At 38.7% G+C, this 60,948-nt stretch overlaps 1 protein-coding gene across 1 annotated transcript; it reads right to left on the minus strand.

Annotated features, from left to right (window-relative positions):
- Positions 1–11,326: 11,326 nt before the first annotated feature.
- On the minus strand, positions 11,327–59,789 carry ATP6V1H (ATPase H+ transporting V1 subunit H). The gene is made up of 14 exons (XM_054635492.2): positions 59,603–59,789; positions 58,150–58,276; positions 49,659–49,761; positions 48,162–48,251; positions 42,917–43,030; positions 40,132–40,236; positions 38,984–39,037; positions 36,719–36,816; positions 35,088–35,280; positions 31,822–32,000; positions 30,909–31,034; positions 28,658–28,759; positions 23,691–23,804; positions 11,327–12,349 (listed from the first exon to the last, which is right to left on the minus strand). Exons 2-14 carry the CDS (start codon positions 58,251–58,253, stop codon positions 12,289–12,291), a joined length of 1,443 nt encoding a protein of 480 aa, XP_054491467.1. The 5' UTR covers positions 58,254–58,276; positions 59,603–59,789; the 3' UTR covers positions 11,327–12,288.
- Between the last annotated feature and the right edge of the window lie 1,159 nt (positions 59,790–60,948).

A 60,948-nucleotide genomic window follows, 5' to 3' on the forward strand; every position in this document is an offset into this window, starting at 1 on the left:
TTCCCATTAAGTCAGAAAAGAATTTAAGCTATTTATGAGCTCAAGTCTAAATGAAAAAATCTCCAAGCCTCAAAACAATGGTTTGACTACTCATTCAGGCTGCAAATACCTCATCTGCCTAATTTGAACTATCTGTTTTAAACCAGGTAACTCTCTCCAGCTGGGTGTTTGTGACCACCAACATGGAGCTCTTTGGGAAGTGTCTCCATTTGCTTTACTGGAGCAGATCCATTCTGTGTAGCTGATTCACTGACCCGGATTTGACCTGTTTTCTGTGTCTAAAGCAAGTGCTCAGACTATTTTGTCTGCCCCTGTGGTAATCACATATCCTCTGAACAGAGAGAGATATAGCTCTCTCCCAGGATTTTCCTGGGAAGCTGTGAGAAAGCTCAGAAAACAGAATGAGAAACAATTCTTACCTCCACTTGCTGCAACTTTTATTGTGCACATGTGGAATGTGTTATGGAGATTTGTTTACCAAAGGGTGATTTCTTAATTGGACTCTGGTGATGGTGTTTGGATTGATTGACCAATTAGGTCAAAGCTGTGTCATGACTGTCTGGCAAGGGCAATGGGTTTTTCTTAATAATATAGCATGGTATAGCACAATAAAGCAATTGATCAGCCTTCTGCAATCATGGAGTCCATGCTCATTATTTCCCAACGGGAACTGCTGCTATGACATGCCCCAACATTTAATTTCCAATGTGAGACAGCATCATGCATCAAGAGACAGCCTGCTTCCAGCATCAGCTCCACCATCCACATGGAGCTGGATACAAACTACAACCATCCAAAGATCCTGATTTCAAACTGGTGACCCTCCAGCCCCCAGTTCATTCTCTTGGAGAGCCTTATGTTTGCAACATTAATTCAACAGGTGATAATTATCTCTTTTTGAGGTAAATGTGCAGGATGGATGGCAGCATGGTCAGAGCAGTTACCAACACCATTATCAAACAATTTCTTTAAGGTGAACAAATAACTAACAGCTCATCACCTAAACAAAAATTTTAGGACTACAAAAATAAGAAAAAGGTCCTGCTGCCTTAGCAATCACCCTGTTAAACTTCAGAAATATCTCCAGGCAAATCAGCCCAGGAAGAAGGCTGCAAATCTCCTTAATTAGAATTTGTTATATAGCTACATGCATGCAAAAGCAGTCCTGCATTTCAGGATAACATGTTAGAAGACTTCTAAGTCTTGCAAGCAAAATAAGGAGTTAACTTCTCCTCAGCTCCACAACTAGAGAAAGCAGGAAAGCTTCTTCCTCTCTGCTAACAAAATCAGGAAAACAGACATACACACATATTAAAATATATATATATATATATATATATATATATATATAAAAATTATCCTTAGATACAATGATTTTCCAAAGCTTTAAAAGCTTTTGTAGAATCATACTAGTTATATTCCTCAGGAATGCAGATGGGCTCATTCAAAGCAGCCAACATTTAGGTTATGGTGGTGATATTTTGGGTTGTCTGCCAGTGAAGCATGAAAAGAATGAATGACACAAATGGGGGAGGACAGGTAGACCCAAAATACTGATGTGAAATGGGTTAGCACCGAAAAGGCAGCAACTCTTTCCTCAAGAACCATCAGATTAATAAGGTAGCACAGAGTTATCTCTGATTGAACATCTACTTAATGCTACATATCTTCCGCTCAGATCTTCATCTTGCTACATATGAAATAAATTATGAGGTCACTGCGATGGCACTGATGAAACAAGAACCCCCGTGTGATGTGAACAGGACATCCTTGCACTTAGATCAAGAAGAAACTGCTCAAAGAGAGAAAACAGCTTTGGGTGAATGGAGTTTGAGACAACAGAAATTATTTCCCTATTATCTTCAAAAGAACATTGCCATGGGAATGGACTGTAGCAATAGTATATAATTCCCAAATGATTCAGGATGGTTAAGAGGGAAGTGAAGATTGACAGATTTGACCACTGAGTTCCTTAGATGCAAGAGAAAAAGCAAATTCAGGTAATGGTACTCGAATGTATTGTCACATCACAGGATGGTTCTTTTTATGTGAAATAAAGACAAGCCAGCAGCCTCAGTCACAAGATAATGATGAAGTACCACATTAACAAAAGCTGCTTTGCTCTCCTACAGAAGCAAACAAAAAATAGTTGTGTGAGTAAACAACTTATTAAGGCATTTTTAAATGTAGATCTAACACTGCAACCTTTCCCAGACAGTCATGAGTCTGACCTGGCAAAGACAAAAAAACCACAGCATAACCGTGTGTTAATTGGGACTTCACACCACCTTATGTGTTCTGCCTGTGCCCCCATGCTTAAGATTTTTCTTTTTGGGAGGAAGCATCAGCTCCATTATATATAAGACACACAGTCATGTCTCATAAACCAGTTCTTTCTAACATGGATGTGAGGTTCATGTCAGGACTTTCTGACACATCAAGTCAGTGGTGCTCTTCATTTTTGCATTCTGGCTCGAAGAGGAAAGCAGAGTTTGCAATATTATCAGGACCCATTAGAAACAGAAGTAACAGTGTTACTAAGTGATTTCTCTCTAATTTACTAGAGGAGGTGTCTGGGGTAGAGCTGCTGTCACCAAAGTTTCAGCAGCTGTAGGAAAATGCCAGCACAAGAGTGAGTAAATAAAAATACCCAGGATGAGGGCACAGACTGAAAAGCGGGAAGTTTCATTTGAATATGAGGAGAAGCTTCCTTATTTGGAGTGGGACAGAGCTGCCCAGAGAAGTTGTAGAGACTCCTCTGGTGATATTCAAAACCCACTTGGATGTGTTCCTGTGTAACCTGCTGGAGAAGAACCTGCTTTAGCAGAGGACTTGGGCTTGATGGTTTTCAGAGGTCCCTTCCAACACCTGCTATCCTCTGATTCTGTGATCCTTACCACAGCTTCAGTAGATCTGGAAGCAGGAAGGCTTAAAGCCACCAGAGGAATGGGTTTCTGGTCCAGTGTCTCAACAGGAAGAGCAGAAGAAAGGATCAACACTTAAACCAAAGGCAGCTGACATTGCATTCTCTGAGTGGGCACCCAGAACCAACAAGCCAGGCTTTTGCTGATCTTTCATGAGCCTCTCTTACAATCACAAGACAATGCTCTTCTTCCACATATTGAGGATCCACAGTCCTTCAGGAACAGTGCTTAAGCCCTAGGAAATACTGACAGGGAAGCAGGGGAGTGCCTTTGCTTCAGAGCCCTCCCATGTCCCAGTGCAAACCTCCTCCATTCCCTGTTGCACCATCACTTTCTGCACGGACACTTGCACGTGCCTGAATCCTCCAGTTCAGGAGAGAGAGGTCTCTGCAAGGATCTGTCCAGGGAAACTAGATCACTGAATTAGCCTTTAAAAGGGATGAAATCAGGAATCCCTTTCACAGTAGGGCAGTGCACCAGAGCAGCTAAGCACAGCAGATCCCTGACTGGTGCCCTGCTCAAGCTGCCACAGCGGTCTGGGGAGAGCAGGGTGACCAAGCAATGCCCTGCACTGCTCATGGTGTCTGCCAAAAGACTTTTTTTCATGAAAACCTTATTGTTTAGCACAAACCACATGCCATGCCTCAGGAGGGAGGCTACACAGCAAGGTAGCTGTGGAGCCTGCTCATTTCCCCTGGCATAAACCCAGATGTTTTCATAACAAATTGCATCAGAACACAGATTGCTTTGGTTTAACCTCTTTGGCTTGTTACACATCCTGGGCTAAAACAGTGATGATTAAACAGTATTCCCAAGCACTGCTTTAATTAAGCAGCATCACTAAGTTATTTATGCTACACAGGAGCTCCTGATAATGTTGCAACCTTTAGTTTTAATTCCTTTAATTCAAAGTTGTGCTGAGAAAAAGCACTTTCCTCTACTTTGGTCACCACTTCAGTGACTCACCAGATACTCATTTTCAAAAATGCTAGGAAAAAGGCACGCATTTCAACTAAAGTAATGTTTATTAGAAGCAAAGTCCCAAACATTTAGAGAAGCTTTATGCAGAACTCATTGTGAGAGCCTTTCATGGCAATTATTGTATTCAGGAGAAAATAGCCAAAAGGTATTTTAAATGGACAGATGAGTTACTACCTGATCTGGCAGCAGAGGTTCTTAAAGCTCAGAAAAGTCACAAAACCATTAAGGGTTTTTGCCTTTGGTCATCACTGAGGAGATTCTTTGAAAGCAAAACAGAAATTATTACACACTGCAGGTATATAAGGCATCACTTTAATTTGCCCAAGACCAATACCAGGAACAAAACCAGGATGTTGGAGCTTGGGAAAAGTGAACTTACCAAAACAAGAATCCAGGTAGAACCTAGAGGAAGCTGTCCATTTCCCCCTAGTACCCCCTCACAGAGTCCAAACCTCCCCATCACCTGGACCTGGGTGATTACCAAGGATCCTCCAGACCATCTCCCTGCCCCAACTCCCCAGCCAGGCTACAGGGGCACAGCAGAATCCTTCAGCTGCACAGACTCCTTGCTGCCAAGTATTTTCAGCTGCACAACCCACCCAGCTCCTCCCATTTGGTGAATGATGACCTCTCAGGCATGGCACACACATCAGCCTAAAGATAGAAAGCCACGAGATTATTACTGGCCCTTTGAGTAAGTCTCAGGAGCATCATTTGATGAGGTCTGACTCTATTTCCCTCACCTCACAGGCACTTCAGTAGGTAATAGTTTACCTGCCACTTCACAAAATGACAAGTTTTATCTGCAATTTCTAACAGTGTCACATAATAGAAAAAGAATATAATCAAGACCAAAAAATAGTAGCTTTAAAGGAGGCACTAACAATTCTCACCCCTGCAAAAGCTGCATGGAGCTTTTTAGCCATAATTGCACCAGGAGAAAATACCACCTCTCCTGGCTTGCTTGGTGTTTGTGCCTTGGGGGACCACGTTTTCCTGCAGACATGGTGGAAGAGAGAAAAATGAAGCTGCAGATCTGCTTAGAGAAGGGAATGGATTGGCAGCAATGAAATACATTCAGCACAAGCCATGAGACTTCTCCTGCTGCTTTGCCAGGCTCCCAGAGAGCCAGCAGGTCAAGTGGGAATGCACAACAGCTCTCCCCTGCCCTTAGAGCTGGCACTTGTCTGCAGACACAGCACTGCACCAGCCACCTTCAGGGGACAGTGAAACAGCCACGTGCGCACTGAGCTGAGCCATCAGCACACTGACCTGAAGGGGCTGGGTTTGTTGGATTGTTTTCCTAAGGCAAGCCAGGTGGTAGCTGTCTGTCTGCAGAGAGAGGGGAGAAAAGTCAACAGCATTAATTGTTGTACACCTCTTGAAAGGCCATACCAGCTTTTGACAGCTGAAGGGCAGCTTGAGATCCGCCACTTGCTGAGCTCTTTTGACATCCCTTTACCTGACAAACATCCCCTGACAAAGGTGGGGACAAGGGAAAAGCAAACAGCTAGAGATGTTGCATCACAGATATTTCAAATTAAATACAACTTGAGACACTTAGCACTGGGAGAATTAGATGGCACAGTGCAGTCTACCCTGACAAAGACTAAGATTTTACTTCCTTTTGTGTAAATCATTAGTATAATCTACACAAACTGCAATGGAGTTCCTTTCAGTGTTTCTCAAAATGCGGTTTACATTTCCCTGCTAATAATTTATGGTAATTAGGAAACTAATTAGGAAAAAAGTCACCCCTTTTTTTCACTATTAATTTATTTCAGAATTTTATTTTATATTGATAATACATTACCTAATTCTGTCAGGCTGCTGAGTTCAGGGCACACAGATTAAATTTCAAGTATCATGCTGCTGATATTGCAGAGCCTGAATCTTGTGAGGTATGACCAGAGTGAAAGCAAAATACATCTATTACAAGCACTGCATGAAAATGGCCTTTATGAACTGGCTTTTAAAATGTTTTTTAAAACTGTGATTTGCCGTATCTTCCTACAACAAAAGTTTAAACAGTAGTCTCACTGCCAGCAAGATATGTGTTTGCATCCCCATTGTTCCAGAATAAAACATCTCTGTCTCCTCAAAATACAAACTTAGAATGCAAAATTTTCATAAAACATGCCAGAGATTATGTAGCAGAAAGGAAGGCCAGAGTAGACCAGAGGTCATCCCAGTAGAAGAGATGAAAGTCTCACTTGTGTATGGTTCTTTTGCATGCAATGAACCAGCTAAGGGGAAATTCAGACTGAAAGCAGGGACACAGGATGGAGAACAGAAAATGAAAAGATATGCCAGTGGTTTGATGGAAAGATGGACACCACCATTTGTCCCCCATACTGACTTACAACATCACAAGAGTTCATGGAAGTTGGGATTAGGAAACAAAGACCATAAAAGGAAGATTCCAGAAATCAACAAAATTCCTTTTATCTCCAGAAAGGGAACAGAGGCATGACAGGACAAACAGACTAAAAGAAGTTACAGTGCCCAGTCCCTGCAGGGCAGTCAGAGTCATGAAGTTCAGCCCAGGTTAAAGGCTATTTAGATGAGAAAGTTGGAATTCCATAGACATAAAGTCTAGGAAGCTTAATGTATTCTCTTTAAGGAAAGAGTTCGTCCCATTCCAGATTTCTTAGAAGAAAAAAAATCAGCACTGTGCATGTAAAGTCAGAGGTGATAAAATTCAGGACATTCAATACCCCTAAGTGGGAAAAAAATAAAGAAAAATAAAATAGGCTTGCCAGGTTAAGAGCAATATGATAAAAATCTTGACTATTTCTTTAGAAACAGTATTTGTTAGAGTTCAAACTAGAATATATAAGAAAAACAGGTAAAATACAACAAGAGAGAAGAGGCATAAATAGTCTTTTCTTCCCCAAGGAAAGTAACTATTTTGTTCTAAAACATTACCCTTATTCTAGGTCTCATCCATCATCTGCTTGACATAGCAACAAAATATATTTAAATTGTGAAAATCTACCAATTCTAAGAGAAATTAGAATATAATACAGAAAGAACTAGATGACACCTGAGAAGTGAAATTTTGAGGTGTGACATTCAGACACACAACAGAAGGTACCATTTATGCACTTCCTGTAAAAGGACCTCACCAAAGACATCCCAGATGGATTTTAGTATTTCATCAGTGCTCTCTTTCCCAGACACTTGGATAGGAGAGGACCAGCTCCTTTTAAGTGCACCAGCTGGGGAAGCCAGATAAAGTGATTCTTTGTAAATGCATTGTAATCTTTGCAAATCTCCAAAGATGGAGATAGCCTGTGATCTTCTAGCAGGAAAAAAAAAAAAAGAAAAAAAAAGCTGTTGCCATGATCCCCACGCTGACAGACTCATAATCCAAAGCTGCATTTTAGCCACCTACACCTGACAGAACAGACTTGTTTTGCACCCTTCCTTACCACATGAAAATTGCCTAGAGAATGATGACCTTTAAGTCCACAATTTATCATGCTTTCTTCCTATAAAATAGTCTGATATTGTAGCAGTTCTGTGATTTCCAAATCAATAGGATTTAACTGTCATTGCTGCCATCAGCTGTCCAGTTTCTTTGCCCATTCTTGGCAGAGCTGGATAAATGCAGCCTTTTGAAAATACTTAATGAATGACACTGAAAAAGTTATTTTCACCTTGACAGTTTGTCTCTGCACAGAGTCCAGACACAGCAAGCTGAAGAGCCTTGGAAAAATTATATTAGGAATATGCTCAGAATGGCACCTAAGATGGCTCTTGAAAATTTTAATTTTTCCCTTTTGCACATTTAGTTTTCGCACAGAGGGAAAAAATTGTGCGCTTCTGGGAAAATCTGTGAGATTATGAAGTTTATATATATATATAATATATATATATAGTTTATGTCCACTTTTATATGAAGAGGGATTGTTTTTTTCTTTTTCCCTGTTTTGCCTCAAATTAAAATTACTTTTCTATAGTACAGAGATTATCTTGGACATAACCAAGAAAGAGAAAAAAACACTGCAAAACATCAGTGATTATTCCTTTTTTTTTTTTTTTTTTAATTGACTAGGCCCCTTACTATACAGTAATTTAGGTTAAAAGCATCCATAAGGCCAAGAGACAGGCCATGAAAAATATTCTTAAGCAAAGGATACTGGCAGTTTTTAGCACAGCTTATGTTTAGCAATGCCTTGTGCATCTCAGAACCAGCTGTGCCAATGAAATATGCACATTACAAGGCAAAAAGAGTTCTGAGGTTACTCCCTAACTGCAGCACCTAACATTTGCAAGACAGTTTGTTGCTTTCTGTGGTATTCAAATGATGATCCCCTCAGCCATTTGTAAATCTTAACAGCAGTTCAGACATTTTTAATAATAATTTTGGAGTCTAAGAGGAAGCAAATAAAATTAATAACATACCTGGTCATCACAAGAGCACAAGCTCTCTTCTCAGTTCTGACAACATGTGGCTCTAAGAAGACAACTCCCAACTATTCTGCAGAAGCTGCCAAAGGAAAAAGCAAAAGCTTTTGTATAGAGATGAGTCAACCAATTTCCCCCTGAGTCCTTGTCACTTACTGCATGCACTTACTGCATAAAACCTGCATGTTCTATTCCTGAAAAGGTAAAGACCCAGCAGCTCAGAGTGTTAGAAATAAGTGACCATCTCCATTTGTTCACACAAGTGCACAAAGGTACTTTTGAAGCTCAGATGAGATACTGAAAAGAGGTGTGAGGTAGCATGGTACACCCAGGGCCTGGGCAACCCATCTCCTACTCAGCCCTGGTTTGTTTCCAGCAGAGTATTTCACTGGCCAAGAGCAAAATCTTGCCTTATGATCTCAACCAGCTTGTGGGAAAAATAAACATTCAGTAAGCACATGATTAAAGGCATTTTCCTGCCTTAGTTCTAGGTGTCAGTACATCATCATGCATCTCTCCTACATAGAATTGTTACAGGTTTAAATTCTTTTCACAGTTGCTGTGTCTTGAAAACTTAAAACTTACTCAAATTTATTTCCCCTTCAGATTTCAGACCAAGACCAAAGTTCAAAGAAAGTCATTTAACCAGAAAAGTAAAAGAAATCTCAAATGCAAGACTTGAAAGTCAGTTTATCTAAAGATTTCAAAGGCTCTGTTACTTTAATTAAACTCCAGGAAAATTAAAGGGAAATTAAAGGGAAATGAAACATAAGAATGAAATCAAAAGTTAGGAAAACAGTGAATTTCTCCCAGAGAAGACTGATTACCCTAATTTGGAGGATGGTGACTGTGTCTCCTCGCTTTAGGAGCAAGTTAGTCATCTGGTCCATGGCAGCTCATCTCCAGCCGTGTCTCTAAATCTTCACATCACCAGAGGGAACAAAGGAAGCTGCTGGCACACATTTCTCTTCCAGACACTGTGCTCTCCCCACACTGTCATCACACAGCCTTGAAGCACCCAACATGCACCACGGCATCTGCCTGCACCAGGCCAGATTTTGGGATAAAGAGGCTGAGCAAGGAGAGTGAGTAATGCAGACAGGTGAATAGTAAAAAAACCACTCAGTAGCAAAAGCTAGCACTAGGCTTGTGAGACAAAAAACCAGATTCAGTAGAAAGTTTTATTAATAATTAAAATCCAACAAAAACTTTTTGGTTGATTTTCCTGATTCCAAAGGTTTAAATCTCAACAGCTCTGTCCTCCTTTCTCTCTTGGGACCGCGGATGAAGGTCTTTCACTGCCAACAAGTGGGATGGGAGATGAAGAATCCACATTTGGAAATTGCTCTGCAGCCCTCTGCTATGGCAAGATTCCCCAGGACCTGTAGGACACCATGAGCAGCCTGACTCCTGCAGAAATCTCAGCTCTGGCAACTTCAGTCCAAATTACTGGCTGCACAACAAAGTCCTCCATAGCACCCTCCCCTGCAGGTTTCCAGGCATCTTAAAGTACAATTGTTGGCAGGAACTCACTCAGATCCAAGCTTTGAGCCACCTGAATGTTACCATTGGCAGCTGGAAATCTCAGAGCTTGCAGGCTTTCAGGTTTCACAGGCACCAGGACATCAATAACATACAGGGATATAAGTGAAACTTCAGAACCATTGCTTTAATTAGAGAGCTGTTGGACACAAGGTGGTAACTAAATGTCAGAGAATGCCAGGTATCACACAGCTTATAAACACGCCACATGATGAAGAATTAAATTATGCACAGGATAATACTAGCAAAGCAGGAGAGGAGAACTTATTTGTATAATAGATGAAAATAATACTCAGATGTTTTAGGTCAACTCTTGTAAGCAATTTTGTTTCACATTATGAGTAACTTGGTTATTTCTAGCTCCTCCAGAATTGAAGAGGTTTCCAGTGGTAGTATTCATCATGTTTACTTCTACAATTCAATCCCAGATCTCCTTACCCAGCAGTGCTTTAGTGCTCCCTTTGGAAAAGGAAACACACTTGGTTTTGAAGGTGGGGAGACATTGCTTTCTCATTAATGCCACGTCACAGTTCTTGGACCCAACATTACAGCTGTAACCATAGAACCAATCTCTTAGAGCAGTCTTAGGCCCTGCTTTCATTGTCAAATGTGACATGAGAAGCTGATTGTAGAGCAAGACAGCTGGCGGTAATTCAGCATTCTGAATGCATTTCTAAAGGCCATACTTCAAACAAAATCTTACATGGTGCAGTGGACTGAACACTTACCACGTAGCCAAGACACACAGGATGTAGAGCATGACATACATCATGCAAGATGTGCATCCTGAGACAGCTTGATTGGAGAAGCCCTTTCATGGGCTGACACCACCACACAATGTAAATTGAAGTGTGAAATGCAGGGAGGACTCAGAGATTCATTCCAAGAGTGTTCAACTTACCCAAGGTAAGAATGGCAGTGTAGGTGCACCCCTGTTCTCCCAGCTGCTTCCCACACCACCTGTATCCCCCAGCACTGTGGGAATGTGCAGTGCTGAGTTAAGATCTACTCACATTAACTGACTTTAGTTGGAGTGAGGGTTAGTTCTTTCTACTCTTGTGATACTGACTACAATATCAAGGCCTTTGCCTTCTATATGCAAAAGTAAGCAACAGTCATTTAGCTACACAATCCAATTTTAATTAAAGCAGACAAAGAAATCATCAACCTGTAGTCCTCTAACTCTCTTCTCTCTCCATTGCAACAGTGGTCAAATTTTAATTACATATGATGAAAATCCAGGCTGGATAAGGAAAAGTTTTCCCAATTAGTCTTTTCACTTGATGACAAAGTACTCTAAGCTTCCTCAGAGACTTGCACTTCAAATGACTACTGACAAGGTTAAGAATTATGTTCACCATTTTTTTTTTTTTTAATTCTAATAATGAATCACAAGAATATTAACTGTTTGGTATTGCAAGTGCCTGGAGCCAGGCTTCTATCTATGCAACAAAACTGTTCTCATATGCCAAGCCAAGATCAGCTTAAATTTATTGATTACATATTTTATACTGAACACAGAAAATATTGATAGCCAAATTATCTGGCTTAATATAAAAGAAATACAATGGATTTTGGAATGAAACCAGAACCCTAACATTTACAAGTATTTTCAATAACCAAAAACTCCATGAAATTACAATTTCAGCAGCTAGTAGTGCACATTAAAAAAAAAAAAACCAAACAAACAAAAAAAAAAACACACCCTCAACTTGATCTATGATCTACAGCCTTAACCACTGGTGTTATACAGCTGGACTAACAATCTTGAGGATGTGTTTTCACTGATGGAGGAGTGCTCATTTCTTTTCCTCTTCTCATTTCCAGATTTTTTAATGTAGTTTCTAACAAGAGAACTACGCCACCCCCCCAAAAAAGCCCCACCCATACCTTTGCTTTTATATACAATTTCAACACTATTTTGAGACTTGGAATATATTTTAGTATTCAATTCAATTCAAATAATCAATATTTCTTAGGCTATTGCACTTTCTATGAAACACTAAGTCAAAGCCTTACTAATTTGTCTGAGACATAAGGAGACAACTTACTTTTCTTGGAAAGTGACAACACTGATAAGCCACTAAAAGAAGAGAACAATTTTTCTAGGCTAATTATAATATCCATTATGGAACGGATATCCTTTAATAATAGTCTTTATTATGAGAATAAATACATAAAACAAATGCAATATATTAGCCACATTTCTTCATATACATTCAGAATAGAACAAGAAGCTAATAGGCATAATCAGCAGAACTAGTTGAACAAACAAATTTTTAGTAAGCCAACAACACTAGAGGAAAGTTGGAATGTTTATGCACCCGTAGCAGACAAAGAGCATGTGATTTCAGGATTTCCTTTGTATTCATTTAAAGAGAAACACACTGAAATTGTAAGCACAAACTGCATGAACTGATGGAAGTGTTTAGCTCCGTGCGGTGGCCGTCTGAGGTTGTTCTGACTGCAACTGCTTCCCAAGGTATTCCCTGAAATACAACAAAAAATTAGATTGAGAAATGTTCTGGAGAGTGGGGAGTGCAACAGTCGTGGGAATTACTAAGTGTATAAAGAAGAAAGAGCTTTAATTTCAGAATTAATCCCTTAAATGATGTCAACTGGAGCAACAATGAGCACACCCAAGTATCCATCATCTGCCCTATGAAAATAAAGTACAAATCAAACATAACAAAGCTGTCTAGAAAAAGAAAGAGCCCAAAGGGAACATTGAGAAGCCCTGACAACTGACACAGAACACTCATGAAGCAGATAAATTCTGCTTGTTAAATACATATTTTAGAAGCTATGGGAAAACATTTTAAAGTATCCCTTTCCACAACCCAGCTGCAGGAGCACGTGTAACACAAAGGACATACTGGCAATACAACAGGCAAGCAAATAGACACTGACTCAATAACTACATATTCAAGTTGAGAAAAATAAAAGATAATCAATCCAGGCCCACTGTACAGCAACATCTTCTTTAAAGTGCTTTCCTCACCGGCACTTTGAAGTGCACTAAGCCACTTACTTTCTATCTCTCCTCTCAACACTGGAACATCTCTCAGATTACTGGCACTTGCCCTGAGCAACAGTGTCTAAATCCCATGGAAAAATACTGCACAGTTCTTCTGAATGTTACAGTCCTTCACTTTCTCTCTTGTGAAAGCAGATCAACACTTCGCAAAAAGAACCACAAAAAAGCTGTAAGCGGTCTTTAATAATAGTACCCGGGCTGCTGCTTGTCACAGAAAATACAATAATTGTACCACTGTATCAAGTGAAAGAGAGGCTTCAGGACTCATGAAATGTAGGCGTTCTTTTTCTACTGCTGATCATACACTTAGTACTGTGCTTTCTCACTACACAGATATTTCAACCTACACAGGTTAAGCACTAGAAACATCTCAGAAGGATGGTGTTCAGAAAGAAGTCTCAAAAAATCCCTACATAACTCAAGAGTATGTGCTTTTGCTTAATTAAAAAAATAAATTTCAAAGATCAGGTTTTTTGCACATTTCAAAAACTAGTTTTCAGCTTAGTGTCCTGTTGAACAGTTATCCCTTATGCATTGCAATTCCTATGGCACAATGAAGTTCAGCACTCCAACTGCACCACCCAACACCACTTTTCTCAGTTTTAACATTAAGCATCCAGAAAAGCAAAAGCTCCTATAAAACATTAACTTCAAACACCTCTAGCAAAGAAAATAACACATAATTTGTATGCTGAACCATATGTTAGGGTTTAGCGCCTTCATTTACAGCTCCATCAGGTGTTGCTGTAAAATCACAGTATTTTAATGCTTGGGCTCCACTTAATAGATACAACTCCTGCTCATAACAGGCAGGTTATCACCCTCAAAGTAGAGGCTCCTGCTGGCAAAGGAAATAAGCTGTTCTCTTGTGGTTTTGCAGGACTGTACCAGCAAAACAAAATTTGACAGTCATCCAAAAACACAGAGAGCAACTATGGAAGAGCTTCCACACTCACCATCCCTCTTTATGCTCCCTCTATGTTTCTGGTTGTCTTTTTTTTTGTTCTGTTTTCATTTGTTTCATGCCTATATGCATGTACTGATTCTAGTATTTCTTCTCTGACATCCAGCCTTGAAACCAACTGACACTTGTTGCATACATGGCTCTGCTCATCATATTACAAGCCCACAACATTATTTGTTCTTAAAGCACAGATGAACCATATTGAATGTGAAAATCCCACACTATTACTTCCAAGTAGGAAAATCAATCAAGCTAATAATCCATAACACTACAACTATTGCAAAGCTTACACTGCTTCAGATGCATGGTCAAGGCTTTCTAAAAACCCCACTAGAGTGCAGTGCAGTCAGCAAAAATCTCCAAGGCAGTCGAGCAGTAGCATATTTTGTAGGTACTTAGTGCCTTCACAGACATATTCAACTTTTACAGTAAGTAGAACAGTATGTTCCCTACAGAACCTTTTGCAGGTCTAAGTTCTAAGTTCAGGGTCAAGGAAAATTGACCCGTTTCCCCATACAGAATGAGTACCTGCAGTTAAATCTCTACATTGTCATGCTGCAAACCCAAGTGAAAATCCCATAGTGTTCCTACACCATCACCTCTTTAGCCACCACCAAGGGCCACTGAAATGCAAAAACCTTGCATTACAAGCTGTTAGAAGGATCACTTAACCAAACAGAAAATTATCACTCCCATTTGAGGGTCACTGGTTAACCCAGGACAAGTTATTGTATGGTCTAGATTAGATGAACATGGAATCATAGAATGGTTTGGGTTGGAAGGGACCTTAAAGATCATCTGATTCCAAACCCTCTGCCATGGGCAGGGACACCTTCCACTACACCAGCCTGCTGAAAGCCCCCTCCAACCTGGCCTTGAATACTCCACAGGATAGGGCATCCACTGGAAGAGACCTCTTCCAGTGTCTCACTACCCTCACAGGAAATAATTCTTTCTGATATCTAATCTAACTCAGCCCTGTTTTATTTCCCAGCTATCATCCCTTAGCCTTGTGGGAAGGCCCTCTCCAGCCTTCCTGCAGGCCTCCTTTAGGTACTGTACAGGTGCTCTATTAGCCACATTAGCCACAGAGATTCCTCTTGTCAGGCTTAACAACCCCAACTCAGATCTTCTGCTCACAGCACAGGTTTTCCATGCCTCTAAATCATCTTCATAGGTCTCCTCTGGACCTGCTCCAAAATGTTAAGCAGGACCCTGTTCTCCCTCTGCTAAAACACATATTAAAAGAATAAGAAGATTCAAATATATTTTATAAATACTGGTGTTTCATCCTGTTAGGAGGTTAAGAAGCACTCTAAGCTCCAAACTTCACTCATAAGTTGGACATAAATGTCCATCCCCATGCTATTACGAATTAAGGCTCTAAGACTTTATTCTGCACTGATACTTAGTTAAACTTGATTTTAAAATCCCAGTTTTTCTCTTTACTATTTACCTCTCAAAATTAAAGTCACCTGTAAGAATGCAAGTATTCAACACATTGCACTATAAGAGCAGGTATGATGAAAGGGTGGATCTTGTCATAAGATAACAAATCAGTTAATAAAGTTATCAAAATAGCATCTGAGATTTGTGATGCATGCTACAACAGAAAGTAATGAGGTAGGTATTAGACTTACTTTTTTTTTTTAATTGCAAGCTATAAATCCAAGAATTGGACCACTACAAGATATTTTAAACCATTTTCCTCACAGAAAGGCCTTTATAAAAAGATCAGGTTTAGCCATCTTCTTATTTCCTTCACCATAAAACCATCCTTATTAAAAGCAGATGAAGCTAGTGCAAACAAGTTTGCATTTGCACAAAACAGCATTCAAACATGAAACAACTGATTCAGTATAAATTTAAAAGAACAAAAAATATTACCTCTGCACTGCAGAAAAGCTTCGAACATGCAACTGTAGTACTCAAGACCACAGTACACTTTTGAGACTAGCTATTAAATCTTCCATTTCTCAATTAAAGCTCAGACCAACAAGACTTGAAACACCACACACTTTCACTTCCCTGGTCATCCAAAAGTCTGACAGTGAAGCATAAGTAATTTCCATTTGAAAATTAATCTTTTCATTCTTACTAGAACAACCAAGTAAGATTCCTTCCACAGTAGAAATTCCCCCTTTTTGAGGTGTCTTTTTAGACACACATTTTCTGCTGTTCCCAAAGTGCTTTTTCCATGAAGAAAAGGAAGCTTACAGGTGAATACAAGAATTCATTTTATCTCAAATTCTTATTCTAATTTGTTTCTTCCTTTAATTTAATCAGTTTTTGTTGCTCATGAGACACCTTGAAGCAGAGACATACTTAAATGTCATAATTGAAACAAACACTTCAAGATTATTTAGGAAAAGGCACACAGAACTGATCCAACATGTAAACTCAGTGAATATGGAATAAGGAGATTGCAAACTAGCACAAGACACCACCTACAAATTTTATACTAAATATACCATATACTAAAAGATCATTGTCAAACAGCAAACAATCTGTGATAGAAGGGTACGATAAGACACACACAACAGATCCCTAGGAGCCATGTGTTAAAAGAAATAAGCCTTGAAGTTTAAGTAGTACTACTTTCAGTGTTATTCTCCAAATTCCAGTGCAGTCAGATTTACCTGTTTTTAAAGGACACTGAAAATTAATGGGCAAAAGAAGGAAAGTGAATGAAGCACAGAGTAAAGGAAGGATTCAATTTTCATATTTTCTCTTGTCTTACATTTAACTCTTGCATCCTGATTATTAAAAATATTTGATAGTCTTGAATATCTGCAATCTCTAGCTTGGCTTAGCAGACTGAGGTTCCCAAGAGACAGAATGCCTTTCTTTGACAAAAACCAAATTATAAAAATATTGATTTTATTTTTCTCTATCTAAACATAAACCTAGAGTCCCATACTTTTGAAAATGAAATTGAAAAGCTAGTTCTAAAGAAATCCTTCAAAAAGTCTGCCACTTGACTCAATACACTCGAAAGACATTGCCAACATACACTGCTTACAGACAAATCATAAAAATATGACAAATAGTTAAACAAACAAGTTCACAGGACAGGTAGCAGATAGAATAGTTTGAACAAATTGATCAGTTTTGCCAGCCCTATCTTGCATTTCTGCTAGAGGTCTAGTAACCTGGAAAGAAGTTATTAGACTAGAAAGAGATGGACCGGTTTTACTAATTTATTGTGGCTTTACAAGTAGGTATTTGAATCACATAATTGATATATTCCCAATTCTAAGCAGGCTAAACTAACTCATGGAAACATTGTCTTGTTAGTGTTACACTCCACAGAGTAACCATCCCTGGAACCTCTGAGCAGTACACATGAAGTGGCAACACCACCACAAGGCTGCAACTGTCTAGTCTCCACCTAATCCAATGTGAGACAGAGCTGGAACACCAACCCTGTAACCCATTCCAGCTGTGTAGGCCTGTTTCTCACGAGGCACTCAGGGTATTCTAGTGAGACAGCACTTTTGTTCATTTAACTCCCAGGTGAATTGCAGTGAATTGCTTTCCACAAATAAGCTCCCTTGAACATGGTTACTGCAGTGTCACATTAACCCTGGTGGTGGCTGGGAAAAAGGCGAGTGGACACCCACAGGGGCCACCACCAGCTGCATTTGTCTCCCCACAGAGCCACAGTTACAGAAGCCAGGAAATAAAATAAAGAAGCCAGGCTCAAATCAAACCTGAAGTGATGTTAATATTTGGTTCCTGATATTAACCTGTCTTACTGCTGGATCCAAAGTTATAATGCTGCACATTTTTATATGTATTTTTTCTTCTTCTATACTATATACAGAAAAGATGTATATATACACATTACATGCTCCTTAGTATCATTTTCTTCACAAAAGTAAACAGGAAGAGAACAATTATAAAAGTAGCAAAGTAATAAACAGAGACATCTTCCTAGAGAGCTGGGCTGGGAAGACTGCCAAAGTTGGAGTGCTACCACTGGAGAACTGCTGTTGTCTTCTGTCATTTGTTTACTGAACACAATTTTCTTCTTTGACTCAGTGGATTTATACAATATGAAATAGTCCAATTTAAAAATGGTATTAAAGGATATAAAATATGTGCTTATTAAACCAATGCCTACTATGAGTGGTTTTGAAGCTAAGTCATCACAAACCAACAACAAAAACAAAAAAACCAAATCCACACAGCAGAATCAAAGCCACTTTGACCAAACAGCTTGGTCCTCCAACAAACCAAACTGAAGATTTTTATAAATTATCTTTTTCAGTGGAACCATGGTGATTTTCACCCTGTATCTCCTTGACCTATAAATGTGGCTGTAGATCTCAAGAAAGAAAAGATACTGCAAACATCTCTGCAATTCTCAATACTTAGTTTAACAGATTCCACTTCATACAAACAAATAGAACAAAAGCCAACTGTTGAGATAAACAAAATCTAGGACATTGTTTCTGTTTAATTATTCACAGTAAAGAGATGCTTAACATTCTGATGTGCACATAAAAACTAAACAGCTTGAATGGTTGTACAGAAGGATTATGAACATTACATGAAAGGGGCTTTGTGTTTCCAAATGGAGCCCTTTCTTCAGCTGAATGCAGTAATATTAATAGACAATCTACAGATTATCATGATTACTGAAAATACTACTCATAGCATGGTTTAAAGCCCTCCTTACAACATGAAATGCAGCATTAATGTGAATCTTCAAACTGAGACACTACAAGAACCTCCTTTCCTCTCAGCAGTTTCCTTGGTTTTGTCCAATCTTAGAATGTGTTATTATAGACTTCCAGTTCACAACTTCACATACAAACTATGAAGAGACAGCAGACCAATGAGGTCTTATAACAAAGCTATTACTTAAGTATTTGATTTTAAAAGAAAATAAACTGTGAAATCCAATTCAATATGTATCTTTCTATTAGGGACAAAGCACCAGCCATTTTTCACTTATAAGATATGCTATGAGCTAACACAAAGAGCCATTCTGTGAATTTACAAAACCCACTTGACTAAACCTTGCAATGTGGTTTGGAAAGAGTTTTATACTTAAACAGAAGGTTTAGTTACCACAAAGAATTTTTTTGCTTACAACACTTAAGAGCTTTTTATGTAAGAATGACCAACATCCATAGTGTTTCACTGGATTTTTCTATCAGGAAATCAAATTTTTAAAGAACACTAATCAGAAGTAAATTATCAAAAAGTTACTTCTTTGGTGACATGTTTTTCAGCATAGTTCATGAAAACAAGCAATTTCTTTGAAAAGAGAAAATGCAAACTGAGCAGAATGCCTGATATCTTCCACGCTAACATGAGCTCTATAAATATTAAAAAGCGTTTCTGCCAAGAGTAGAGATCTCATGACAGAAAACATGAGCACAGCGTGAATCCCAGAGAGCATATGCCCAATAAATAAACACAGCCTCTACACCTACATGGAATGAAGTTTTATAAGAATACACATTTATGTGCAAATAAAAAGATGGAACACTCCACTAGATATCAAGTGTGCCTGCAATTAACTGGATTTTTGTTTAACTTGTCTCATTCTAGCTAGGAACTGTTCTCTTAAAAAGATTTATTTTTATCAGAGACACTATCTTCTCAAGCTTTTCATTTAGTTAACTTCTGTTAACTACTGAAAGGGAATTGTAGCGATAATGAAGGCTAAGAACCAGAAGAAATAAATATAGTGGAAGTCATTATCCTGTAGGTATTGTTTCCTAGAATTAAGCCTACTACTCTATTAAGCATTCTACACCTCAGTGTTGGGATGGGGGAAAAAATAAGGGGTGAGGGTGGGTGCAAACTTTGTGGCTGCCAGTTAACAATCACTACACCCTGCGCTTCTCACTCCCAAATGCAGGCATTGTACAGAAACTATCTGTAGAGTAACAGTTTCTAAATATAGCATATTGCAAATCCTAGGCAGTTTCAGATTTTTTACTGTCTCCCTGCAGAATTCCTCATTTTAAAAGATGGAGAGCAAGTAATTTTGTCTGGGCTATGCATTTAGAAAACCATGTATGAACCTGTTGTGTATCCAAAGCTTGCCCAATTTGTTGCTTCATTCAGTATGCCCTTTACAAATTCCACTTCCATACCATAATTGATCATGCTCAAGTGACACATCCTAACTCCCACTGTTTAGCACCTGCCAACATACTCATCTCTTCATGTCAGTATCAAGGAGGAGGTCAGGAGCCCCACGGCCAAGCAGGTGAATGTCTGAGAGAAGCCTGTGCTGGAGCAGGGTCCTGACAGGGATCTGCAGATCCTTGGAGAGAGAAGCCCATACTGGAGCAGGTTTCCTGGCAGGACTTGTGACCCTGTGGAGGGACACACGCTGGAGCAGTGTGTCCTTGAAAGACTGCACCCCGCAGAAGAGTGACCCATGCTGCAATAGTTTGGGGAGGGCTGTTGCCCATGGGATGGACTCGTGTTGGAGAAGTTCATGGAGAACTATCTCCCATGGCAGGGACCCCATTATGGAGCAGGGAAAGTATTCCCCTCCCTAGCCAGTGGGAGAAAACAACGTGTGACAAACTGGCCATTATCCCCATTCTATCTACCTGTAGCCCTAGGGGAGAAGGTAGAGCTCGGAAGGAGGGAGGGGTGGAGAGAAGGTGCTTTTCAGGTCATATTTACTTCTCACTATCTTGCTCTGGTATTGTTAGTAACAAATTCAATTAATTATCTCTAATTTGAGCCTGTTTTGCATGTGACAGTATTTGGTGAGTGATATCTCCCAGTCCTTATCTCAGCTGGGAATCCTTTGTTGTATTTTCTATCCTCTGTTCAGCCATGGAGGAGAGCAATAACAGCAGCTTTGGTGAGTGCATGCACCCAGGATCAACCCACTACACAGGTTCCTAATATCAGCATGGGGTGCCATGACTAACACAATTCAAGTCAGATTGAAACTCAGGATTAATTCCCATGTACAGGCAGTAAGTGATGATAAAGATAATTTTGCTCCTTGCTTCATCAAGTGCATGACCATTTAACATGCAAATGTAACTGGAATATTTCACTTGAACTTATCTCATGTGAAAAGCTGACAGCAGTTACTGCTTTTTCCAATGTAGCTTCACCATTTAAGAGAATGCTTGACAGTCTGATTTCCCCCCATTAATCCCTGACTTAAAAACCCCTAAGGGAAAGCCTGTAATGAACTACTCAAATTACTTAGGAGTTAATTGTCTCTAAGTTAAGCTAACAGTCAAATGATACAGCTGTGTTTTAGGCAAAATGCTACTTCAGCTGCCCCATGGCATTCCCTCAATTCAAGTACCACAAGTTTTCCTTTCTTAGCTCCAGGCACAGCACTTGCATCAAGCCTTATTGTGGCAGAGCAAAGCTTTATTTTCTAATCTTTCTCTCACTTAACCTTCAGGAAAAGCCTGACTACCTCTGTCACAAGTGTCACAGACAGTAATGCCAAATTGTTCTGTACCAGTTAAACTCAAGGAAAAAAACACAATTGCTTTGAATGAAATAACTGTAATTCCAGAATAAGTGGAAGCAAGAGGAAAACTGTTTATTGTTTCCCCAGGTCTGAAGAGCAAGGGAAATAAAACCTTGAAGTTGCTGAATAACATATCTTATGACAATGCAAAGCTTAGTAAGCAGGCACTTAAATCTCAGTGTGTGGCAGTCAAGGGACTCAGCTTGTGTGGTGAGACGAGACAGCAATGAAACAGAAGAGCTCCCAACACTCATCAAAAGCCAGATCTACACAAAGACAGATCCAGCTTCCCACATACAGTGTGTCATTTCCTTCACTTAAGCTGTAAGTCCATGCCAGGGGGAACGCTACTTTGGCAAATAAGAGCCAAGGACAGTGGGCCCCAGAAGCTTGTTCCACTATGAATTAAACAAGAAAACATTCCCTACAGAGATGACAATGTAAATCTGGAAGTGGCACTAACTTACACAGATTCTTTTTACTGACACCTCTGAAGATCTGAAACTAGGTACTTTTGCCATCTCCCCCTCAGTTTCAAGTCTAAAGGTTCACAAACTGTGAAAAGCAGGCACAGAAATGTTCATACCATGAAAAAACCAAAACAAATCTAGAAGACCAGATGAGATGTTTTTACAAGTAGTAGTCTCTCACTGAAAGTGAGAAAAAGCCAGGCTTGGCATTCAGGAAAACTTTTCCTACCAGTGAGGTTTGTGCTGGAGAAAGACCAAAGGTCTTCCTACCAGATTTTCAAGACATCAGAACACACATGAAATAAAGCCCATCCCTACTGCAGAAGAGAGTATCAGTAACTAAACTTTCCACACTGTAATTTCTATTTAGAAGTAGCTGGTTTGTAATACTCAGAATGTTTCAAATGTATCAGAACAGCATAGTGAGAAAAGAAATGTATTAAACTGAGAAGCAGGGTAGAGTATAACAGACAATAATAACCAAAAATTAAATTGAACATGACCATGTGTTTAGACTCTATCTCTACACTCAAAAATTTCATGTGATTTATCAAAGTACTCATTACAGGTGGAGAGTATAGCGGGAATTTTCATAGTAGGGTATTTAAACACATGTTTCTCTTTTATAGAGGGTTCCCACAGCATCTAAGAGAGGGAGTAGGATAAAATGAATATAACATGCACAAGAGTCAAAACTTTAAAACCTGTATTCTTCAGAAGGAAAGGGAGAAAATTAGCTTTGTTTCACCTATGATACACTGCAGAGAGAGACAATGGGAGTTTTTTGTCAACTTTGCCAGCCTGTCACAGCAAGGAGGAGGTGACTTAGCCTATCAGAAGGTGCTGAGGAGTCCATGTTCCCCTACCACTTTCACACTGCTAGCATCATCCCTACTCAGCCTTTCAAAAAGTTCAAATTCTGTAATAGGTGAGAAAATTGACAGATGTTATAGATATGTCCAAGCACTAAGCTTTTCAGAACTAAAAGGTTGTTTAAGTCCAAAATTAAATTAGTTTTTTGTATCTCAACACTTATGTTCCAATATATTCAGATGTATTCCTGTATTTTATCTAGCTTTAAGGCAATGCCAGACTGAAAATATGAGCTCTGGTGCACTCATAATTAATAACCAGATTAAAAACTCCTAATTAGTATTTTTAACTCTCCATGCTTTGTGCTTAGCATACCTAATTAGTTTGGCAACTTATACAAAGCTGCTTCATGAACACTGTTTTTCAGAGCTTCAGCCCTTCAATGCTTCCCTATAAAGGTCCTGTGTGCTGTTGGAAAGGCAGCATCACACACCAGCAAGCTCTGTGGCAGAACTTGCCGAGACTTCAGGGTTATTAGAGAACACTCAATCAGTCCATAAACTTCTGCTACTCCACACACAGCTCAAATAAATTCATAGAATCATTACAGAATATCCTGACTTGTAAAGGAACCACAAGAACCATCAAATCCAGCTCCTGGCCCTGCACAGGGCCAGCCCAAGAGTCACACCATGTGTCTGAGAGCATTGTCCAAACACCCTGGTGCTGTGACCACTTCCCTTGGGAACCTGTCCCACTGCCCAATCACCCTCTGGATGAAGAACCTTTTCCTAATACCCAACCTAGGCTAAAACACATTGTTCAAGGGAATTACTTGTGTGACATTCAACCATGTAAGGAAGCTACTCAAATGAACTACCTCCAAAATACACAGAAAAACAAAGTTCTTACTATAAGCATCATATTAATCTGCTGTTTAAAAACTGCTGTATTATTAACACATAAAAATGTTATTTCTCCCCTAAAAGAAATCTACTGTTCTGAATCCTGTCTCCACAACAAAGATTTCTCATGGTTATTAGTATGTTAAATAATCTTCACATACCAGTTGTGAACCATCAGCTTCTGCACAGCCAGCAGTGCATTATAACGAACTTGCTGGTCTTCGTGATGCATGTGGTTCATGACCAGCTGCTTACCACCAAGCTGTTCAATCACTCTGAAAAACAGGAGAGGAGCAAGTTTTTTGACATTACTTTCAATTCTGGGTAGCTATCCTATCCAACCACTTCTCATCCAAGGCATTAAGAGGTTAAGTTTAAATTATATAATATTTATTTCATTAAAATTATTTATTTGCCAAGATACACATCTCACCTGATGTGTTACAAATACATATTACCTTCTGTAATAACTACTGATTTTTTTTTTTTTTTTAAGATTTTTTAAGAATTCACAACAGAGAATGTTTATACTGGACTCCTGTTTGCTACTTTGAAATAAATAATCAAGAAAAGAACCCTTTTCAGAAAGGGTTATTTACTTTACACAGCTCTGGAAAAGGGTTTGCAGGGTACAGCATTATGAATTATTAGGTAGGAGAGGTAGTACCATCCACCCCATAAATGGATGGCAACCAGGTCACTCAATTTTTTGCAAGAATAAAACCTCAATCTCTTCTGGCACTAATACAGAAGAATGCTTGTAATCACACCAAGACCTATTAAATCACCCACCTCATACATATAGAGCTTTTTGAGATTCAAACTGTACTAGAGCCACAGCTACTCCTGCACAAGATGCAGAACTGGCTGTTAAGGTACCATTCCCAGAAAAAAGGATATGCTTCAGCTGCATCTTTCACTACAAACTTCACCACCACAGTCAGCCTTTTAACAGTTATACCAAATCCCTTATGAAATACTGATGAAACCTTGTATTGCATGCCATGAATATATTATTTCTAAATAAAACTGGTGGAAGGCAACACACTTAAAACCTGAAAAGGTATCACCATCCAGATAACTTTACATGCAGCATTTCAGTCTATCATAACAGTAAATTTGGAGAGAATTTGCAAGGAATATATAAGCTGATTTACTCACTGACTTTCATATAGTTTTTTACAGGGGTTCTCTCACTTAGTAGTTAAACATGCTATCCTGTGAAGACACTATCATTTGCTTTAGAGGCTTAACCTGATGTTGTCCTGCCATTTAAAGCTTACATTAGCTATCTGCATGTACTACTGCTCTTTTCATGGCCAGATTAATACATACTGCTATCTGCATGTAGTACTGCTCTTTTCATGGCCAGATAATACAGCTGCACAACAAAATGCATTTTTGCAAACTAAAGAACAGGTATGAAGACATAGCCTCGAGATGAAAAAGAGAATTTTCAGTTTCATTTTCTAAATCAGTCCTTAAGACCACAGGGAATATTATTTCCCAATAATATTCAAACATCTTTTCCATAAAGCAGGAATGGATTCAGACAAGTGCAATTGTTTCAAGCTGGAAAATCCTTGCCAAGAATTCAAGAAGTTATTAGTAATGTAACAGATTAAAAAAAACCTTTATGCTTGCCTTATGCAGCCTCACCTTTTTAATAAGTTAAATATAAAACCACTGCACACAAAGGCAAGAGTATGAAACATAAATAATAATTTTTTTCTTTATTAAAGGACTGACTTAAGCCACTGGATGTTCAGGAAGTCAAAGGATGTGAAAAAGGCATTAAACTCAAAAGCTTCCTTATGATAGAAGAATGCAAGAACCAAAATGAAAGGTTAAAAGCCTATAATCACAAATGGTAATAGGCTCTTTCAGATGACAATACATCACTGAAATTATGGCTGAGAACATGAGGAGTTGAAGAACAGCATTATCATTCTTGCATAATGCTGCCTACAGGTACAGATCACTTCCCAACCATGAGTTTAACCCAAAGGTCTAAACAGTGAAGAAGGTTCACAGTGAATCATGTTCCTTCAAGTTCCAAACGTGTCCAAAACACTACATTTAGTTTCCCCTCTCCTCAACTGCTGCTTATTTTACAGAAGTAATAGAGCCCAGTGTTACAGTTATATGTGCACATCTTCTGCAGTGACTGCTCCCCATAACATCACTGCACTAAGCCAAAACAGTGTCATTTCAACAAAGTCTCTGGATGCTGAAGATTCAGGTTTTAACATGACCCAGTTAGAGGGAGAAAGAAGACATAGCAGATAAAGACAAATGAATGCAATTTAGACTGTTATAGCAGAAAACAAATATAAAATCCACACTACTTATCTTAAAGCCAGGGTGAAAAAGGGAATGCAAGTTTTTTTCTGAATCCTGAGCTAAGGAAGAGAATGGCTCTAGGTGCCCATCTCTTAAACATGTAAAACACAAAGCCCACATTCATAGCATTTAAGAAATTCTAAGTGTTGATTGTACATAACAATAACCTGTAGGCCACATGGAAGCTGTGCTGGCAGTCTGCATTTTTAATGTCAGGAACCAAGAGTGCTAAACTTTATTTCTGATGTTACACTCTCAGAAAATGCATCTTTGTGAGCCTCATGAGAAGCCCACAGTGATACTGTCTCAACAATTTCGTCCACAAAGTGTAATTTTAAAAGCAACTTAAAATTATTTAGGCATTGGAGAACAGCCATAAAAAAAAAAACCACAGGATCTTGTTAACAAACATTTCTTTTGTCAGACAAAGGGAAAGATTAGCCAGAACTGTAGCTCTAGGTCTCCACTGTGCCTAGCAGGTGAAGTTAAGTAGTTTTAGTATCCAATCCATCTCTGCAATCTTCAAAGGCTAAAGGATGATCCAGTTAGGGTTCACAATAAACACTTAACAGAAACAGAAGTATTTAGGACGCCTGAATTCTTCTACTCTTCTAAACCAAGGAACTGTATCCGTTCTTGGAGTGAGTCATGCAATGACAGATTAAAATACCAATCACATGTGGGAGCAGTACACAACTGTGTACCAAAAAAACATAAGAAATGGATTATTATGCTGGAATGGACACACAGTCCAGAGGCATTTTAAGCTTTTAGTTAGTTCCAAAATTGCTGAAGTCGTATTTGGTAAGAATACACTGGATTACAAATGAAATTCTTTAAAAGTTTGTTCAATGGAACAGAAAGTTAAATAAGCCAAGTCTGTAGACAGAAAGCAGCTAAAGTATTAGAATTTGAGATAAGAATGTGGGTTAGAACAGTATCTAGGACACTATTTGCTGATGACCACTTCTTTTGAAGGCTGGCACATTGCTGAATAGGCTTAACAGCCTGGGAGCTAAGTGGAGCTGCAGTCCTAACAGCTATATTTTCCCAACCACAGACAGAAGGATACAGGTCCTGTTTATCCACTCTGATTTCATAGCTTTGCACCAGCAACCACATACTAGCCCACACATTCAGGTAAATGCATGCTAACTATTTCAAGATTATGGCAAATATGTAATAAAATAATGTCATACAAAGAGCAGGTCAAAGCAGGAACAACCAGCATTAGCCAGTCCTCCAGCTTTGCCACTTGCAGCACTATTAGTTTCCACCTTACTGAAGGATATCTTGCCTCTCCTTCAAATACCATGTCAGTTCTTACAAGACTACAGGGGCTGGAATCAGTACATCTTCCTAGCATATATATGGCCTGAAGTTTCAGTCTGCTGTCCATGATTCTACTACTGTCAACACAGCAGTCTGCACAAGAAGAGTTCGTGAAATTCCCAACAAAGCTAGAATGCTGTACTCATCTTATCTATTGAGCTGGTTTTAGCTGAGGTAGTTGATTTTCCTCTTTGTACTAAAAGCAGTGTTGATTTCATTATTGCCGAGCAGCATTTGTACTGCACCCAGGCCTTCTCTGCTCTTCACCCCACCAGCAGAGGGGCTGGGGCTGCAAAAGGACTTGGGACAGGACAAAGCCATGGAAGCTGACCCCAGCTGCCTAAAGGGATATTCCATACCATATGGCAACATGTTAGCACACAAAACTGGGAGGAGGAGGAGGAAGAGGGGAACCATTCAAAGTGATGGTGTTTGTCTTTCCAAGTACCCATTATTCATAATGAAGACCTGCCTTCCCTGAGATGGCTGAACACCTGCCTGCTCATGGGAAGCAGTGAATTAATTCTCTATTTTGCTTTACCTATTGAATTGTCTATATCTCAACCCACTATTTTTCTCACTTTTACTTTTGTTTCTCTTCCCCCATCCTGCTGTAGAGAGAACAACTGGCTATATGGACCCTGAGTTGCCAGCTGGGGTTAAACCATGACATCCATTAAATCCTGTGCAAAAACCAGGAACAGACTGCTTCTTTGCTACAAAAATTAAGTCACATGTGCCTCTGTGTAAATGATGAGCCAGTTTCCTGAAAAACCAAAGGCTTCTTTCTGCTTCAATAGTCTCTACCTTAGAAGTGCAATTACTCAGTAAACATCTTTCCTCATAGGTTTTTAAAGCAGGAAAATATAGCAATGTCCATGTGTACTTCAACAGGAATTTGAGTTTATAATGAACATGAAAGCTTTCACAAAAATGAATATTTGTCTAGCTAAAACATGCTTAAATGGAAGAGTGAAAACTGAATCTGTGCATCACTGAAATTACACCAGCAATTATTTGTGGAAAAAAATTTCTTTGTAGTCTTAAGTCACAAAACAGTCTTTAGCTGGAATAGTCCATGTCTACCCCAAGTCCAGTAATTACAGTCCAATTAGTCATAGAGAGGAAAAATTATATGTTGATTAAACTCTTGATAGTTCCTCCAATTTCTTCTGGTGCCTGGCTTCTCATTTAGTCTAAACATTGTATTCAATACTTTAATCATTGGTTCCCTTTACAGTTAAGAGACATTGAAATCTGTTAAGTCAGAGATCCAGTCTGCAGTTTCTCATCTGATCTAGTTTGTTTTTCCTTATCTTCCCAATAAATAAAACTTAAGCATAACCTGCAATCCCTTTGCAGCATATTTTAATATAAATAAGCAGAAAAGGCCACAGGCACAGTACACACTCCAGCTACCTTCTAAGACAACAACATACTGGCATTTTCCTACCGTTTCCCACGGGGATAGTGGCGTACATATTCTCCCACGTCATGAGCAGCTACAGCCAGCACCTGTGGATCATCAGAAACTTCCAGAAGTTTTGTCAGGATCCTAGGAAAGAATGTGAAACAATGAAGTCCCACATTTTCGGTTGGTTTTTATTTTTTTGTTTTGGTTTTCTTATTTGTTGATGGGTTTTTAATCAGTGATAACTTAAAAAGCCCTTAAGCATAAAAATGTTTTACAAGTCACCCAAACAGTAAAGCTAGAACTTTTTCCAAACAATGCAGTTGTACTTAACAAAACTGGGAACCTGCCCTAATTAACAAAATTATTTTAAGTATTCACTAGAATCAGTTTAGTGAACTACATACACAAATACCTATAACCAAGGATTACAAAATCTCTCCTTTTTTTTTACTTTGGTTCCAAGACCAACAGTTCTGAATTCTAAATAAGCTTCATTAGAAAGCAGTTCTTTCCTAACTCAAAGACTGAGATGAGAGCTATGCTCCTTGCAAATTACTCCAGTGCCACATTATTTTCATAGCATGCATAGAAACACCAAGCTGTAAGAAGCATAAAACAGCTTCTGGACTCTTAACACTGTCTGAGTTTTTTAATTAAGTAGTTAAACCACCTTTAGTGAAAAACAGCTACAAGTAACACTGCTCTCTAGATAGCAATGAGAAGGGAGGAAAATGACACAGATTATGAAGGTTAGACACAGCCGAAAAGGTTAAACATAGAGATCACTGGAAAATTAGAGTATTCTATGCTTAGTGAGATGACAAATGTGTTCTAATCAGACAAAGTTAGAAACAAGCTGAAATCGGTAGGTTAGAAATTCAACTGGAATTTAAAAAAGGAACATGCGGGTAAAATTAAATTACCACAGCCACTGTCTCCCTAGAGGCCAGAAAGTGACAGGAAAACCACTTCTCAAATGAAAAGAACTCCTACTTTTGACAAGAAGAGGAAGCAGAAACTTGAACCATAAGACTAAGCAGAAGACACCAAAGAGCCATATAATGATGTTGAACAAAATATAAGCCCAACATCAAGGCAGGTAATAATGCAGAAGGTACGAAAACAATTATGTTTAACAGTAGTTTGAGAGTATTAGATTTAGAAAACTAATAAGCAGGCAGATAAGGAAAAAAATAAAATTATATGGCTCAAAGCAAATAAGACTTGTTTGTCAAATGCTTTACAAGGCAAAAAATGAAGTTCTGAGGTGCAAGAATCTCCCCATTATGTTGTGGCGGAGGGTGTTTTTTTGAGGATTGGTTTGTTTGGCTTGGTGTTGAGTTTTTGGGGGATTTTTTGAGAGTTGGAGGTGTGTCAGGAACTACTGAAGATTACTGTCTTTGCAGCAGCAAAAGTGCAAGGAAGTCCCAGAATCAGGAGAAATAAATACAGCAAAACATTGTAATCACTACAGGAAATACTAAGCCTCAACATCAACTTCATGCCACAGTTGTCAGCATCTAAAATTTTTAAGTCTATAATCCTACATATTCAACAATATGCACACAGGGATGAATTTATCAGAATTTTTCTAAGGTGTCAGGCCAGCTGAAATGCACGTAAAGCTCAGGATCACCTTGCTCTTGCCATGTCGTTTAATATCTCACATGCTCCATTTGACCTCCTGATTTCTGTTAGATCTGGCACTTATGAGCAAGCCCTGAACTGGAAGAACACCATGCATTATCAGTTAATGGCAAGAGCCAGGCATCATTTCAGGACACAGTTTCATATGCCAGACAGCCAGTCCTCAACTGCAAATAAATATGGTTCAGGTTCACTTCATCTAACAATCTATATACTCCAAACACAGTTCCAACACAAAACAGACACATTGCAACATAATGCACTGAGTCAAATTTCTCATGGAACAGTAACACAACTTTCAACTCCAAAATATCCAAGACAGAAGTTCATTACTCAGATCAACATCACCACACAACACAAATCTAAGATTAAGATACAGCAAAAACACTTTTTTAATCTAATCAAACCTACATGCAAATTAAACTAAAGACATTCCCTCTATCATAAATACATTTTTACCAGTAAAAGCAAATAAACAGTTCTGGTTTTGAACACAGTAAACTATACATTCTAAAATAAGCAGGATGTTTTGACTTGCTTTCATTCTTGACTTTGTGTTAAAATGTAAACCTTTATTAGATTCTGGTTCATTTAAACACAGAAAATACTAAAGTATCACATTATTCAAGACTTGAAAACTTACTTGAGTAGTTCATAATTCTTCTCATTTAGTCTTACAGCATTCTCCCGCCAAAACTTCTCAGATTTGTGCACAGGACTCCACTCCAGTCTTCCTGACTTGAGCTCAGAGCTGTATTCATCAAAGGAGCTGTAACACAAGACCTAAATGAGATATTGGCCAGACTTCTTCAAACACTTTGAACCATATGCCCAAGCCTGTCCCTAACGAAGCTGGAGCTCAAATTGCTATGACACATTTGGAAGTCAGTGCTCTGCAGAGTATGAGAATTGCTCCCTGCCTCACCATTTGGTAAATAAGAAAATGCATGAGAGGCAATAAGAAAAAATTGTTTTCAAACACAACCCTCTATCCGCCCCAAAACTATTCCCAGAAAACAAATTTAAAAAAAAAAAATTAAAAACCCAACCACGCAAATGTAACATTTTGGAATTTAATTCTCTGTTTTTCTGGGTTTTTATGTTTTAACTTCCCCAATCAAAGATTTCAGTCTACCTTCCATCCACTTAAACCTTGGACACTACCTACAATATGCACTTCAATTTAGGCACAAGACCAAGAACTAGATAAACACTAGCAAAAACTCGAGTTAATCTGGACAGTAGAAATTATTCTAATCAGGTAGACTTCAGTTTTGACTGGAAATCCTTTAAGATCACTTTTGAGTCCTTTAGCAATTTCTCAGTTACAAACATCACATTTATAAGTGAAGACTTATTTCTATTTATTTTCTATTCAACCTCTAAATGCTGACATACAATAGGAAACTAGCAACCAGCACATCTCTGTATGCTCTATTTTACTAAATAGCATTTACATATTATAATTCTGTAGATATTTTAGCCTTACAAAAGAAAAAGGTTCTACCAACATTCACATAACTGCTTTTTTTTAAAGTGCACACTGCAAAGCATACCTAAGGTCCTGCACGCTCTCACCAAGCTTGTCCAGTAGAAATTTGATATCTTCACTGATGTCTTCATCATCATATTTCTGCTGATCCAAATTCTCTAGCTGCTTTAAAACCTTACATTGAATCATGGCAAGAGCATATTCTTGGCGAGTTTCTCTCTCAGTAGATTTCTCTAACAAATTCTAGGGAAGTAAAGATGTATTTATTTTGTTTAAGAACAGACTACTTTGAAACAAAGTATTTTAAAGAAATACTCTTACTGGAACTTTTTTCATTACTAAGTGACAAAATTGACCACTTCCTGAAAGCATCTCTTTTTTCAGTAATAGAAAGTACTAGTTCACCTGTTTTGAATATTTTCCACATTAAACTGAGTTGACTACAAATACTATTCAAAGAAAAAGGGCAGGCTTATATCTCAAATACCAGAACACCATAAACAGCCACTTTTATCTTGGATTACCATTTTAGCTTTCTGTGCAGCAATAGCATAAGGCAGAGAGCCTTTAAAAAAATAACTTGAAGTCTTCTTTCCAAATCAAAGTTACCATCTGGATTAGATCAGCTCTTTTCAAGTTTGGGAATATTCCAACTAGACATTTTTATTTAAACAGCAGCTTGTTGGTAAGATTGGAAGTATAAGCACAGAATGCAGTAGTCAAGTTCCAATATCATTTAGTCATTACATTTCTACTCAATTTTATCAGCTTTCAATTATAATTTTCAATTGCAGCTGGCCACCTGCACTTTTTGATAAAGCTGAAAACATGAATTTCATACAAAAGACAAAGTCCTTAATAAACAGAACACATGTTCATATAAATAGGATTTAACATCTGCCAGAAATAAGCAGTGAAACTATATAGAAGGAATTTGACTGCATCACTCTTGTGACAGAACTATTACACTTAAGGTTATTTTATATCAGACATCCTATTAGTTACTGAAGCAGAATACTGTAAATCAATTTTAAAACTTGAAAACTAAATATAAGTCAAATTACTGCTTTTAATGGCCATATATAATTAGCTTTAATGTGCAAAAAAAAAGGCACCCCAGTTTCTACTTCAGTGAGTGAAATAAAAGGTAATTCACAGAAAGGAATGCTAATTAGAGTTAAAATTGCTAATGAGAGCAAATGAAAAAATAATGAACCTTAAATAAGACAATTCAACAGGTTCAAGGAGCAGGTGGATAAAGGTTCCAAAGAACTCCTAGTTAAGATAATGGCAAACAGATGTGGAAGCGATTCCAAATATTATTACCTATCTATACCATAGTGAGATGCTCAAGCTCTTCATAGTGAATTTGAAAGGATATGTTAACAAAGTAAAAACACAAATATATGACTATATAGAATGAATCAGTAAACCATTCAGTAATAAAATCCAAAATCTTAAGGAATAAGACTAGCTCTACGAAGGAAACAGATGTAAAAGGGGATAAAAGTATGAAAAATGAGGGGATAAAATAATAGGTAGAGAAAACAGTACATTCAAAGAGAGAGCAGTGCCCAATACTTGTTGCTCTATAGAAAAAAATACTACATTTGCAGTTATATACTTCAGGCACTAAACTTGATAAAAAGGTGAAATATACTCAACTTGAGTATATTTCACTTGAAAGGTGAAATTCTCAACTTAGGAGAAATAATAGAGAGGACATCTAAGTTGCCGAGACTGATGGAGCACTTTCCATAATGCATAGATAGATTAGGGAATCATCCAGCCTAGTCATTTATTCAATTCCCCCCCCAGAAACTGTGGCATCTCATACAGGACAAGGACTACTTTTCCTCTGCTACCTATATTAATTTTGTTTCAGAACTCACAGCTCTGATGTCTAATTTCTAATCTATTATGTTCCTGGCTGCCAGTTAACAACTCATCTTCACGCCAACACAAGTCCTTAATGTTGGAGAAAGGAAACAGCTAAGTTACACTCCCCCAAGCCTGTAACAGAAACAACTTATTCTTTCTTAGCCTTTATTTAAAAAAAACTTTAGCTTCATTTTTGTCTCCTCTTGCAAAACACAGTAGATCTAAGAACTAGCAATTATTTCTCCTATTTTTTATGACCTCAGAATAAGAAGAAACTGGATATTAACTGCTGAGCTTCTCAGCTTCTTTTTCTCTTTTAAATTTTTTAATTTTTTTTTCTAATTTGTCTTGCTATATGTCCCTGCTTAATCCTAACATTAAGATCTTTAAGAACACTACAAGATCTAGAGATTAAGAATAGTAAGAATATATAGTAAGAATAGCTCCAACTGAAAATTTCATACCACTGTTCTCCTTCAACAAGACAAACAGCAAATTCTTATGCTCTGCTTTATCCAGAAATATTTCAGTGGCAGATGTTTCCAGATAGAGAGACAGAGTAAGCACCTTCACACAGCTTATCATTGCTAATCAGCAAATCAGTAATCAACAATTTCCCTCTCCCCATTCTAATGTGCTTGCAACACTTACTATTGGAACATCCAGCAAAACAAACAGCTTCCAAGACCTGCATTTCCTACTCAGGAATACCAAGTGCTGCTTGAAAACAGCATTACAAAGTTGTTAAAAAAAAGCTTTCCTGTATTACTCACAAGACACTTGGCAAACATGCACATAAAACTAGTAGCATCCATGAACCTAAAATGGTACTCTCATAGTAAAAACATCAAGCCTAGGAACTCAATTCTTCCTAATTATCTCATATAGGAACAGGAATTTTCAGGTAATGAAGACACAGTAATTCAACTAATCACTTTTACATGGGTATTCTCATCTGCCTTTACAGAGCCACCAAGAAAAGATTTTTGGACTAGTAAATAAAAATAAGTTCTCAGTTGGAGAACAAACATATGCATTCAAAATAATACTTTGTTAATTAAAGCTTCATAAGATAAAATTTATCAGCTATTAATAACTCCAGGGTTTTACAGTAGTTCCAATAGGAAAAAACCTTGAAGTAAAAAAAGAGAAATCACTAGTGCCTGTGTTAACATTGGTCTTTTTAGTCAAGCTTATTATAAGAAGGCATTGACAAGCAGATATCTATTACTAGTAATAACCTATGTATTACCTGTAGCAAACATTCAAGTTAACAAAAAGAAAAAAAAAAAAAAAAAGAGGAAAAAAAAACCCCCAAAAAACCCAGAGAGTTAAGCTTTCAATCAGCTTATTGATATGGTCCAGCAGAAATAACTGTTCATCAGGAACATTTGAGACCTAGGAATCTGCAGGAGAAGCACAGCATGACTGCAGTCAACAGGTACTCACCCGAAATGCTGCGAGGATGATCCTGGTTACTTTCTCTTTGACAGATTCCTGAAGAATATCCGACAGCACGGGGACAATATTGTACCGACGAAGATATTCACACATTTGAGGGCTAAATGCCAGCAGCCACACACAGAAAATCATCTGATACTGCAGCTGAAAACCGCATTTGTTGCTCAAGACACCCATGATGCTAAAAAATTGACATAGTGCACATTTAGTTTTTAAATAATGACTACATAGGTTGCATTGCTCCAATCTGAAATGTTAAAAGAAATGGTAACACAAACTTATTGGAAAGAGCTGCTGAGGATGAGCATACAACACACATTTCACAGTAACCTGCATCACTATTTATCATTGTATAAGCAGCTTGTTCAGAAAGCCATCTTTTAAAGAGATGGTTTTTTTCACATTAGCCTTAAAGCCATAAAGCAGCTTTTTACATTTGAACTGATGTGGTACTGTATCCATCTTCTGGTTAACCAAGACAGGTTTTCTACTGGTATGTTTAAAGCATTATTTGACATTCTGGAAGAAACAGAGAAATCTCAACTACTCCTTCAGACTTAAGAAGAAATAAATTGAACAAAATCTACACAAATTGAACCTCTTTCCTTAATTGCACTTGTCCACAGGAGTGTCTGAAATGAGCTGAAGTATTCATTATTTAACAGCAAGTTCTCAGAAAGTGTCTCATAGATACAAATATACAAAGTACTGCTAGAAAAATAATAGCACCACAAGATCTTCAGGAAGACATCATGCAGCAGGTTTGCTCAGCTGAAGTTTTGAAAATTTAATAAGCAATTTACAGGTCAATTTTGAAATACATAACTCAATTTAGAATTTAAAAAACAATCTACATTCAAAATCATTCTTAACAAGTTTAATACCAGTTCAAACATGGTGAAACACAGGCTTATTGTAATGCTTTAATACTTGATTAAAAAGCTTCCTTGATTTCAGCAGTGTCACCTTGACACACAGGAACATCACCTGAAATTTTACTTCACTAAGAATTTTGACTTTTCTCCATTTCAGTGTAAAGGGATATTTTTCATTAAGTGGAAATTATGTATCAACCATCCCCAGTAGAGGCACAGATGGCAGAAAAATTATTTATAGGCAAGCAATTTTTAAATAAGATTAGTGCTGAAATCCTAGCCTAATGCAAAGCTATTTATTAGGAGAATTGGATAAAAGAGTGACCTACTTGAAGCCATATGTGGAAAAAATTACTCTTAGCTCTAGAAAATGTTTCTCCTTTCACTAATATTTTCAGACAGAACAATTCCAAACTCAAAGACTAGGATGATGAGCAGAAACTCATTTTGTTAGTCCTTGTTCTACTAAAAAATAAACATAACATCTTCAGCTGAAAACAAATGGTTATATTCCTGTTCAGATACATACTTAAGCAGTTCTTCTTGAACAGAGAAGTTGCACCAATGCCTCAACAGTGCAAGTTCCATTTGTTTATTTGACTCTGTTAATGTCTGAAAACAAATCTCTTTTGTAGGCAAACAGAACAGCTGTCTATTACAAGAGAGTTCTATTCCAATGAAAGATCACTGGGGAAAACACTACTAAGTGCACGTATATCCATATAAATTGAAATAGGTGCTCACCAATTTACTCCATCTGCTTCTACCCATGCAAAGCGGTATTCATTGACCCTGAGCATCAGCTGCAGACATCCAGCAACACATTGTACGTACTGGGAACTCTGGGTGAAAAGAACAGCACTTCTTACCAGAAGAGTCAGGTAGTAAGAGTTGAAGTACAGTTTCCTTAATTAGGCTTTACTGGCATAAAAGGAGACAGTTCTGAATATTAAAGAAGTGTTATGCAAGCAATACCACTTTACATTATCAGAATATTTGAACATGCCTTACTTCAGTATCTATGAATGAAAGCTGTCTTCTGTTTGAATAAAGTTGCCAGAGCATGTTTTTCTCTCTTCTTACTCAATTGTCAGCATTACCTTCACTAATTCTAATCATACATTAATCAGATATGCCACTGATAAAATCTTGTTTGCTTTTTTCCTCCCTATAAGCCTTTTCCTTGAAATTCTCACAGTAGCTCACTCACATAATACAAATTCAAACCTTTCAAACATTTAATGAAGTAAAGAAGTTAGGCAATCACATATGAAAAGAAAGGAGGCAATAAACAGAATTGAAAATAAAGAGTAACTCATTCTGTGTCTCTCATGAGACATTTAAGTCCTTTATGTAAAAGCTAAGTCAGTGCATCTGGGCTCAAATCATCTAGAAGATCAATTTCCCTGTGAAAATGTTCATTTTCACACTCCATGAAAATAAAACAGCTACAAACACACAGACAGCTCTCCCACTCCAAATAATGCATTAATTTATCTGGATCACCAACCCATTGAATTTGGAGTTTTCTTTAAAAAGAGTCTGTCATAAAAGCATTGTCTTCCAACACCATTATAATTGAAATTTCGTAATAAGATTCCAGTTCTCATTTCCTGTATAAAATGCTACAACTGCATCTCTAATTTACTCTGAAATTAGCCAGGATCTGCTTGAAAATCCTGCATAAGCTAGATCTGAAATCCGAACACTAACGAAGTTAAGACAATACTTACCCACTTTAATTATCTAAAACATATTTGCACTCTGCTGCTCTGGGTCCCTGCCATAGCACAGTACATCCATGCAGTGCCACAGTGCAATGAATAATGATTTCTGAGCACATCAGAAGAGCTCATGGCTTCACAGTAAGTGCTGCTGTGTGCTGCAGAACTATATATTCTTTTATGGCTGTGTGACAGAGGACTGTCAGTCCTAACACTATGGAACACAGATCTGCACATGAAATACTGAAATACTGAAATACTTCAACTTATATGCTCAGGCCATTGTTTTATGCCCTACCCATAGTCATGAACAACAGTCTGGCATATTTTCTACTTCAAACCCCAGATGGGCTTAAAGTAGAAAAAACCTTTAAAGACCTCCACGTGTAGAGGAGGTTTCTCCTCTACAGGAAGCTAACACTTTAAAGCCATGACTACACTTTGAAGAACAACAAATCCCAAGTTAAATCTTCTGAGAAACTGTGACCACTTTCAGGCTGCAAAACAAACAAAAGACCAAACTGAATTCTACTCCATATTTGAGAACTACGATAAACTGCCTCATCATGCCACAGCACCACAGAAAAATCCAGTCAGGATGATCACTTGCATTTGTTATACTGCCACAGTTAATCTCTGTAAAAGCTCAGCAGCTTTTACAGCTACATGAAATTCAGTATTTAAAAAATGTTGATGCAAAAAGGACAATCTGTTTCCCTCTGAATTCAAGCTATTCAGATATGAAAAGCTTACAGCTTTGAAAGCACTCCTGCAATTTCATGCTACAGTGGTTTATGGGCAATATCAGCTTTAATATCTGATGTGCCCTTTTCTGAGTTCTGCACAGCACAACAGCCAAAAGCTTCTCGGTTTCAGGTTTCTTCTACAAGTCCAACAGTGGTAAACAGACAATACTGAATCACAGAATCATTTGGGCTGGAAAAGACCTCTAAGATTACCAAGTCAGGGACTTAAAACTGTTTGAATATTAAATTAATTTTACATAATTTTTTCAAGTTTTAACAAAGAAAATCCTAGATACATCAACAGATTTAACAAGACAGACTAACTTGTAAAATATACACTTCGACTGCCAATATTCTATGTGAAATGAAGTGCTTAAAAATACTTTTGTTTCTTGGCGCCATCACCTGGCACTCTGCTGTACAGTTCTGATTCCAAGTACTTCTTATCACTGGCACCAGAAGAGATCTGCACCTTAATCCGAGGAGTGAACATCACCTGCCCAAAATAGCAGATTGACAGATTTCAAAGATATACTCACATCACTTGTGGAGACTGCTCCTGAATCCACAGAACCCCCTGTACCACGTAGTTTCTAGGAAAAAAAAAAAGTTTAAAATCAGAGTTCAAAATCAAAGTTTAAAATCAGACACTCTTCACCCTTAAGGAACAGCTGTTACCAAGTTTCTTTCAGTTCTCCAATCTTTCTAGGCATTAAAAAAAATTTAGAATCTATTAGATATTTTTCCTGCTCAATATATTACTGTAATATATTGTATTTATTTCCCACACACACCTCATGTCTAGAAGAAGGTGCTTGGAACTGATCTGGTACATCAACATTTTTAATTATTTAAGTGTGGATTTATTCAAGACATTTATTTATCTTAGAATTTGCTAATTGTACTCTTGCATCTTTCTGAAGGAAATTCCAACTTTAAGATTCTCCCTCCAGAGGGAATAAATAAAATTCCTTTTTAATAAGCCCAGGTTTCTAAACTAGGCTTATTAAAAAGGAATTTATATTTATGAAAAATATACCATTAATAAATCTACTGAATATTTCTTGGCTCTCCAGAATCCCCTTCTACTACAGCACTAAGAGGAATGAGTGACAAATCACTGTGTCTTGAAGGAAAAATGTCCAGAAATTAATGCAAAGGAGAATGATTCATCTTTGAAGGACAAGCCTGAAGTTTATGGTTCAAATGGAGCCAATACTATAAAAATACTGTCCAAGTAACTTGGAATTTATTCAGTTTCAAGATACAGGACTAAAAGTAAAGGCTTTGTACTACAGTAAACTGGTTTTGATATTCAATTTCTGCTGCCATGTTACTTTTCTTCCCAGCAAAAAACTCTGATAACCAAAATAGTAGAGGCAAGACAACAAACTCTCATCTCATATTTTCTCAGTGTACAGAAGAAAAAAGACAGTGGTAACCAACAGAAAAGGCAAAAATATTTATTATTAGTTTACATTTCAAGGACTGGAGTAAAACACTTAAAATACTAAGTTAAAAAGTAAGTGCTTGAATAAAGAACACTTAGTTTTAAAAATGACAAAGTAAAATATCATTTAAAAAAAACAAAACCAAAAATATACCTCTTGTTTGCACATTTATACATTCATATTATTTAGAAAGTTTCCAAAGTTACTATAAAGTTTAAACAAAAGCAGCTTTTTACCTGTGAACTAAGCTGAGTTTTAATCCAGTTGAAATAGTAATTCAAGTCACTGCCTTCCATAAGCTCCCTCCCCCAAGCAGCCAGTTTGGCAATAATTCTTGCTGCCTGAAAAATAATGCAATAAACCAATTATTCAAAGACAGCAATTTCAGAATTCAGTGAGAAGTTCTGTAAACTTCAGAAACCAGTTTTAGAAACAAGTTAGCCCCTTACAGAAATCTACCTGTTTTCTATGTAGGGGACTCTTTGTGCCTGTTATCATTTACCTGCAGCTGTTGAAGTTCACAAGGCACCAGTAAAGAACTCAGAAGGAGATGGAGGGAAGCTGTCAATGGGATACTGCTGTAGGACACTACTAGAGTCAGAAATCAATCAAAAGCAAGACACTGGGTGGCCTAACACATGCAGGTTTGATTTAAGCAACTATGGCATATGCCAGTACAAATGGTAACATGGTATTGAAGTTTTTTTGTACTTAAACTGAAGGAAGTCATCTTCAAGAAGGGAGACGTTTCATGCCCAGAAAAAGAAGAGCAGAAAAGTAAAATGGAAGGTACAATTTAAGAATGAAGTTGGGGAGTAAAAATGTGGTCAGGTTAAGAATTTTCATTATGCCTATGGCATTAAGAATACTTAAACAAGAGTATATTTCTACATCAGACTTTCCAAATTATATTTGAAGTAAATCTACACTGCAGCCTGCAGTTAATTTGCAAAAGCATTTAAGCCAGCTTACATCTAAAGAGACAGTGTAACCAAGAAATTACTGAAGCAGGGGCTCATTTGCATGCAGACAGTTCCATGATGCAGTGAGGACACTATTCCAGCCACCTTTCCACTGTACTGCATTCACATGTGCAGCACCACCTCCACTGATTGTAGAGGGATTACAAGTGCGAGTCTGGAACAATAATTGCTACATTAAAATGTGTCAGATCCCCTTCTTAATGCAAGTAAGTCACCCTAAAAAATCCCTCCAGCTTTAAAACACAAGATATTAGCTCTCTAGTCAACAATTCTTCTGAGTTAAAACTGCTACCTGGCCCCTGAATGAGAGACCATTTATGTTTAGCAGAATCTGAGCCTACACAGAGGATGAGTTTTTTTATCTGTCTCATCAGATGAAATGATGTGGCATCAAAAATCTTCCAGAGTGCATAGTAAGGAGAAAAATAAAATAAACCCAACAAAAATCACACAATCCTAAAATTTGTGTTTAAAACCATTCATGTGCTTTAAAAAAAACATGCACTGTACTAAAAGGTGTAATAAGGCAGGAAATTTAAATAGTGTCCACTTTAAGTGGATTCTCTTCACATAAGATTCTCTGTGTCTTGTCAAGTTATTTGTACATTTTTGCAGTACCTAAAGAATACAATATCTGAATAACACAAATCTGAGTAGACAAATGCTGACCATCAAAATTTCTATACCATATGTTTAAAAAACACCATTCCAGGGAGACCAAATAGTTTGCACTGCAAGGGTCTAAAAATTATGCTTTACCTGCCTATTTGGGCAGTCAGCATTGTCTGACTGTTCAAACTGCAGTTTTGCAGGATGGGTCTTCAGTAGCACTACCACCAAAAAAATCACAAAACAAACTGCATTGGCCAATAAAGAACCCCAGCCACCTCCTCCCTCAGCTACATCAAGAAAACTGATTCATATCCATGCAGTCAACCTGATTAAATAAATAAACAAATCAAGCCTGACATTTTTCTTGAGAACAAGCCAGCTCACTGTTCAAGTGGCAGTACAGCCCCAAACACAGTTGCACTGGCCACACCCCAAGGCAAACAGCATGGCTTGCTCAGTGTCCTGTAATCCTTGCACCAGTTCTGCCCCCACAGCCTAATGCAGACCAGGTAGTGAGTTTCTAGTTTGTCTCTGATTTGACTCTACCATATCATTCCAGCACAAACATATGCAGTGCAGAAAAATTCATAGTTGTGCAGTCTTCTCTTCCTCAAGCCATAATGTAAGTTTAACTGTTGGAAACTGTGGTCTCCACTAGGAATTTACAGTAATAAAAATGTATTTTTGGCCTACAAGAAAAAAAAAAATCTGCTGAGATGAAATATCCGGTTCTCACCACTGACAACAGAAGAATATTTAAATTCCAGAAAAGCTACTCCATATACAGAAGCAGCAAACAGTAGTAGCAGTCAAAGCATAGCAGAAACAATACACTGCACATGGCTGTGGGTTTGGTTGGGATGGACTTAATTCTCTTCATAGTAGTCCATATGATGCTGTGGTTTAGACTGGTGTCCAAAACAGTGCTGGTAATGTGTCAATGTTTTAGCTGCTGCTGAGCAGCACTTGAACAACATCAAGCACTTCTCTGTTTCTCACTCTACACTTCCAGTGAGTCAGCTGATAAACTGAGCATATGACAAAATAAGGTTCATTGAGGTAAAGATATTTCCTTTGCATAAGATGAGAATTTAAATTCTAATATTTGTACAGCATTGAATGGCAGCTGTGATAAAAGATTTTCAGGCATGTTTTATTGTACTTATTGTTCTAAAGTGCCTGCTTTTCCGAATTTTTAAAACCTGCCCTAATCTCCCAGAAATAAAACAATTCCAATTAACAAGGTAACTTTGCTTTTTAAAATGTGGTTAGATGAAGTTATGTTAAGAATGACTCGTCTAGACTGCAAGAAGAAAACTTTGCAGTCCAGGCAGAAGCTTAGTTTCAAATTCCAAAATCTCCTGAAGAAAAAGAGAACCAGCATTTTTCTCTACCATCTTCAGAGACAGGTTCATTTAAAACTTACCATATGCACAGTGAAGAGATCTTGTCGATTCAACATTGGCAGAAAATAGGACCATGCAGTGTTTTTACCACGTTTTGCATAATCAAAGAAGATGCAAACACGCTGATGATTTTCCTGTAAAAATTGAGAAAGGAAAAGATGACAGATTTGTAAAAGCATTTGACATAAAACAGCTATTTGCTCCTTGGTATGTTAGCATAGATTATCAGAGTGTATCCTGGCTTGTAAGACCCCACAGAAATTTTTCAGTTAGACTGAAAAATTTCTTGTGGATACTGCTCATTTCAGCATTTTAACAGTAAGATTGGAGATTTGGGGTGGAAGAAACAAACCTTGAAGCCTTAGTTGTATCCCAGCACTGCAACACCTGCTTGAGCAAACCACATATTCTTCTGAACATGCAAGTGGAGTGAGGCAAATGAGAAACAAGATAAATCCTGTCATTTTTTAAGAATGACACTACCCTTCATCTAACCAATTATGCTTGATTAAAGTCCAAACAAAGTTTTCAATGTACTGCTACTTCCACACAAGAGCCTTTTGTTCAACTTCTACAAGTGGAACCTTAGGGGTAAAAATGAGCCTTTCCATTCCTCTCAATGGGAAATGAGCTCTTCTCTCCTAGATCAGGCTGCAGCTAATTCAGCACTTATGTCAGGCAACCTGCATATCTATAAGAGGACACTGCCACCAAAAGTCTGTTCTCCGGGGCTCCAACCCTGAGCCACAGAGACCACAATTACCTGAGCCTGGGCACAGCCTCTTTAAGTATTTCCCCTAATAATCACTATGCAAAGCAGCTATTACAGTTCTCTTTACAGCAGGCCAGAGAACAGGCCATACAATCATGAAGGAGAAAGAAAAGCTCTGCTGTTTTTTAATAGCCTAGAATAAAGACAGACAGTCCCAAAAAAATCTCACATTTGAATTCTTGCTTTTCCTCCAGCATTTCCATATGCATTCCAGCCAGGTGTCCTGGTGGATTGGAAGCTTTCCTTCTGAAGAGATGTTTCCTCACTGAAGTCAAACTACTTCCACCAAGGACACAACTACTATGAAGGAAGGCAAATGAGAAACTCACAAAAGGACAGTATCTCAGTCTCCACTGTGCAGACATTTTAATTTTCAAACTCCCCTAGCTAGAAAAGCTTTTCTCCATTCAATTCTGCACCCTGTTATAAAATCTAGGGATGAAGAACCAGCTAGGCAAGCCTCCTTGTTGGGATATGATCCATTAAGCACAAGACGACTTGAATGTATCCATGATTCAAACAGTGGCATCTTACTAAGCCTTAGAGCTGCAACCAACCCTTCCTTAAAAGTAACTGTCCTTACCTGAAAACACAAGTTTTCTCACTTTTACTCTTCTGATTCTCTTCCCCATCCCCCTGCTGCAGGAGTGAGTGAGTGGCTGTGTGGTGCTCAGCTGCCAGCTGGGGTTGAACTACAGCAGTATTGCACCACACAGGCTGCAAATTGCTGCCCTGATCACTGGCTGGGGAAGCTCAGACGGCACCAGTTATCTGCCAGTTATAATCCCGACAGTGATCCACTCTCTACACATAAAAATGCACCCAGAAATGTTCTCAAAATTTGTTGTACAAACTATGAAATAAACAAAAATAAGATCTCAGGGACACAGAGCCTTTGGTGAAGAGTTTTTACTCTGTGAGGGCTCACTTAATGAGAAATGGCAGCTCGATCAAATAAATCACTGTTAGCATCTGAATGTGTTAAACAGTCTAGCTAAGAAAGATCAAAACTTACCAGATCAATGAGCTCAGTTTACAACATAACTAAGGAGGAGACAGACAAGTCTGGAAGCAGAAATGCTGAAATAATTTCAATATGCTGTCAGTCAGAAGACTTGTCTGGTTTGCTATTAAGGTGCAGGATCAAGACAGAAGGGAAGGAGTGGAAAACTCCCCGCAGCCCTGAAATATGTAGTGTTGCACCTTCCAAGGAAGCTACTGACTACACTGATGAAAAGAAAATTCTGAAGCTCTCACATCAACAATTGAATAATTTAGCAGCTGTCATTTCTGAAGAAGCATAATGAAGTTCGGGTGATACTGCTACCTGCACCAACTAGAGTGTAGGTTCTTAAAGATTTCATAAGTAACAGACTGTGTAGTGTGATTAGGTCACTAATCCAAAGAAATTGTTTCAAGAATTTATCAGATAAAGAGAGTAAGAAATGTTTCCTCAAGGATGGCAATATGCTAACACTTTCCACCTTCTGAAGTAAGCAGAAGGGTGATAATCTTATATGGTAAACACAACACTAATTTCATGTTTGCCACTGTTCAAAATAAATCTTTCTTAGAAAGGTCATCAAATCAGTAAGTAGAACTGCTGGAACGATCCTAGACACCCAAGTAAGCTTTTGGTGAGCTCAAAACACAGTTGACATAATTTTTACCACTTCACAAGCAAAGCACAGAAAGATAATAGAAGCACCACAGTCAGTTATTATCAGACAAAAGCTGAATTCTGCTACCTGCGATAGTTTTTAAAAGTTCCAGCTGTCAAAAGCAGCTTCAAATATTATTTGTTCACCTCATGAAACTGCAGCAAACATACTTTCTCAAGGCAAATTTTACTGGGAGTCAAGGCCATGTCCTTGAACAATTTCTTGCTTAAAATCTTTGAATATACTGAATTAAGACGAGTCAGGCAAAGACTGGAGACTTCATATCCACCACAAGAAAAATGGGGCAAGACTATTTACATGAGCATGTACTGACAGGACAAGGGGGAATGCTTCAAACTGGGAGTAGGTTTAGGTATTAGGGAAAGATTGTGAGGCACTGGAACAGGTTGCACAGAGAAGCTGGGGATGCTCCATCCGTGGAGGTCTTCAAGAACAGGTTGGATGGGATTTTGAGCAACCTGGTCTAGCTGAAGGTGTCCATAACCACAGCAAGGGGGCTGGAATCAGATATCTTCAAGGTACCCTTCTAACCCAAACCATTCTATGATTCTATGATACTGTGAGTTCCTGTGTCCAAGCAGTCTGCAGAGACCCTGCCCTAAACTCACAGTCACACCATTATTGGCCAATATGCAGCTTTCTGACAAGAATCCTACACCTTGAAAATGTGCCATAAGGCACCACTGGCTGTATGAACATGATCAAAACAAAACAGAAGTCCTGTTTCAGCCTTGCAGAGTGGAGTTGTCACAAGTTAGGAAACTCTGAGATAATGCCATGTGGTTGCCTTCACACTAGCCTTCTATGCCAGCATCCCTGAATCCCTGAATAATGCAATCACACACAGCATTGCAGAAGTCAGTACAGCCTTTCAGATACTGAAGCAGAATTTCTAAGGTGAAAAAGGCATTAAATTCCAAAAACAAAAGCAAATATGTAGTGTGCACCAGTATCTCTATTCTGCCTTATCACTATAAGGGCTGAATAATTTAAAGCCATTACATTTAACATTAAGAATTCCATCCATGCTGCTTCTGGGACAGGGTAAGGCCCAAAATGCAGCCATATCATAAAGTCAAGAAGACACATACATCTAACCACCTATGACAGAAACAATACAGCAAAAGAGAGATTACTCAAAACTGCTTTCTGTGACTACCTAGAACTATTTCATCTGTTCAAAAGTGGGCCAGTGAAAGCATTACCTGTGGGGCATTAATTCCACAGCAGAGGAGATAGCATCAGCTATCATCTACTGTAGCTGCAGGCCATCTGTTAATGCCAAAGCACATTAGCAAAACAAGACCTACGAACACTCACAAGTTCTGGAAAAGGGCAAGTGAAATGATGACTTCTCTGGCCACTGATGCACAGAAAGCAAGACCCATTCCTGACAAAAGTAGCCATAATAAGCAGAGTTCTCACACACTGAGCCAAAGTTTGTCATCCAATAGGTAAACCAAAACAAGGTATTCCCAACCCAGTGTCCTAATCAAAGAATGATACTGAGGACACAGCATCTCTGTGCTTCTCTCTGAGATGCAGAGGTCTTCTCTTCTTCTCAACGTTTGTGTCACACTTGAAAAAATGTAAAACTTCATGAGAAAAAGTGACCAAGCTACAGATAAGTAAATTGCTGCCACCACCACAAGCTATTATCCTATTAGCCCAGATGTCAGGGCACTCACTTAGGGCTCTATTGTGCAGACAGGCACATGAAAGAACATCATGGTCCCCGTGTTACACAAACTGTGGAGAGGTTCACACTTTTCAGCTTTGCCTGTTGTAACACTGAATAGTCACAGCAGGAACTAGAACTCATGTGGTTCACCTCCTAGGGCAATACTCTAAACCAACAGCACTAAACACATGTCACTGAAACCTGGGATCAAATATATCATAAAACAGGAGAAGAGAAACTATCAAACACAGATGGTATATGTGAATACTAGGGAAAAAACCTCACATAACTCAACTCATCTTGTTACATCACTCCAAATGCCTTCTCTTAGCCAACTTCAGAGCAAGGAAACATAAAAGCAGGATTATCTGATTGGGTAAAGCCTCTTCTTGAGTTATCCCAATCAGCTCAACAGTCTCAGACCAAGTTTAATAGCCTGCTCGTATAAGGCACTGTTGTCCACAGCTACAAAGAGCTGTATGTCACACTGAATTAAAAGTTCCTCATTTATAAGTAAACCATCCAGAATTTCAGAACACGTCCCAAACAACCTAAATTATGTTGGAAACCTTATGCTGCAGAAACTACACCTTGTTGCTGAGGGTAGCCAAATTAACACCTTCAAAGGAAAAGCTTTAACAACTTCATATCCTCCCTATACCACAGGAAAGGGCTGAGGTCACAAGCCACAGAACTTTAGCATTGTTTAGGTTGGGAAAGACCCTTAAGATCACCAAATCTACCATTAATCTAACACTGACAATTCTAACAAAACATAAGCTGATATATCAAATGTAAAAAGCATTTAGAAAAAATTCTGCAAATTAAGATCACATGAAATGAAACCACTATGCAACACTAGCCTTAACAACCAAGTTTTGAATTAAACATAGTTGGGAACCAACTGACAAGCATAAAAGTTTGTTTTATTTCCCGAATTTGAACATATTACAAGCTAAGTTAGCCTTATAACTTTAGGTCTAACATTTAATCTCTGAAGAGAGGATCTGAAAATTTAGCAGAGTATTTTTAACACAGTATGACAAACACCTGAAAATACATGAATTACACTAAGGAAACATTCAAGCATGCATTTAAAGACTTAAAAATAATACAGATTATTGACCTACTTGCAGCATATCATCAACCATAGTCAGAATGTACTGAACAGTCTGTTCCTTGGAGATATGAGTCATCAAGTTTATAAATGTTTTAGCACACTAGAAAAATAAAAGAGACATTAAAATTAATATTAGCAATTGTCTTTGTTCCTTTTGATAATATAAAACAGGATCTTATTAATTCACAGTTAAGTCTTACATAAGCATTGAGCATCCCAACATCTTATTCAATTGCAGTAAGAGATGAATACATTTGACATTATCTCACAAAGAAAATTCCCTGTCACACTGGTTGCTACCCTTTACAAATTGTTTTATGGCTTTCAAATTAAATAAGTACTTGCTAGTGAAAGTCACCAACATACTTGGTTGCAAGTCAGATTAGAAAAGCCTCCCCCAGCACCCTTCTTTTAATGGTAGTGAGATCAAGTAAACTGACAGAACAGCAACTAAGAGCACAAAAAAAGTTTCAGCAGTTTGAATGGAGGGAGGAAGACACGTAACTCCCCTATTCACTTACTATATAGTAAGAAAAGTAAGTATGTAGAAAAATCTTTGTTCATCTTTGAAGAATGTTACAATTTCAGCAATAGGCTGAAATAGTTACAACATTACTTTTTACACTTCCTCCTCCCCTTCACCAAATTCAGCTAAACCACAAAGAAAATTGAATGAACTGCTACATTGGAATTATGTAGTAACATATAAAGTACACCACATGTTTTTGTTACTATGCAAACTACGATCCATTAGATAACAGTAACACACCACAATTTGGAGAGAAGGGAAATACAAAACCAAAACAAACGGCCTAAAATTAAAGTAGAAAAAATGGCCATAAATGTTTGTGTTTTGAAAGCATCTACACTCCACCTTCCTCTCTGCCTCTCCCAATCCTCTTGATGTCTGACATTCTGTGCTAGAACCTCAGGCTGAGATACTACTGATTCAAATATTAATTAAGTGTCTTTGGGCATCCTGCCTGGTCTCCATATGGGCAAAGGGCCTGAATCAGCTCTGTCCAATGCAAAGGACTCATATCTTACCATGCCTAAAACGACATGAGACACCCATATCCAAGTGAATCCACCTTAGCAGTCAATGGACTTCATGCTCTAACTAATTATAATTGCTTAACTAACTAAGCAGCAATCTTACTGGTAGCAGCTGTCATCAATAAACTATAAAGAAAAAAATCTCAAAAAAAAGAAGTGACTCAAGTACAAGTGTGCATGATTAAGTAAACCAGGATGAGGGAAGACTTGAGCTAGTTAGTCCCATGACAGAGTCAAAGGCAGATGATATTTAACAATTATTTAGTAGGTTTTAAAAATAACGAAATAACATCCAACCCATATCTAAGGAGAAATTAAAGAATCACAATAGCAAGCTTTATATTTATTCTGGAACATCTTAACTGTATGCATACAGTTAAGAACAATAAAATAAGAGTAGATTTGAATATTTCCTTCCTCCCCAAAAGAGACTTCATTAAAAGAAAGTTACTTGATTGCCTTCTGATTGCAACAACTCCTGTTTTTCTTCTGGATTTCTTTTCTGTTCAAATCGCTGAATAAATTCACAGTCTTCACCTGAAATCATCTGACCTCTGAAAAACAAAACATTAAACTGTAAGTAACACGAACAGTAAGTTGAAAATAACTGTACTGGGTTCACATGGCAAGGCTGTGTTAGTAGGGGACTGCTTGGATGGCTCCTATGAGAAGACACCAGAAGTGGACCCTGTGTCAGACAGAGCCAGTTCCAGCCAGCTCCAGGACAGACCCACCACTGACCCAACCTGAGCCACTCAGTAATGACAGCAGCACCTCTGTGATAACATATTTAAGGAGTAAAAACTGCTGTGCAACAGCAGCTGAGACAGGACTGAGGATATGTGAAAGAAACAACTCTGCTGACTGCCAGACCAGTGCACAAAGAAGGGAGAGGAGGTGATGCACATGCCAGAGCACAGATTCCCCTGCAGCCTGTGGTGAAGACCATGGTGAAGCAGCTGTGCCCTTGCAGCCCATGGAGGTCCTAGGGGGAGCAGAGAACCACCTGCAGTCCATGGAGGACACCCATGCCGGAGCAGGCAGATGTGCCTTACAGGAAACTGCAGTTCATGCAGGTTTCTTGCAGGACCTGTGACCTCAAGGGCCTGGAGCAGTACATGCCTAGAAGACTGGAATCTGCAGAAAGGATCCATGCTGGATGAGTTTGTGAATGACCATAACCCATGAGTAGGACACCTCAGGATGCAGCAGGGGAAGAGTGTAAGAAGGAAGGAGCAGCAGGAATTGAGTGTTATAAAATGGCCACAGCCTCCATATCCCACTCCCCTACACTACTCAAAGCAAGGAGGCAGAGAAGCTGAAACCAAGTTGAGCCTGAGAAGATGGGAGAGGGTAGGAGGTGGTTCTTAGATTTTTTCCTATTTTTCATTAACCTACTCCATTTCATCAGCAATAAATGAATTTAATTTCACCAAGTAGAGCCTGTTTTGCCCACGACAGTAAGTGGTCAGTGATCTCCCTGTCTTCACACCTCAACCCAAGCTTTTTGCTAGGTTTTTTCCCCCTGCTCTTTTGATGGAGTGTGTCCTGTCCTGATGGACACCTAGTAACCTGTCAATGTCAACCCACCATACAAACTTTGTTTCCTTCATCTTGAGCTACCTCAGAATCATAAAATGGTTTGGTTTGGAAGCAACCTTGAAGAGCCCAGTCCAACCTGGCCTTGAACACTTCCAAGGATAAAGCAGCCACAACTCTCTGGGCAACCTGTTCCACTGCCTCACCAACCTGACAGTTAAGAATTCCTTCTTAACATCTAATCTAAACCTTCCCTGTTTCAGTTTAAAACCACTGCCCATTGTTTGCCCACTGTATGCCTGTACAAAAAGTCTCTCTCCCTCCTTTTCATAAGCACTGTTGAGGTACTGGAAGGTCTCCCCAAAGCCTTCTCTTCTCCAGGCTAAACTACTCCAACTCTCAGCCTGTTTCTGCAGGAGATGTGCTCCAGCCCTCTGACCATCTTAGTGGCCCTGCTCCAACAGGTCCAAGTCTTAGTTGTGCTGAGGACCCCAGAGCTGGATGCAGCATTTCAGGCAGGGTCTTGTGAGGGCAGGGTAGAGGAGATACAGTATCAACCATATCACTTTACCAATGCTATATCCCACAACAATGTAACGGGCTCCTTCCTGCAAAGGGTCTCGTGTTAAAAAATTTAAAAATTATGGTGGAATAATCTCTCAAAAGTCTTCCCCATGCATCGCCTCTGAACAGCATTCTCCAAATAATTTTTAAACTTCCAGAGGCTGAATGCAATGTCAGTTATAAGAACTGAATTACACACAGCTAGCACATTATGCCAAAATGATAATACATAACATGAGTAACAAACTAATCCAACCAAGAAATAAGTGCTGAAAAACAAAATTAATTGTCACTTTAAGTTTGCTGTAAGCACTGAAGAAAACTGTAAGGAGAACAGAGATCATGGTTCCTAATTTATTTTTAGCTTTCACTAATCCCATCTTGAGTTTAAAAACTGATATGCATGCAAGTTCATCTAAACACATAGCAAGGGGGCTTGATATAGTGAACTGTTGTGGACACCTCTAAGATAACAGATGTCTACTTAACTTCTCTTCAACTTAATATTCAAGTGGTTACTGCCATCATCAGTGCTATTTCAGAAAGCTGTAGACTCAGCTGAAGAGTTAGACAGAGTTGCAGAACACTACTGGAGTTTTTTATAATACAAAACTTCACATCACAAGAAATAAAAAAACTTGTCAAAATAGCACAATCAGGTACTCTTCAGGTAAGAAAAGTAATTTTAAATCAAGTAGTCCTAAAAATATCCAAGATTTTAATAGGTGACTAGCTTTACTAGGCAATACCAAGAGGGCTTCAGGAAAGAAGAAAATCATGCACAGTCACAGGGGATGAAAGCATTAGACACTCCTGCTTCAGTTATTTCCAAGACTCATCTCCTTTTAATATTTCCACTGAATGAAACGTCTCTTCCACTTGGCAAAGCTACGTAGCATGGACTCTTCACCCATCTTTTCCATATTCAAGGTCAGTTTTCAGATGTTCCATGACTAGAGATTACATTGCAAACTTTTCAGGAAGTGTTCACTTTTTTTTTTACCCAAGTGGCTCACCTGGATTTTTGAAATAGAAAAGTAAGACCTACAATGAGTTTTTTTCTTTCCTCTTACTTAAATGAGTCTGTCTTGAGTATGGCCTCATCACAGAGCCATCTTTTATTTATTTACTGTCCAGCAAAGAACATAAGTAGTCCAGTGCCATGTGTGCTACTCCTATGTTCCAGCTGCTTTGTTACAGATATCCTCATATGCACTGAGGAAAGACAACCAAGATTTACTAGAAGGAAGATTCCTAAAGACAGTGGTAGGGTAGCCCTCACCCAACTTCTGCAAAAACTTGAATAATTATAGATGAATCATATGTGATTGGCCAACGATGACCATGCTGCTATCATGCCTTTTAGACTGACCTATGTTCTTTCTTGCCTATTAAGGGTGGATTTAAATAGTTATGGAAAGAGGTGGACAATTCATCTGCCACAAATACTGAATTTAAAGACCCATAACTAGAAGCCTCTTTTGTTCCAAATAATGCTGACCGAGCCAGGGAGTCATGGATCATACTGATACAAAAGTAACCAGATAAGCTGTTTGTTTATAAGAATATTGCCATTTACAAAACACTTCAAAGATGACCTAAGACGAACCCTTAATTTTCAGCTTTAATGTTGGAGAAAGCTCAGCCCATGAAGAGAGATACTTCTTTACAGTCAAACTATTAGAAGAGGTCTGCCAGCTGCAAAGGAAAAAAGCTTTCAAGCTTTTGCTTTTATCCTACATTAGGCTACAGGAAAAAAAAAGAAAAAAGATGTGGGGATTGATATTGCTGTTAAAGGAAAAAAAAGACATTAAAGTTTATTCTTTATCACTTTGTTAGCACCATTCAAAAATACATCTTCCAACCCATACAAACATTACAAGGGATCTGACAGCTTTTTAAACAAGCTGTTAATATTTTATCAACGAACTCATACATCTGATTAATAGCTTTAGTAATTTCAAATGCATCTCTTCCCATTCATCTCATTTAAAAACTGAAATGACTGATTAGACAGTAAACCTTAAACAGTGTGGTGGGGGGCAGGGGGGTGTTTAAGAAAAACCAACCATAAATCATGAGAAAGTGCAGAACAGCTTCAGACTCAGACAGCTGATACTGAGTCCCATGATGCTATTACACATTTTCCTCACCCCCTCTTCAAAGCAACAGAAATTTCACAGCACCTTTTAACAAACAAGCAACCAAAGCCTCCCTCCATCCCTCTTCCAAGCAGCCATTTAACTTGTAATTTTCCAGGATGTGTCTATAGTCTTTTGCCAAGATGGAAGTCACTTTGAGCTTCAGCTGTGTCCTGGTTTCAGCTGGAATAGTTAATATCCTTCCCAGTAGCTGGTACAGTTCTGTGTTGCAGATCTGGTATGAACCCTTTATTATTTTTTTTCTTATTTTTTTCCTCTTCTTTTTCAGTTCCATTAAAGTCTCTTTATCTCAACATGTCAATTTGTCAATTTCCCCTTTTTTTTTCCTCCTGTCTGAGAATATCAGGTTTAGGACAGGAGCTCTGTAAGCACCTTTCAAGGCTCTGTTCCTGGGATACCAAGAGGTGCCTTTGAGAGCACTTGCTAGAGGAGACAAAACTGAAACTCAAGGATTCAGAAAGCATGTATTTGCAAAACCACCATTTTTAAATCCACCTGGTCACTCAATATGACTCAGAATCTTGTGATTCCTTCTTCATTGTGCATTTCCTCCATCAACTCTTGTTCCTTTTTCTTTTTTTTTTTTTTTGCTTGGATGATTTAGCAAAAGACACCCTGAAGGTTATGGTATTTTTGTTTGGTTTTTACTTTCTTTTGGGTTTTTTATATTAAAAAAATTGACTACATATGCAGCAAATATGAAGCTCATATGAGCCTACCATACCAAGGCATAATTTCTTTTATCCAGGTATCTACAGTACTTTGCATGTACCTAGAGACACTAAATGTATCCAATTGCTCAACAGTTTTAGCACTACAAAATTAAAATAGTAAAACAGACTACTCTACAAGAGTAGTACTCTACAAGACTCAACCAGATTTGAGGAGAAAAAAAAAAAAAACAAACCACAAAATAAAACAGAAGAAAATCCTCCATATACTACAAATTAGGAAACTTCTATATTTCCTCTAAGACAAGACTGACTTTTAAAATCTGACATATTCAACCTGCTTTAGAAGGTTCTTCCACCCCCAGGAAAATAGAACAGATATTTTAGCATCAGAATTCACAAACATGCACGTGAAGTATTTGAAAACACACAGGAAACCATGTACAAATTAGCCATCAAGTATCTCATCTGATTAAATATAAAGTATTGTCAAATGCAGTGTATCTAGAAAACCTACAGTGCAGTAAGGTGAAAGTTGAACTCTGAAACATGTTCAATTTTCCACAGAACTCATTTACTACCCTAAGAAAGCAAACCCAAACCTGCTTCAAGCAAGCCAACACACCCTCCCCTGGCATTCTGACACCCTGAGGCAAATGCTGAAAGCAACCACACAGAGCAAAACAGCAAATGTCTTTTTAACTCGAGGAGGGCACCCACATCTCTGAACTGCAACCAGCCTCAAGATCCAAAGGCAGCAAAGTCCCCACCGAACTAAAGCTTCCACAGGCAGACCTACACATCACCTTCCACTGCCACAAGTTTTGTTACTTTCTTCTCCCTCAGACACAGACCCCAGCTGGAATCCAACATAAAGAAAGGATACATTTTAGCACCAGAAAATAAATTTTCTTTTTCCACAGCCTCATTTTGTAAGGAGCAGTGAACACACAAGCAAGCTGGCAATACAGACAATTATCATATCTAACAGTATACAGAAAAACATCAGAAGTCAGCAGTTGTGTGTTAGTGTAGTTTGATATTTAGTTTACTGTTACAACCTTCAGAGATGGAATAAACACTGTGTGAGTTAATGTTTAGCTTGAACTGACTCTACAAGAAAAGTCAGGCTACTGAAGTCTGACCAGCTACAAGTAAGCCATTTTACTTTTGCACTGAAGAACAGAGAGAGGAAAAAAGAACTTCAGAATGCCCTTCTGTGTGACCCTAGCCCAATGCTGTTGCAAGTGATGCAATCTTCAAAGCACCTTTATACACATACAACTGCCACAGGCAGAGGAGAAAAAAACACTTCATCAGAATTTCTTGTGAAATTCTTTGACTTCAACTATCTAAGTACTAACTACAGTTTCTACAACTACATAACTACTGCCTCTAGTTTAAGAAGCATAGATCATGTTTAAGAAGCAAAAATCATGTCACACCTGAGCTGATGTGTTAACTTAGGGAAAACAAAAATATTTCCTTTAATTTAAAAACATCTGATGAGTTGAAGTAATTCCTTCATATTTATTTATATGCAAGTTTACCACAGTAAATGCACAGACAATCAGAACAAGGAGCCCAAAAGAAAGAGAACTGTCAGTTCTCAAGCACCCCATTTTCCTTCTCCATGAACCAGACTAAAACAAACCACTCTGACCTGCCTCTAACAGCTGCATCAAAGAAAGTACTTTCTACTCATTTCATAATGTACTTCATTCCAGAAATGAATCAATATAACTGCACTGACTGACTTTCCAAGAAATCCCTTAAAGCTCAGCCTCAAAGACACCATCACATCCAAACCTGTCCATTGAAAAACAGGACATGTCCAAATCAAGGTATGAGTTTATTTCCTTTGGAAGCACCAAAAGTTCTGCAGATGTTTTTCAATAACTCATTATAAGGAAACTCCTCAGCCAAAGAAGAAGTTATCTTCAAGAAGCTCCACAATCCCTCTGGCACCATTTAAGTCAATCCTTGAAGCCAACTTATTCAGACAGCCAGGCTTTGTTTCTCAGTAGATACAAGACACAAAAATTACATTTATTTCAGAGCAATAATGAAGAGGACACACTGTTATTGACAGACAAAGGACACCAAGCATCAAAAAGTCTCACTCATCCTCTCATAGGAACACAAACCATAGCCAGATGCACTACAATAGCCTCCAAAACCTAGCTAATTCCAAGAGAGCAAATAACTAGTTTATTCTTCCTTCATAGATTCCAGAACAAAACCAAGTCAAATTCTACAAAAAGGTAGGTAAAATCCAAAAAGGAACCCTGCCCTCTGGTCAAAAGAAGTTATATAAAAATTTGCTGCCAGATTAACAAACTAAACTCCCCGTTTCACACACTGCACCAGAGAAAGAGAATTCCAAGAATAAATTAAAATTATTAACAGCAGATCACATAGCCAAACAAATAATACTACACAAAGTCAACTCCTTGTCAAATAGAACCATCTCCTATACCCACAAAAGTAACCAATTTTTCTCACCAGCCCTATAGAAACACCAGAGAAGCAGTGAAAGAATCTCATTCATTTCCATGAACAGTGAACAACTGTACTCCCACTTTCATCCTAAGCAACTGCAAACCAGCTGTTCACTGCCACTAGGACAGCACAGGAACAGCTGTCCAGATGTCCTTGGGACACACTTCCTATCAGACAGACAAAAGGGCACACAGTAACAGCAAAAGCCACTTAAATTGTTTGAGAAGTGCTTGGGAGCTGCCACTGCCAGGTTACCACCCCAACCTTTCTCTTTTGCCTGCAAAGCCACAGAGTACCAAACTCAACCAGGAACTGATCCATCTTAAGAATAGCCTAGCAAAAAAAAAAAAGTTCTCAGAAGATCAGTTCCTTTATGCAGATTTATCATGCAGATATACAATCACATAGAAAAGAATAATACAATTAAATGAATGGAATAAGCAAGTCTGAAATACACAGGACAGGGCAAAGCAGGTAGTCATTAGTAAGATTCCACTGGGTTAGCATTTCTCAGATTACATGAGCACAGTTTTGCAAGGTTATTGCAAATATGACATGCTTATATATACCACAGCAATCTGAAAAAAACCCCTATTTTTTAAAGTGGTAAAATGTTGATAATCAGAAAGCATCATCAGTATGGTATGTAGCTCTATAATTATGAAGATTTCTTCCACTTTAGTTACAAAGCAATTAATTATAAAGTAATTTGCTATTATAAACAGTAATTTACACTTTGTCAATATTTCTCATTCTCCTGTCACAAGGAACAGGCTGCAAGAATGTTTCATTTCACTTCAGAGTACAGAGGACTAGTCAAAGCCTGTTTCTTCTCCCTATTTCCTACTTCACCCATAAAACTTTTCCTCAGCTTGTCTCTACGTCCTCTCAGGAAAATACTCTTCTTGCTTCTCCTGGTGCCATCACATCCATGCAAAAGGAAACTCTGAGCTTGCCTGGAACAGCAGCACAGCTCTCCCCAGACTGAAGCATTTGTTTCAGCCTACTCCCCGATTCACTTGCTTAAGTTGTCCTCCAGAATTAATGTTCCTTTACTTAAGGTACAGCTTATTTTCCTGGACTACCACTCCAGTTTTGCTAGTACAATTTGTATTCCCACAAAAAGCACTTGAGCAATAGACATACCATAGTTACACTTAAGACAATTATTACTGTAAACACTTCTTAATTCAGCAGTCACCCAATAAGGCTGAAATTGAGACTGGTGTTTGAATTATCAGGAAAAGAAACAGTTTTACCAAACATTTATGCAAACCTACACCATTTGCTATTACAACATTCAGCTGATACAAGTAGAGTTCCCCTTTTGGTAATAAGTCATAAGAAAATTTTCCACAGCCACTTCCATTTAATGTAGACTTTTTCCAACTACTTCCATGCAGACAGAACATTCTTCACTGCAACATAATGCTCCACTGGAGCCTAAAATCTCAAAAAGTCTAACACTTAAAAGGAGAAAAGAATGTGGAAATGTTTTACTTACTGGAGATATGACTGCCAGTTTACTTTGTTTGCCCGAACTTCAGCAGCTTTGGCAGCAATGATGTTTGTTGGGACAGCAGCATCTACAGCACCTCGGATATCCATCTTGACTGATGATTAAAATGTACCTAGAAATGCAAACCAGATTCGAGACCTCTCATTAAACAGCAGAGTATTTGTCCAGTATTTTAAAGAAATGAAAAGAAAAATCTGTTTCCAGGTGCCCCATTCCTTAACACTGTACTAGTTAGCTTCTGAAAAAATCCAAGTTTTATAAAGTACTTAAAACATGGCTTATTGGAAACAAAAATAAGCCAAACCTACACACTCAATCATAAGTTCACTAAAATAAAAGACACAGACCATTACTAAATAACTCCCAGTCTTGTGAATCCTTGAACAATGAAATTAAGTTACTTGAATTAGGTGGCTCTTCTGCATCATCCAAGTAGCTCTACAGATAAGAGAGCCTGTCTTTTTTCCAAATCTTCTTTCCAGGGTTAAAATTCATTGCATATCCTCCCCACCCCCACAGCTTAGGACTGATTCACTTCAGGTCTAAAAGCATTTAGACATTAGAAACATGCAAACTACAAGTTCAGGGAGGAAAAAAACCCACAAGTATATAAATTAAAACCATGCTACACAGACTTAACAAGAAAATCAAGATCAATAGTGTACAGAAAGCAAACTGAAAAATAAATGTGAACAGAAGCTCTTTATCAGGATATAGTACATTACCACAGATAGTGACCTTCACCACTTCTTCCCCCTTCCTTTATGGTTTAAATCTCCACCTGATTTTGATGCCAAAACAAGAAGTGTGTTGGCAGAGACTCCAGATCCAGCTGGAGCTGGAATTCCTTACAGCCTGAACTGTACCCAGCCTCTCCACACAGCCCGTTTCTGGACTGTTCTGGCCTCCCTTACAGAATAAGCAAGAGCAAACTGGCACATTCAGGCCTAACCCTCGCAAGCACAGCCTGCCTTAATGACTGAATGAGAATACAGTTCTAACAAAAGAAACAAAAAAAAAATTAGGAACTATCCTGGGCAAACAGAAAAGAACAAATGCCCTCCCTTTGAAACCACTTTAGTGAGCAGACACGCACACAGGCGGCACCGCTCTGTCCTTCAGTGACCACGGAAGGTTTCCAGGCCCTCTGACCCACCCAGAGCCACTCAAACACTGCCCGCGGGCAGGGTCGGTACCAGCGGCTTCGGAGCTGCAGTTTAGCAGCAGAAGCAGCGCCTGGGACAGAGCAGGCACGGTCCTGCCGTTCCCGGCACGGCTCACCGAGGGGCCCGGCAGAACCCGGACCCTGGCGGCAGCCGCGGAGCCCTGCGGAGCCCTGCGGAGCCCTCCGCAGCCCCCGGGCCCGCCAGAGCCCGTGAGGCGGCACGGCCCGACCCCGGCACCCACCGCGCCAGGGCCCGGGGCAGCTCCCACTCACCGCAGGGGGGTGCCGGCGGCAGAGGCCGTGCGGGGCCGGAGGGAAGGAAGCGGGGAGGGAATGAAGGGAGGAAGAAGAGCAGAGGAGGCCGCGGGCGGCCCTGGGCAGCCCGGGCAGAGCGCGCACCCGCCGGCCCCGCCGCTGCCGCCGTCATGTGACGCCGCTCACGTGAGCGCGACGGCGGCCTGCGAGGGACATGCCGCCCCGCCCGCGGCTGCGCGCAGTCAGTGTTGTGGCTATATACACGTATTGAAAGCACAATAAAATATACATGTAGGTTTGTACGTACCTATACATGTCATGGAGCCATAGGATGGGCTGGTTTGGAAGGGACCTTCTAGATCATCTGAATCCAACGCCCCTGCCATGGATGCAGCCCAGGACAGGGCTGGCATTCTGGGCTGTGAGGGCACATTGCCGGGTCATGTTAAACTTCATGCAAACCAGCACCCCCAAGTCCTTCTCCTCAGAGAATCTGCTCTCAATCCTTTCTCTGCCCAGCTCGTGTTTGTGTCTGGGATTGCCCTTGAAGCAATACGCAGAATAAATAAACTCCACAACCAGATATAGTTATGAAGTGGGTATGTATGTCAGCGCCCGGCACAAGCGAGATAGCTTGTGCCCCGAGCCTCAGTGTGACCCACATCTTTATTCACAAAAGTATTCCATATGCAATACATTTAGACATTAGAAACACAAAAACTACGACTTTCCATGCACATTCAACCCCCGGCCCCGCCTGTCCTCGCCTCGCATGGTAATCAGATCCACGCCCTTCGGGGCATGCGTTGTTTGCTGTGGTGGTTGCACGGGGGTCTCTGAGGCTGAAGATGCTGGTCTTCCTCATGACTGAGCTTTTGAACTTTTCTCCTTTGCGCATGCGCTTTGGTCTCTTGGTGCTTATCTGAGTACGTCGGTCGGCCTTGATTAGCTTGGAGACGGAGGAGTCCCTTTATTTGGGCTCTTTGCGTCCCTTGGTCTTCCCTGGTATTATACTCTATGCAAGAAGCTTCAGAAATTTGCATTTTCCTAAGCCCTTTGTACCATGGCAGAGGTTTCTTAAGTAAAAAGGTTAAAATTCAACACATAGTTCTACAAGCTAAATTTAAATGCTTAATTGATATTGCTAATTCAAGTGAACTCCAAAAATCTCTATTTCACCCTGACCCACATGTGTATACATGTATGGTTTTATACAGGGGATCTAATCCCTGGGATGAAGCGTGTGCCCACAGGTGCCCATTTACGCTGTTTGCAGAAATGGCTCCGCTTTTCCAGAGTGTGAAAAAGGCCAACCACTGGTTTTTAGAATTTTAAAAGTTTAATAGTAATAAAATGGTTATAAA

The sequence above is a fragment of the Agelaius phoeniceus genome, chromosome 1 (genome assembly GCF_051311805.1).
Source record: "Agelaius phoeniceus isolate bAgePho1 chromosome 1, bAgePho1.hap1, whole genome shotgun sequence".
NCBI classification, from domain to species: domain Eukaryota; kingdom Metazoa; phylum Chordata; class Aves; order Passeriformes; family Icteridae; genus Agelaius; species Agelaius phoeniceus.

Coding starts and splice junctions, on each gene's coding strand:
- ATP6V1H (XM_054635492.2), bottom strand. CDS start 58,253: ATGGATATCCGAGGTGCTGTAGATGCTGCTGTCCCAACAAACATCATT. Junction 32,001..35,087: donor TCATCCTCGCAGCATTTCGG/GTGAGTACCTGT, acceptor TTACTTCCCTAG/AATTTGTTAGAGAAATCTAC. Junction 31,035..31,821: donor GAGAGCGTGCAGGACCTTAG/GTATGCTTTGCA, acceptor CTTGTGTTACAG/CTCCTTTGATGAATACAGCT.